The sequence below is a fragment of the Phascolarctos cinereus genome, unplaced genomic scaffold (assembly GCF_003287225.1).
Source record: "Phascolarctos cinereus isolate Bilbo 61053 unplaced genomic scaffold, phaCin_HiC Scaffold_4;HRSCAF=312, whole genome shotgun sequence".
Taxonomy (NCBI): domain Eukaryota; kingdom Metazoa; phylum Chordata; class Mammalia; order Diprotodontia; family Phascolarctidae; genus Phascolarctos; species Phascolarctos cinereus.
In genome coordinates, this window is record NW_027555847.1 from 556,129,218 (window position 1) to 556,201,306 (window position 72,089).

The 72,089-nt window shown below is 39.2% G+C and overlaps 1 protein-coding gene across 1 annotated transcript; it reads right to left on the reverse strand.

Moving 5' to 3' along the window:
- Positions 1-10,957: 10,957 nt before the first annotated feature.
- Positions 10,958-47,997, reverse strand: STMND1 (stathmin domain containing 1). Its single transcript, XM_020986802.2, has 5 exons — positions 47,686-47,997; positions 36,651-36,831; positions 31,155-31,306; positions 21,092-21,223; positions 10,958-17,266 (listed from the first exon to the last, which is right to left on the reverse strand). The coding sequence occupies exons 1-5, from the start codon at positions 47,764-47,766 to the stop codon at positions 16,976-16,978; spliced, it is 837 nt and encodes a 278-aa protein (XP_020842461.1). The 5' UTR covers positions 47,767-47,997; the 3' UTR covers positions 10,958-16,975.
- Between the last annotated feature and the right edge of the window lie 24,092 nt (positions 47,998-72,089).

Consider the following 72,089-nt stretch of genomic DNA (forward strand, 5'->3'; position numbering starts at 1 on the left):
TCAGAACTCCGAGCCTCAAAAATCCAGGGGGATCTAACTCTACAAAGTTGAGGTCAGCACAGGAACCCAGGTATAGTAAGTTGAGACAAAGGAAAGCTGCCTACCCCACCCAATAACACAGTAGGATGTGGAGTCTGGCTAGGCACAAAGCCTACAATTCAGGATCAATTCAGAAGGCTGGAGAAATGAGTAAATACAAGAAAATAAAGACAATTTTAAGTAAAACACTCCATAACATACAAGTAACTCCATAATAACCATAGGCAGAGACTCAAAGGAAAAAATGGATTTTCTACTAGGACTACATGAATATCTAGAAAAAATAAAGCAAGAGACTAAAAATAAAATAATAGCTCTTAAGGAAAGCATTGACAGAAGAATAAATGGTTTAGAACAAAAAATGGTAAAACTTACCCAAGTAATGTACCCCCCCAAATTAGAATAGACTAAGTAGAAATCAATGACTCCATGAGAGAGCAAGAAACTTTAGAACAAAATTAAAAGACTGACATAGTAGAAGAAAATGTAAAGTATCTGCTATCAAAAACAAGTGACCTGGAAAAAAGATCAAAGAGAAATAATTTAAGAATCATCAAAAAAAAATCATCAAACATTTTTTAAATAAACATCTAAAAATAAATAAAATAAATTTGTGTAGGGTGATTGTGGGGGGAAAAAAGAATCAAACTCTTTGAAAACCCTGGCTGAAAGAAATTCCTGGCCCCTGTATTTCATAGAATCACAAATGAAAACTGCTCAGATCTGTTAGAGCCAGAGGGGCAAGTGACAAAAGAAAGAATCTACCAATCATCTTCTGAAAGAAACTCCCCAAAGAAAAATGTCAGGAATGTCAGCACCAAGTCCAGAGCTTCCATGTCAAAGAAAAACAATTTGACTAGCCAGAAAGAAAGAGTTAAGTACCAAGGAACCACAGTCAGGCTCACACTAAGGCCTTGTAGCTTCTAGTTAGGAGAGATCTTGGAATATAAGGTGAGGAGGAGGAGGGAGAAAGGGGGGAGGGGGGAGGAGGAGGGAGCAGGAGGAGGAGGAACAGCAGCAAGACTATCTTTCTCTACAAAGCTAAATTTAGTGCTGGGGGCGGGGATGTTGGTTTTTAATGGACTAGAAGACTTTCAAGCACTCATTGAGTAGAGCTGAGTAGAAACTTTGAAATGCAAACACAGGACTCTAGAGAAGCCTAGAAAGGTCAATGTTTTTGAGCCATTGGAAGGGATTACATGATGATTCAGTGCTAACATTTTAATAGGGTGAAAGGAACAGTTTTTCTTTAGAACCTTAATGACTTCAGAAGGTACTACTGATGGAGTTATACAAGAAAAAACAGAGGTCCTGGGATAGATTGGTTCTATTTTAAGGGTCTGAAGAAGGAAAAAAGAAAGGAGGGTAAAAGGTGAAATAGATTATAACAACAACAACAACAATAATAGCTAACATTTATATAATACTTACCATGTGCCAGGCACTGTGCTAAATATTTTGTACTTGTCATCCTGACAACAAATCCTATGATTATCTCATTTTACAGATGAGGAACTGAGGCAAACAGGGTTAAATGACTTCCCCAGGGTCACACAACTAGTAAATGTCTCAGGCCAGAATTGAACTCTGGTCTTCTGGACTTGAGGCCCAGTGGTCTCCATCCACTGAGCTACCTAGCTGCCTCAAAGGGAAGAAGGAACTTGCTATTGCTCATAATTGGGGTCCATGAAAAGAAGAGCACATAAACATGGAGCAAAGGGTGGGAGAAGTAGGTATCAAATGAACCTCTTTGATTGCTTTTGCCTTTATATCATCTTTGTTTCTTTTTCTTTTCTTTTCCTTTTTTTTTTTCTTGGCTGGGCAGTGGGATGAAGTGACTTGCTCAGGGTTATACAGCTAGTAAGTGTCAAGTGCCTGAGGCAAGATTTGAACTCAGGTCCTCCTGACTCCAGGGCCAGGTGTTCTAACCACTGTGCCACCTAGCTGCCCCAAAATGAACCTCTTTGAATACGCATGTTTACATTCAAAAATAATTTGGTGTAGAAATGCATCAGACTGAACGGGGAAGCAGGCAAGAAAGGGGAAGGGGCAAATTAGGAGGAAGGATAGCAACAGGGAGGAAATAATCACGGGCCAAATAAACTTCGTGATCCCAAAGCAGAGGTTAAAAGGAACAAAAAAAAAGGGAAAGAACTGGAAACTGAGGGGGTGCCCACCAATTAGGGAACAGAACGAATTGTGATATGTGAATGTAGGCGAAAGAGTTGATTTCAGAAAATACTGGAGAGTAGGAACTGCTACTGAGTGAAATGAGCAGAGCCAGGGGAATAATTTGTATGAGGACAGCAATGTTTTCAAAGAGAAGCAGTTTTGGAAGACTTGAGAACTCTGATCACTGAAACAACTAACCACACCCCAAGAGGCTCCATTATGAAGCATCTTATCCTACCCTCGTGCAAACAAAAAGGCGATGGACTCAAGGTGCCAAAGGAGACTTACACACACACACACACAAATGAACATGTTCCTGTACAAAGTAGAGCACAAGAGGACTACCTATGAAACTTGGAATGTCTATTCCATACTGCTTGCTTCCTAAAAATGTATATAATAAATTTGAACCATTACTTTCCAACACTGAATAGAGAAGAACCAAGAGAACAGTGCATATAGTAACAGCAATATTGTTTTAAGAACCACTTTGAGCAAATAAGTAACTTTGACTATTATAAATACCCAAATTAAAAATAAAAGACATATGAAGGAAGATGCTATCTGCATCCAGAGAAAGAACTGATATAGAAGTATGTATAGGATAATGTTACATATATGTCTATTTGTGTAAAATGGTAGCCATCTCTAGGATAGGGGTGGGGGAGGGAAGAAAATAAAAAGAAAAAAAGAAGAAAAAATAAATTTACATGATAACTGTTATATATTTAAAAGGAATAGCAAGTTGTACATAACAGACTTGTAGTTTTGTGTACAATCATCTTTTTATTATTCTACTATGTTATGAAAATGCTTGTTTTATTCCACAAATTAAAAATAAAATACATTTTTAAAATGTATGTAATAAATCTGAACCATTACTTTCAAAACTCCACCATGGACCAGTAAAGTATCTAAATTCTCTATCTCAGACCCCTCTGCCACTTCCTCAGTGCAGTCTTGGGGACAGAGCCTGAAAGCCAAAGAAAAAGAGGGATTAGAGTGAGAATAGATCAGGCTACAAGGAGAAGGTACAGTAAGTTTTCTTTTTTTACAGGTTTTAAGAAGTAAAGATCTTTTGTAGATAAAGTTCCAAGTACTGGTAGAAATTTAGCTCAGATGGGTGGTTGGGAAATACAACACTCTGCCTGCCTTTCAGGGAACTGGAACAGTTGAAACCCACACCATTTGGATTATTTGTGGGGTGAAGAGTTGAGCATTAAGATCTGGTCAACATAATATTCTCTTTTGTCTTCTCTACATTGACCCACATGCAGAAGCTCCATAAGGGGATCTATTGCTAGAGGTTTGACATCTTAGAAAATTCCTTCGAGATGTTTGCAGAAGGAAGGAATGAGTCCAAAGTCACAGCTTTCTGAGAAGTAAGAAATAGTTGGCAAATTCTCAAAGATGATAAAGTAGTTTAGTATCTGGGGATGTTTGTTACATGTAAGCTCCTACCAGCCTTGCTTTCTTCTTTGTTTCTGAGCTACATTTACATGCAAATGAAGTAACTTTACCAGTGTCCCATTTGAACATGAAGGGCAATGAAAAGACAAATTTGTATTCATACAAGCATATTCATTATGGGCAGGCAAATAACTTCATTATTTTTAATAACAGAAATTATAGGCCAGAGAAGGGATCATGTACAGCTGGCTAAGATTTTGATTCAGAGGGTCAACAGGCCTAATAGAGCCAAGTGAAAATTAGTAACCTACTAAAGATCAGCAGCAAATATGGAGTCAGATTTACAAGTTACCTTGGGGATTATTAATGTTTCTTTCTGAAACATCTGTCTTGGCCACAAGCACAAATTCAGACTTGTTGATCCACTCCCGAGAATAGAGTTGAGAAACAAGGAGAACACCAGAGAAAATTTACTTTGGATCAGCAGAGGATACAGGATGAGTCAGAGATGATAGGAAGGCAATAATGAAAAACTAAAAATGAGAAATTAAATACCTACAGGGAATGTATCCCAACAGAGTTCAGAAGTTCAACACATATGCAGTTCAACACATTGTATAGCACTGAAAGGGGAAAAAAAGGTAACCTTGATTAGTCACCCCTTTAAGTAAAGATAGATGGGCATATGGTAATAGTAGGTGACATTTCTATTTCTATAGCTCTATAAGGATGGCTAAGCCCTTACGTACATTATCTCATTTAATCCTTATTCAACCCAAAAGATCTCCTGAGGTGCTTAGAGATGAGAGACTATGGCTATAGAATAGTGAATATGTACTGTCACACTCAGATGACATACTGAGTGACTGTGTTGAATTGCTTTCTACTCTCCCTCTCTTTTTAAAATCTTATAAAGAAATGACATGTTGAGAAGGAGGAAAGGAACACCTTATTGGTGTTGTGAATGGCACGCTGGACCTGGAGTCAGGAAGACAGGAGTTTGAACCCTGCTTCCATCATTTCCTGCCTATATAATCCTGGGCGAATAATTTAATCCCTCTTGTATTCAGTTTTCTCATCCGTAAATGGGAATAAGAATAATAACACCCACCTCACAGGATTATTGTGAGAATCTAATGAGATAATATATGTAAAGCATTTTGCAAATCTTAAAACATTATGTAAAAGCTAACTTATTATTTGGAAATGAAGGCAAATGCTACAACAATTTTCAATAATATATATACATATACATAAACATAGACTTCAACTATATGCAAAGCACTTTATAAATATTATTTCAGTTGATCCTCGCAATTTCTATTTTACAGATGGGGAAACTTGAGGCAAAGAGGGTTAAGGGACTTGCCCAGGGTCACACAGCTATTAAGTGTCTCAGGCCAGATTAGAACTCAGATCTATCCTGACTCCAGGACTGGTGTTCTAACCGTTGCTCCACCAGAAACAGATGAGGAAATTGAGACCAAGAGAAGTGAGGAGATTAGCTAAGATTTAAACCCAAGTTTTTCATAAGCGTGGTTTAATGGAGAGTATGCTAGATTAGGAGAGGGTATGCCTGGGCTCAAATTCCAGTTCTGCTACTTACTAGTTAATTCACATTGGGCAAGACACTGAATCTCACTCTGCTTCAGTTTTTTCATCTATAGAATGAGTAGTGCTGGGCTTTTCAAACTGATTTTATCCTGATAGCTAAGTGCCTTTCTCTTGGCATCTCTGTAAAAAAAAGCATCTCAAACTATTAAATCTCTGTGTTGGGAATTACTTAAAAATCATTTATGACTAAACTGTCTTTGGTGCAAGATTAGGATGCATGGCATATTTGTGAATATACATTAAAACTTGAATACTGACAATGGTACACTGAGAATTCTAGGCTTGCAGCTTGCAATGCTCAAGAGATAAATGTGTATTCATATGCCACTGGTAAATAATTGCTTCTCTGGTTACCTTTTAAGTGGCATAATGAACAGGATTATACCATGTGATGATTACACAATGAAAAGTTATAAACCAATTTTTGGACTGAAAAAAAAAACCCCAGTGTGACAATTATGCAGTGGCGATGATTATGCAGTGAAATAACAGTATGTATGTCATGACAGATTGTATCTACATATCTAAAAAGACATACATGACTCTCATAAAGTTAGGTAAGGTGGTAAGATGTTTCAGCCTGGGCCTCTCAGGGTTTGGTCTCTTAGTAGAATTACTGTGGTCCACAATCTGGTGTTTCATTTCTAGTTATCTTTATATTCAGCTCGTCCAAGAGTGAGCAGCTTTGTTATAAATGGCTCACACAATACTGATTCATAAACCAGAATCCCACAAACTTGCTACAGACGTTGAAATATTCATAACAACTAGTTAGCATCTTCCAAGCATCAGAGTGCTAGGAAATCTAAGTAATAAAATAGCTACAAGGTTGTTTGGTGATGAGAGAAATTATTATTTTGCTATTATAGTAACAACCAAGTATTAAATTAGGAGTAAGGCTGTTTCTTTTTTTCCTTATTCAGAGACCAGCCCCTGTAGGTCAATCAGCCAGTCTCTGAAGGACATGGCTGATAGAGGAGATTGCCCTAATCCCTGCGGACCATGCTCCTCAATCTTGGGTAGGACCCTACCCAACTGCTTCTGTATAGAGTATAAACAGAATCTAAACTAGGTGAATTCTTGCCTTTAGGAAATAAGTCCATGTCTTTGCATCCCTCCATTGGAGTTTAAAGTGACCCAGTTTATGAAGGAGAAAACCAAGTGGTCTGGGTGGAATCCGATTCTGTTCTCCAGATTGCTAGAGGCTGCTGAATCTCATGATCAAGCCTTAGTTCTCAGCAGGAAGAGCTAAAGATGTCACAGTCACTTCCTTGTTAAAATGTCCACCAATCAGGGTTGGTTTTTTACTTGCCAGGATGGTCCCCTTTACCAAAAGTATATTAAGACTTTCTTGATGCAATGGATAGAGCACTGGCCCTGGAGTCAGGAGGACCTGAGTTCAAATGCGGCCTCAGACACATAACACTCACCAACTGTGTGACTCTGGGCAAGTCACTTAACACTCATTGCCTCACCAAAAAAAAAAAAGACTTTCTCCATGGTTTTGTCTTTGGGTATGGAGAGAAACCACTGCCCATCAATGTATTGATTATTAGCTAGTCTAATTAATAAATTGGTTATAATTACCCAGAAATTCTGTCTCTCAGACTTTTCCTTCATCACAGTTAACGTGGAAACTAGGCACCAAGGGAGAAAGTTATTATTAAGGATATTTTCATCCAAGTGGATAGGGTGTGTAGTGAAAATTTTTATGGCCTTAAGATAATAGGAATAAGTTTGTCAACTTAGCATAACTGTCATCATATCATTTTAATTCTGAATTTTGTGACTGAGTTGTTTTGAGGAAGTCATTTTTCTATAAGTTGTTTTTCAATAGGATAAACACCTGTGGAACAGGGTGTAGTAAATGACATGTATGTGGTCTTAAGTGATAAGCATATATTGACCCTCTGATAGAAAAGACCACCAAGAGGAAAAGAATATAAACAACTTTATCGGTATTTTATGTAATAAACTACCAATTAAATTCTGTGGCAAACATCCATAGCCTACCTATAAGAAACTCAATTGAAGTCTTATCCATCAGCCTGGTCCTGGGTTGCGGCTGGGACAGGCTCCTCCATTCCTTGCCTTGAGAGCTCACATTCACCTGAGGACGGTGTTGACTTGCTAGTCCAACTTCTCAGAGGGCAATAACTGGCCTCCAGCTGGCAGAGGAGCCCAGGTGTCATGAGTTCTGGTATGAAAAACATTTACTGGGATTTCTAAAAAGCAGGGGGCTGAGGTTTACATTGTTTGCATGCATTGATTATAACAAAGTTGGATCACATGTGTTGAAAAATGCAAATCTAATTAGTGTTGCTGATGCACTTGTTAGCATATGTAATGGTAAATTAATTACAAGCTCGTAGGGCACATTACATCCTGCTGAAATGAAATGAATCCAGTAGGGAATCTTTTCCCCTTTTTTACTGTCTGAGTTAACTTGATCCTTACTGGCTGGTGTCCTTGGACTATAGCAGTCATGTATCTTTCCATTCACTAATATTATTACCACCAGACCCTCTTTTGAAGACTCTTCCCTTTGGTGTAACAACTGAAACAGGCTGGGTTATTTAATCATTGAGAAAATGAAAGAAACTTGAGGAGTTAAAATAAATTTGAAGAATACAGCATTATTTCATTATCTTTGTGTCTGTAGCACCTAGCATGGTGCAGGTATATAGCAGGTGGCTAATAAATGCTTATTGATATATCCATGCTGATAGAAAATTGATACACATTTCTGACATTGCTTAGCTCAACTCCAGCTCTTAATTATAGCTTTAATCAGTCCACTGAATATAAAAGAGTGATCTTTAGAAACAATTATTTATTTTAGAATTAGTCATTCAAAAGGTAGAGTTTTATTGATGGCTGAATCAAACATGGAAATAAGCCCAGTCCCCAATTGCTGTTAATTGCTACAGCAACTCACTCTAAGAAACTCCACGGTTGTCAAACTTTTGTTGACAAATGAACCCATTAATATGCTTAAAGTGCACATTCTTCTAAATAGATGTATGGAATAAATCCAATATCAACTTCATTTTGAAATATATAAGCATACCTACCATAATTTTTAAAGAACAGCATATAGTTATAGAAAGAGTGCTAGATCTGGAGTCAGAAGATGTGGGGTGAAAGCCTTGTTCTGAAATTTAATAGATCTATGACCAGGAGCAAGTCACTTACCTTCTCTGGGTACCCTCATCTGCAAAATCTGTGGGAAAAAAAGGGAGTGGATGGAGCTGAGAGGTTTGGATGGGATAAGGAGATTGGATAGGGATGAGGGTTGGATATAGGTGGTCTCCGAAAGCCCTCCCTTTTAGCTTTAATGTTGTAAGAGACTCTGACAGACTCATCCTGCACATTTAACTGGTCATCATTCATGAAAGAAAATGAAGACTCAGACTGTAGCTTTAAGAAGCATTTCAAAGCAATAACCAAAACACCAACAGCCACTACATAAAGCTCAAATGTGCTTTCCTATAGTTTATTTTACAGCAGTGACTGGCTCCAAATTCTTTCCTGTATCTTACAAGTAATAAATATGGCTTTCTTCTTCTCCAGTTGTTTCCTGTTACTTCTATGATTAAATATTTTCTCTGTGTAGCTTTTAAAGTTTCACAATGTGGCTCTGACCTATCTTTCTCTCTCATTGTACAATATTTCCTCTCCCATATCCTACATTCTAGCTAGCCTTCTCTCACAACAAACTCATGTCTCATCTTTCTGCCTTTGTACTAAATAAATTTAGCACAAAGAAAATAAATATGGATAAGTAGAAAGTATTTAAATATACCGTAGTTAGCGAAGGAAGGCACTAGCAGTTGGAAGGATCAGAAAATGTTTCATGCAGAAAGTGTTGCTTGAGTTGACTTTTGAAGGAAGAGTGGGAATTTCTGAGGTAGAGGTGATTCAGGAATTCATTCCAGCCATGGAGGACAGCCGGCACAAAGGCTTGCAGATGGGAGATGGGGTATTGGTTGTGGCAAGGTTATGCTGGAGCCAGTCAAACCATCTTAAGAGAGCTAATTGTTAAATTTTCGGGGTGATCATTTACACCTCAGAAATCAGCAAATGATACAAATCAGGGCTTGATTTATGATTTCTTTACTGTCTAGACTTATGAAAGTGATGGAGAAAATGTTAATAGTGCAGATTAAATTTAAAAGTGTGTCCAGCATGCTTTTTTTCAGAGAGCCAATTGTTAAACATTTACCAGCACACCCTTGGTTGTGAAGAGAAAAAGCCCATTTGGCTGGATTGTTGAGTAATGTACAGTGAGGCTAGAAAGGGCTTTAAAAGCTAAAAAGAGGAATTTGCATAGACACAAGAGGGAAATAATTGAGTTTGTCCAGAAGGGGAATGACTTGGTTAGATCTATGCTTGAGGAAAATCACTTTAGCAGTGACAGAAAATATTTTTCTATTATATCAATAACCAATTATTAAATTAGGAATCAGGTTTTTTTTCTCCTCTGTTTCTTCATTGAGGCCAAGTTCCTGGTGAAAGTCAGCCTTTGAAGGACATGGCTGATTGAGATTAACCCTAACTAGGACTATGCTCTGCAATCTTGGGCCAGACTCTGCCCAACTAGGATTTGGGGGAGTGTAAACAGAATCCAGTCTGGGCAAGTTTTTGTCCCAAGGAAAACAGCCCCTGTCCTTGTACCCCTCCATTAGAATTTAGGGTGACCCAGCTCATGCAGGAGAAAACCAACAGGAGTGGTCTGGATGGACATGGCTTCCCTTGTCCTGATTGTGGGCAGTGTCTGAGTCTCATGATCAAGCTGTGTTCTCAGTATAAAGAGTGTAAGACTCCTAGCCCACCTTCCCATTAAATGCCCACCAATCAGGATTAATTTTCACTTCTCAGGGGCATCCCCTTTTTAAGGTTTTTAGCCTTCCCATGGTTTTGTCTTTGGTTTTCCAAGAGAAACTGCTGATAATAAATTTATTGATTATTAGCTAGCCTAATTAATAAGTTGATTATTAATTATCCAAACTATTCTGTCTCTTGGGTTTTTTTTTTTCCTTTGTTGCTGCAACAATGTGAAGGATGGATTGGAGTGGGGAGAAATTTGAGGCAAGGAGACCAATGAAGAGCTTATTACAGCAATCTGGTCAAGAAGCAGTGAAAGACTATAAAATAGAGAGAAGAGGTCAGATGGAAGACGTGGAGGTAGTAACAACAAGTTCTGGTTTAGATATATGGGATGAAAAAAGTGAGGAGCTGAGGGTAATATTGAGGTTATGAACCTGGGGAACTGGAAGAATGGTGGTGACTTTCATAGAAATATGGAAATTTGGCAAAGGGTAGGTTTTAGGGGGAAAATAATGTAATCTGTTTGGGACTTGTTTGAGGCTTTAAATACCCAGTAGGCAACTGGTGAGACTGCAGCTCAAGAAAACAACTGGGAATGGATATATAAATCAATGAGTCATCTGCATGGAGATGGAGGGCCTTCTCTCAGATTACACAACTTGTTCAATATTACAACTCTCTTTCAACCACCATCAGCTAAGAGAACTATGCTAATGTTCTAACCTAACTTGCTTTGAGTCTGCCTAAAGATTCGTTTCTGCTGTTAGCAGAAATGTCCTGAGTGTGCTCAAAATTTATGTTTTGCAATTAAATTTAAATTGTCCTTATGTAATTAACATCACACATTTTAAGATTCCAATAAACCAAAATCTTTAAAAAATGTATCTTTTATTACTGTCTTTTGTTTTTATATCACAGTCATTTTTGGATATTACCCACCCATACAAATTGAACTCCACTCCCCCTTGTAACAAAAGAAAAACAGTTAAGCAAAACAACTAGTACAATGACTATGTATGACAACGTCTGCAATGTTTTGCCCTGGTAGTCCCTGCCTCTGCCAACAGGCGGGAGGCATGTTTCATGATCCATTTTCAAGGAACAATATTGGCTTTTGCAATTCCTCTGTAGCTTGGTTTTCTTTTCATTTCTATCATTGTAGTTGTATCGAATAATTGATTGTATTGATTATTATGGTTCTGTTTATTTAACTCTTCCCACATTTATAAAAAAAGTTTCCCATTTTTAAAATTTCTTGTGCTTAATGAACTAAATTTTATTTATTTATTTTTGTTCAACACTTTTGAATATTTAATTTTTTTCTCAATTACATGTAAAAATAATTTTTAACATTCAATTTTTAAAAAATTTTGAGTTTCAAATTCCCTCCCTCCCTTCCCTTGCCCTCCCTGAGACAATAAACAATTAGGTTATACATGTGCAATCATGCAAAACATATTTCCATATTAGTCATGTTGTAAAAGAAAACACAGACCAAAAGAAAAACCATGAAAAAAATAAAGTGAAAAATTGTGTGCTTCAATCGGCATTCATACTCCATCAGTTCTTTCTCTGGAAGTAGATAGCATTTTTTAACCATGAGTCCTTTGGAAATGTCTTGCTGAGAACAGCTAAGCATTCACAATTGATCATTGTACAATGTTGCTGTTACTGTGTACAATGTACTCCTGGTTCTGCTCACTACACTTTGCATCAGTTCATCTAAATCTTTCCAGGTTTTTTTGAAATCACCCTGCTCATAATTTCTTAAAGCACAATGGTATTCCATTATAATTATATACTATAACTTGTTCCCTAGTTAATGGACATTAAAGGACATTAATTAATTCCCTAATTAATGGACATTCCCCTAATTTCCAATTCATTGCCACCACAAAAAGAGCTGCTATAAATATTTTGGTACAAATAGGTCCTTTCTGCCTTTTCTTAAAAAAACAATTAGAGTTATTGCTGGATCAAAAGGCATACACAGTTTTATAGCCCTTTGGACATAGTAATAATGAATTAAATTTTGAAAGTTCAGTTCTAGCCGTTTGGGCTAGTTTGCAGTGTAACCAAATTATTTTCTTCTCCTTTAAGAGGCAAGCAAGAAAAGGGTCCCTTTTAAATGCAAAGTGAAAACATAGTTTATGGTTCTTTTTTCCATCATTTGTACTAAGCAGGAAGTCCACGGATAATTGTACAATTTCTTTGCAACAGAAATTCGAAGTTCTTAGATGAGGACACTTAGTTTCCTTGAAGGTATTTTTATTCTTCATGGTCCCCAATTCCAGCGTGAACCATGGAGGGCTTCAAGTCAGTGATGTTAACAGTAAAATGACCTTATAATTTAGGTCATAGATCACAGAATCACAGATGTAGAGCAGGAAGAAAATTCAGGGTTTAAGTCCAGTCCACTCATTTTACAGATGAGAAAACTGAGGCAAATGGGGTTTAGTCACTTGCATAGGGTCACAAAGGCTAGCAAGAGTTTGAGGCTGGATTTGAACTCAGGTCTTCCCGACTCTAGGCCTGGCACTCTATTTACTGCGCCATCTACACAGCCATTATTTTGTTTGTATTTTCCAGATTAAAAACAACAAGCATACATTTGTTAATGTTTTTCATTTTTTTCTAGTCTTTTTTTAAGTTTAGCAGGCCTTTAAAAAATAAACAAATTCCGAACCTCCACACTCACAGCTCATAGTTCTACTCCCCGCAGCGTGAAAATTTGTTCCAGTCATTACCCCATTTTACATAATGGGTAAATGCCATTACCAGGCACCATTCTGAAAAGGCTACTTATGGTTCCTACTGGAATAAAACAACAACAGATCTTTTAAATAGCATACCTGTGATACATACACTTGTATGGGGAGTCAGCTAACGTTATTGTGCAACAGTGATTGGACTCATTCCACAGACTATACAAAATGTATCACATTGTTGCTCACAATAGACTTACAGGGTTCTAAGGTGTGTTGGTGAAGCAAACAAAAAACCTATATTCAAGTCACGTATGAGCGAGCTATGGACCAGAGGCAGCGATGTGATATGGCAGTGTGAGAGTTGGAGTCGAGAAGGGCTGAATTCAAATCCCACCTTAGACGTTTACACTCTGTATGACCAAGCAAGGTCACTTAACCTCTGTGAGCCTCAGTTTCCTCATCTGTAAAATGAGGATAATAACACCTCTCTCAGAGGCTTGTTGTGAGATAGCATAGGTAAAGTGCTTTGCAAACTTAAAGGTCTAAATAAATGCCAGCTATTATTTTGTAGAAGTATCCTAGAATGACCTGTTGGTAACTGGATGGATTTTGTGGTTCCAATAAGAATAAGAATAATAGCAATAATCCTATTAATAACTAACATTTATGTAATCCTTTACTGTTAACAAAGCCCTTTAGAGGCATTACCCCTTGCCTATTGCACATATACCTTACCAAATGCCAACCCTGGAGTGCCCCATTCTCTCCTCTTTCGTTCCAGTCTCTGACAAAGAAGAAACAGAGGGGATGACTCCTCTACTTGTGCTCTTAATCCCACCCATCTCCAGAGACTTGTGCCTTTCCTCATGCCCATCCTCTAGTTTTGGTTTAACACACTAGTTCCCTTTGTGGGCTGATCTCACTTAATGCTAGTGCCTTCCTCTCTTGGTTATCTCTAATTTATCTTGTCTACACCTTGCTTGTATGTAGTTGTTCACATGTTGCCTACCATTAGACTGTGAACCCCTTGAGACAATGGACTGTCTTTTGCCTGTCTTTGAATCCCCGGTGCTTAGCACAGGGCTTGGCACATGTTAAGTGAGTAAAAAAATGCTTGTTGACTGATGCTCACTAATTTTTTGTCTCCAAATCAGCTGCATACACTGCCCGTGAATAAAACAAAACAAAATATTAGATAGCTTCACATTACCTCCCCTTAAGCTGCTATCCTCTTCCCTTTCACAGGTAAGCTCCTAGAAAAATCTGTCTTCACTCATTTCCTTCATTTCTGTAGCTGCTATTTCTACAGTTATCAACAATCTTTTAATGGACAAATCTGAAGGCCTTGTCTCAATCCTCATTCCTTTCACCTGGCTGCAACATTTGACATGACTGATCACCTTCTCCCGGATTCTCTTTCCTTTCTCATTTTTCATGTCACTGTTGTCTCCTAATTCTCCCTCTTTCTCTGGCTGCTCCTCAGTATCCCTTGCTGTATCATCATCCATGGCTTGCCCACTTTGTATGGGTATACATCAGGTAATGAATTAGGCCTTTTTCTCCTTTCTTTTCTCTCTTCATTCCATCTTGTAGTGCTCTCTCTTTCATCAGCTATCATGGGATTCAACGATCATCTCTATGCAGATGATTTTCACATATATACATATGTGTATATATATATTACATATACACACACTATGTATATGTATGCATATGCACAAAAAATATGTGCATATACATATAATATTTCTATATACATATGTGCATACTCACACACATGCACACACATGTGTGTATATATGTATACATATGTATATATGCACATATACATACATACACACACATATGTGTAAAATCTCTCCTGAGCTTCAATCCAATATCATCAAAAGCCCTTGTCTTTTCCTCATTTCCCTCTTTCTGGTCAACTAGGTTTGTAACCTGGTAATGATCCTCAAATTCCCTCTTCTTTACTCCTCATATCCAGTCAAATAGCAAGTTTTGCTTATTTTATTCCACAGCATCAAACCTTCATCCACTCTCACCCGGATTACTACAATTTATTCCTGGTTGTTCTTCTTGTTTCCTGTGTCTCTCCTCTCTCTAAACCAGTCCTCCTATCTCCCCTCTCTAACCTAATCCTCCACGTAGCTGCAAAATGATATTCCTTTTTAAAGCACAGGTCTGGCACACAGCACTTTCCTGTTTAAGAACTTCCAGTTGCCTTTAGTATAAAATACACACTTCTCTTTTTTGGCATAAAGACCTTCACAGTGTGTCTCCAGGCTTACTGCACGTTTGGCTATTTCAGCAATACAAAGTATGGTAAGGTAAATCATTCTCCAAGTGTGGTCCATAGACCCCTGAGAGTTCCTGAGATCTTTCTAGAGGGTCCACAACATCAAAATTCTTTTCATAATAATACTAAGAAGTTACTTGGCTATTAAAATACTCTTCCCTTTCCCAACTACATGTCTGTGTGGGGCAGATTTTCTTCATATACTTCAACCAAAACAACATAACACAACAGATGAGTGTATATACAAATATGAGAATCCAGCTGTCTTCTATTAAGCCAGACATTACAGAGATTTTTTAAAAAAATATGTAAAACAATGCCACTCTTCTCACTAATTGTTTTTTGCTTTGGAAAATATTATTTTTCATTGAAATTTGTTATTTATATTAATACATAATGGGGTTATTATTTTAAATGAATTAATAAATATTTTTAAATGATCAGTTTTAATTTTTCATAAAATAAATATTCATGATTATAACTCAATAAACAAGAGCTCTTTGGGCATAAAGGAATCTTGAGGCCAAAATACTTGAGAAGTGCCAGTCCTACTTCATGTACTCTACATTTAAATCAAAGTTGTCTTTTTTAATGTTTCCCTACCTACAACATTCCATCTCTCTTCCCCTTGTTTTTGCCTGAGCTATCTCCCATGCCTAGAATATACTTCCTCCTCCTCTTTTAAAAATTTTTTTTCTCGATAACATTTTTTTTTCACATCAAAAACATTTAAAGATTACTCCCACTTTGTGAGAAATCTCTTGTAACAAAGTAAAAGCTAATAATCCAGTGACCTCATCTAAAAGCGCATGCAATATTTCACATCCTTATCCCTACCCCCATGAAAAAAAAAAAACAACTAAGGAGAAATTTATTTTCTCTCCCTCCCACTTCCATCCCATTGGGAAAAAATAAGAAGAATAAATTACTTATAACAAATATGCATAGTGAAGCAAAACAAATTCCCTTGATATCTGTATACAAAAATATGTCTCATTCTGCATCCTAAATCTGTTACATCTCCAACTCATAAAATCATTAGCTTCCTTCAAGGATTAATTCAAATGTCACCTCTTACACAAGGCATATTCTGAACTCTCTGAGTTCTCCCTTCAGATATTATATTTATATGCTTTGAATTTATTATCCATGCTTGTGCTGTTCCCCTCAAAAAAAAAAGATACTCTTGAGGGCAGGGACTGTATTGTTTTTATCTTTTTATTTCTGTGCCTGGCACAGTGACTGGTCCATTTGGGTGCTTAATAAATGATTATTCAACTAACGAATGAATGAATGATCTCACTTGGTCCTCACAACAACTAGAGAAATTTGTATTGTAGGTATTGCTATCCCCATTCTATAGATGAAGAAACTGAGGTCTGGAGAGGTTAATCTCCTGTACATGGTCCAATAGCTAGAAAGTGTCAGAGGTAGAATTCAAAACTAAGTCTCTCTGAACACTCCAGGACTCTTCCTACTACACTAATTATCTTTCAGTAGCTGCAACAGACCTTCAGAATGATTATGTCACCCACTTGAGAAAGGCTAAGCATTGAAAGGAAAGGAAAGGTGGTAGAATACATTGAGTGAGGAAGTGCTTAGCTGAGCCTTTACTGACCACAGGCAGCAGGGCAGAAGGCTTCTTCCTGGGGCTGCCTCCCTCCCTTTCCTCCTTCTCTTCATTTGGACCACAAGGATGTGAAACCAGTAACCTTGACATCAACAATCTCTGTAACCCTGATTACTAACGGTGGAGTTAAGCAATGCATATCATTGCTATTAGACCAATTACTGTAACAAAGTCTGTAAGAGGAAAGTAAAGGTACAGAGCAAGGGCTTAATTTTTTAAGAATTAGTGAAATATCACATGTGTAGTGTACACTGAATAGAGCGGACCACTGGTGCATCAGAATACGTCATCAGGAGTGTTGTAGTGCACATCAGACTCCACAACCCCAAAGGCTTCGTAACTTTGATTTATTTTACTTGAAGCCATATTGCCTTTCCCAATGCTTTTTTTCCTTTTCACTTGCCTTCCTGTTTCCATGGCAGAGGGATGAAACACAGAAGAGCCTGTAGCATCAAATCCTTTGGCAAATGGAGGGTCATCCTCACTCAGTTTTGCTGTGCTTGAAGGGACAATTGGTGGCAAAGGCCTCTCACTTCTCAGCCTGTTTTTCATTTCTTCACCTTTAACCTGCAGAACAGTGTTGAAGGTAGGACAGATGAGTGAATAGTTCCTTCTAGAGTCTCAGCATGTTGCCCTACCTACCCCCGATTAACATTATACTCTGGAATGTGGTAAAGAAAACTGATACAAAGTGTTACATTTGGTGCTTGACATTACCATTTTAGGAAATGACAAACTAAAGAAATGAAAAAGCAAAAAAAAGATGGGTTGGTCATATGGAAAGAGCAAGGGGATAACCATTGGACAGCCTATAGGCTCCTTTGGCATCTTTACAACATCAAGACAAAGTGAGGAAGGCCCCTAGCATGTTCAGTGGACTACCTGTGACAAACTCATAGGAAGACCACAGACAAGAGTCATCCAAAAATGGACAGCTATGGATGGATGGGTCACAGCCTACATCAGTGGAGATCTAATAGAGGAACACCTATATGAGATCACAGATCCATTTGAGTTTTTGAGATGACAAAAAGGAGAATGTCCAGAAGAGCATGATCAGATTGGTGTAGAGGCTAGAGACCATTACATAAAATCTTTTGAAAGTTCTGGAGATTAGCCTGCAAAAAAGACAATATATGGGGCACATAGTGCCTTTGATATCTGAAGGGCTACAATGTAGAAGGTGAATTATTCTTTTTCTGCTTGATCTCTGACAGCAAACTAGCAGTAGGTACAAGCTATAGATAGAAAGATTTCAACTACATATCAGAAAAACTTTCTAACAATAAATTGTAAAATGGTGGAATAGGCTGCCTTAGGAAGTAATGACCATGTGCTTGGAATGCAAGAATGTATTCCTTGGTCAAACAGAGGTTAGATTAAGTAATCTCTGAGGCCTCTCCCAATTTTGAGATTTTGTGAGATACCCCCAGGACAAAATTTGTTTGGTTGCTATTTCTGCTAAGACCTTTTAAAAACTGCTTTTCTTCAGTAGAAATAGTGGTGGGAGTCAGACAAAGTCCTTGAGTGTGGTAGATTAGGGTTCTTCCATGTTATGGCTCAATGGCTGACTATATCACTTCACTTTTCTGGCCTCAGTTTCCTCATCTGTAAAATCAGTGGAGTGTACTGGATCTCTAAGGTCCTTCCCACCAATAAAATTCTGAGGTTCTGAAAATGCAATGATGGCACTGCTTGACCAAAAGCACTTCTAAAACCATGGCCTTGAGAGAGGCATCAAAGGTCAGCTAATTCATTACCATTATCCTCTCTCCAAGCTGAACTGTCCTTGAGTTTTTCCAGTACAATAGACACTCTATGCATTTCTGCAAAAATCTCTGGATGGGGAGACTCCACAACCTCTTTCATTATAAAGGAAAGATTTTTGTTGAATTTTAAGTTTTTTGTCATACAAATTCAACCTGTTACCATTATTCATTCAACTTTTCAGAGAATCAGAGATATGGAGCTGGGAAAGATCTTAAAGGCCATCTGATCTACCCTTCTCATTCTAGAAATGGGGAAACTGAAGCTTATAGAGATTAATTGACTTGCTCAGGGTCCTACAGATAGTGTTAGAGGCAGGATTTGAACCCAGGTGCCCCAGACATCAAGTCTATTACTCTAGCTACTATTTCATACTCCCTCTCCAAGGAGAGGGACCAAGTTCAGATAGAAATAGTCCTGGAACAAATCACTATCCTTCTGCTATTATTTTGTATTTAATGTTCCATGGACTATTTTTGCAAAGTTGGATAAAATAACTGTTTTTGTAATGGAACATTGAGATGTAAGCTCATCTTCTGTAGGCTCCCTGAAGGCATCCTTGGGATAACTCCTATAGCAGGCAGGATGCCAGAGATGAAAGGTACCTCATCCTGTTCCCACAGCATTTTAATGTTCATTGCTAGTTCTCTATATTTTTAAAGCTTTTCCTTACATGTAGTTTGGAGATTATGAGCCTTTGGCATGGCAGCACCAATTAAAAACATTATAGATCATTTTTATGTCCAGGCAATCCTGGGCATCATTTTGGTCTTTGATAATGCTTCACTTTCAGTACAGTTTATTTGTAGAACTCAGAAAGGTATTCTGAGGTTTACATTTGTATTAGGGGAATTCCTCGTCTGTCAGTTTATGAAAGATGGCAAGTTTATTATTGTAATTCTTTATTATCATTATCAACATCATCATTCTCACTACATTGTTATTTTAATTATTCCAAGCTTGATCCTATTCAAGACAATCTTCCTAATCCGCCCTTCTTCTCTTCCTTCTCTTCCTCCTCCTCTAATAGCTAAAGGGCCTTCTTTCTTGTTCATTTTTAGCTTGGTAAATTGTTGCTCAAGTTATAATATATCTTAAAGAACTTGAAGACTTAGGTCCAAGGTAAATAGACGATATTCCTCATAACTAAAATTTTACTTATTTTTGTTTTTCTCTTTTCTTTGTTTTTGCCAGCTGTTTATTCTTCAAGCAACCCGAAAGTTTCTAGGGGCAAGGGAGAATAGAGAAAGGGGACATTCCTGATGGGACAAATTCATCTCCTATGGCAGTTCTCAAACTTTTTGGTCTCAAAGGGGTCCCCCTTTATGCTCTTGAAAATTATTGAGGACCCCAAAGAACTTCTGTTTATATAGGTTATATCTATTGATATCTACCATATTAGAAATTAAAATGTCTTAGTATTATTATGAAAATAGTTTTAACCTTGAAAACCTCCTGAAATGGTCTCAGGGACCCCCAGGGGTCCCTAGACTTCACTTTGAGAACCTCTATCCTGTTATAACTGGCCTGATGTCTCAGAAATCAGCGTAATGTGTCCAGGCATAAAAGCCTCAGGAAGATGTCCCTCTTGAATCACAACTAGAGCTCCAAATGTCTGATTTGAATCTAGCAGATATGAGTATATAGCCTGTGTCAATGAAAGTCAGATGACGACTAACTCAATAATCCTTCCACTTATGAATTCTGGTATCATAAAAGCTTGTGCTCCTTCTCCAATTCTAGTCTCCTAATTAAAATTCACAGCACTGAGATTTCCCTCTTAGTACTTCCATATAAAGAAAATTCTACTTTTTTTTTTGGAGAGGAGAATGGAGGAAAGTGGCATCTTCCTTAAGCTGCATAGATGGCATAATTTTTTCCCCTTAGTCTCCAGGGGTAGGGAACCAGTGGCCTCGAGGCCACACGTGGCCCTCTAGGTTCTGAAGTGTGGCCCTTTGACTGAATTCAAACTTCATGAATGTCATGACATCATGAGCAAATTCATAACGGTCTTGGGAGAGGTTTCTTCCTGAGATTCCTGGATGTATATTCTTTTCATGCTTTAGGGCAGCTCTTGGATCAAATGGGAGGAAAGGGATCCCTCTTTGTGAACTTTGTGAAGTTTGGATTCAGTCAAAGGGCCACACTTGACCTAGAGGGCCACATGTGACTTCGAGGCCACAGATTTCCCACCCCTGTACCCATAATTGTATTGTTGGAAGGAAGTTCTGTTGAGGAAATTCCTTGCAGTAATGCAGATCAGAGCTGATGGCAACAATTTATAGTCCACAGCCTGGGACATTGAGTGGTCTGGCAGAAGAGGGTTTTGGACCCAGATGTTCCTGACTCCAAGGTCAATTTTCTGCCTCCTACTCCACACTACTTCTCTCAGGCAAAACTAATACCATCAACTTAAAATTACTTTATGCTATTCCTAGGTTAAAACACAAGTTAAGAAAAGAAAGGTGAAATCTATTAAAACACAAGCATTCTTATAATATTCCATCCAAACTGGGGGATCTGTCTCAAAAGGACAAAGTCCTGCCAGAAAAGTTTGAAAAGGACTGAGTTTAGTGCACAGATCCTCACTCAGTGGACCTGTGGTACATGTGAGAGTGAAGTTACCTTCCTTCTTTCATCTGCTGCCTTCATCTTCTCTTCTATATTTTTTATTGTGAACCCATTTGTTTCCCTTTTGGTGTTAAGTTTCTCCAGTCTGGCAGGTGGCTTCCTGAGAGGCTTCTCATTTGTGCTTACCTGGAGAAAGACAGTTTTCAAAATGAAAAAAAAAAAAGGAAAGGAAAAAAAACCACATGCTTGGGTAGCAGGGTAAGAGAGGGGAGGTGGCAGGCAGGCACCCAAGCTTTGTCCTGCTTTATTCTTGAGGAAGCCAAAAACCTTTTGAAAAGCTAAGACTATTTAATAGTACCAGCTTAAGAACTGAACGTTGCCAACGGCTGAAAGTCCTAAAGAGGAGGTTGGAGAAAACTCACACTTTCTAGAGTATTAAAAATCACAAACTATGTGTGAAAGAAAAAAAAATGTGGCAAGAAGGCAAAGCTTTTTGGAAACTAGATTGAAAAGAATATGAAGTAGAAAGGATTCCTGAGAATAAGCAGAAGATGGAAAAATGAGGTGAGTTAGCAATTGATTTATGTTGTTGTTCAGCCATGTCTAACTTTTTGTGACCCCATTTGAGGTTTTCTTGGCAAAGATACTGGAGTAATTTGCCATTTCCTTCTCCAGCTCATTTTATATTTGAGGAACTGGCAACAGGTGACTTAAATGACTTACCCATGGTCACACAGCTAGTAAGAGTTTGAGGCTAGCTTTGAACTCATATCTTCCTGATTTGAGGCTCAGCGCTCGATCCATTGCACCACAGGTACACTTGACCTCAATCAAGAACACCTTAGGTGTTGAAATTAGTTTTGACTCATGTGTTGATGTGTCTAACATGCACTGTTGCTCTCACAGACAACCAGGGCAGATACTAACGCTTGCACATTCCCCATAGGGGCTTTCCGTGTGGTCATTGGTACCTCTTCCTGCAATAGCCCTTATGGTCTTGGAGAAGATTTCCTGAAGTAGGTCTTTGGATGTCAAAGTCTGGTCAGTCTCTGGATAGATTTCTATAGCTTTGTCTCTTGAGTCATTGCTGGAACAGGAGTTAGACTCTCAGACCACGATTACTTGACTTGCGGGAAAGCAGTGTGTTGCATCTCGGTTTTTCTGGACTAGTATTTCCCTATATAACCAGTTGTCTAACCTTAGCTACATCCTTTCTTCTTACTTGGTACCCTCTTCTTCCTGCTCTGCACCTTCTCTAGAAGCCCCCATGTATCTGGAATTTTCCTTTTGAAGCTAGATATGTCTAGTTTCCTAGATGACTGACATTCCCATGCAACCTCAAGGACGGGAAACTAATCAGACCCACCTGAGAGGGATCCCTTTCCTCCCCTTTGATCCAAGAGCTTCCCTAAAGCATGGAAAGAATTACATCCATGAATCTCAGGAAGAAATTTCTCCCAAGACCATTATGGATTTGCCCATGATACTATGACCTTTTAACTATGGCTCCCTGCAGATACCACAGCTTGTGTCCCTTCTATCTCCTTCCCAGTTTCACATTGGAGAAATCCTGACATCCATGTTAGGAGGCAATGGGCTTGGAAGTGTCTTGTTCTAGCTTGGAGAAAATCATGGAACTTGGAATATCAGTTTCATTCAGTGAAAATGTTGACTACAAGCACAATGCTAAAAATCACAACTATTATACTGTATTTACTAAGAAGGGGAAGAGCAAAATTCAAAAGAAAGGCATGAGAGCCAAGAGCCTTGGATTCTAGGGGTGGCTCTGACACATAATGTGTGATCTTGAGCAAATCTTCCTAACTTTCCTGGGCCTTAGTTTCATAATTTTTTATTGTTGTTGTTTGTCCTTCATTCTCAAAGAGTACCATGGCATCATGGAGGTGATGCCATGACATGCAAGTGAATTGGATTTAAGTAAGGGAGGGCTATGCAAAGTCACCAGCCTCACTTTCTCCACTGGAGCCATCTGGGTCCAGAGGCCTGATATAGATCAGGACAAGTGGAGATGGCCCAGGCTGCAGTGGGGGACCTTGGCCTTTTCAAACCAAGGTCTTTAACAGTCTCAGGTGGACTGAGGCAAAGCCCATTCAGTGATTAAGACTTAATAAGAAATGAGCCTTTTTTGACTAGGTAAAGAGGCTGTTCTTTGCCTCATTTCTTAGTTTCTTAAGTGCTTGAATTAAATGCTCTCTTAGATCTCTTCAAAATTTCCATAAAATTTTATGATTCTGTGCAGGTTGCTTTATTTTTTAAGAAAGGAGAAAAAAATCTATTTGCTTTTTGGCTCAGTTGCAACTATTGGAGAGTTCATGTGGTGAGAATTTCTTCACCACATATAGATCGCGGGATGTGTTTGACAAACCAGGGTGTTTGTTGTTGTTGTTGTCGTGCTTGTGGTTGTTGTTTTTCTTCTTTTCTTTCTTTTTAATGACGATTGGCACTTGGGCCTCCTGCTGGTGAAAGACATCTGCTGAAAAAGAAACTACTTGTTACTCTAACAATTGTTGGGGCCCAGAGATATTACAATCAGTATTAGTTAAGTCTAATGACCTGAAATTCTTCAATAGCGAAAACTAAAAGGAAATTAAATTTGTAATTTCACATAACAAAACCCCTAAAAAGAAGACACAGTTGGACTCTAGGATTTTGGGTGGTTTTAATTTAGCAATGTGAATCTGGAAGGGGGTAGGGAAAGTGTGCTTTGAATGAAAATTGGACTTTTCTACCTCGTTGAATATTAGAATTTGGTTCCACTCTGATGGATCTGAGATTTCATTCCATCCATAGCTCATTTTTTTTTCTAAATAGAGAGAGGCTCTCCCACCACCTCTATCTTGAGCTTACCTTTTAAAAGTCATATGTGGGATGCTGGCTTTTCTTTTTTCTGTATGCACGCTATGCTAGTCTTTGTTTTAATAGAACAACACACACTGGTTTGGGAGTCTGAGATCCTGGGTTCATGCCTTACCTCTACTACTTACTACCTGTGTGAACTTGTACAAAACAGATCTCATCTCCCTGGGTCTCGTTTTCCTCTTCTATAAAATGAGGGTTTGGACTAGATGATCTCAGGGGTCCTTTCTACCTCTAAATCTCTGATTCTATGTTGGCATCTCAAAAGAATAACAAAAATTTAAAAAAAAACTGGCTGTCACCAATCTAAATATTTTTTAAAATCGCTTTCAAAAACATAACCAATTTGTTATTAGGGACCATTTCATTTTTGTTTTCCTATCACTTGTACCTTGCATAGTATCTGCATTAGTAGGTGTTTAATAAACACCTCTTGATTGATTAATTGATCAGTTTTCAAGTCTAATAGTCTGACATCCTAGAAAAACATTTACTTCTTACTTGTCTAATCAACTGAATTTCTACATACCACTTCCTGAATCATCTAGGTATTTCTCAGAGGTCTCCTAATTAGCTATTGACCTAAGTCTGAACCTACCTTGATTCAAGTCCTAACAGGAACCCTATGCACCAAATGGCAGTGGGCCAGAGCTTCTCTTGAGATGTTTGTAAATCTTGTTCCACTTCTCAAACCTTCTTGGGAAGGTCACTGGGTTTTTGCTGGTATTATTTTGGATTCAGTCAAACTTCCTCCATCTTAGAGATCTCCCCATGAAGTTCAATAAAGACTATCAGACAGGTTGGTACAAGGTCACTAAATTCAGTCATGTTTATGACAGTTTCACTTACTTTGAGAGGGACTAATATTTTGTCCTTTTCTCCTCTCCCCCCCACCCCAAGTCATATCAGGAAGTTGACTTTCAATTATCCACACTAATAAAAAAGATCAGTGATATAAAAGATCCAGAAAGTCATTGATATTTACCTTGACATTTCTAACAGGGAGAGATGGAGTGGCATGGTGGATAGAGAACTGCCTTTAGACTTTGGAAGACTTGGATTTGAGATCTGCCTCTGGAACATATTGGGTATATTATAATGGACAGGTCACAACCTCTCAGGGCCCTCAGCTCTCTAAAAATCTAAGTTACGTTAAGTTACATGTCTGCCTCAGAGGGAGTTTCCTTCCATTCAAGGAATTCCCCACACTAAAGAAATCACAAATCTGGACCAACATTTTTTAAATTAATTTTAATAAAAATAAAATAATATGCATTTATTTCTCAGTTTACCTTATAATTATGTTTTTATTAACTTAATATTCTTATTGATTTTCATTGATTAAGCCAGTTTTAACTGATGAAAGGGATCATAAGGGTAAGTGACCTCATTGTATGCTAGGTGGCAAGGGGAAATTCAGGAATAAAATATTTGTCATAAATGGGGAGAGGGATTGCACATGTATATAACTGAGAGTCACACTCATCTTTCTCTCTAAGTATATCTAGTTGTACCCAAGCTTCTATCTTGACATATATTTTGACGTTTTAGATGTCCATAGAAATGTCTTCAAGATGCTTTAAAGTTGCTGGCAGGTCCATTTAGCATATTTTATATTTAGTTATACTGCATTTTTCATCTAGCATTTTGTGCTCCATCTTCAGAGTAATCCTTGGGGGGTGTGTGTGTGTGTGTGTGTGTGTGTGTGTGTGTGTATGTGTGTGTGCGCGTGTGTGTGTGTGTGTGTGTGTGAGAGAGAGAGAGAGAGAGAGAGAGAGAGAGAGAGACAGAGAGACACAGAGAGAGAGAGAGAGAGACAGACAGACAGACAGACAGAAGGGGAAGAAGGGAGAGGGAGAGAAGGGGGAGAGAAGGGAGGGATGGGGGAAGCTTACAAGTTGCTTATCCAGCAGGCACAGTGGAATTCCTTCAGTACTTATGCACAAGCAAATAATCAAAGTGAAAAACAGACAAAAGGGATTCCCTGTGGTGGGCACAGATGCTCCACAGCCCGCCTGAGAACGGCTGCACTCAGGGGATTCTCCCAATTCGGAGGATAGCTGAAGCTCTTTTATCTGCTCACTCTAACTGTCCTTAGACATAGATGACAAATGGGGCCTAAAGATAATGACTCTGGCTGGTGAGGGACAGATCTTCACAGTATAACAATGTTACCATATAAGTAGTATAAGCACCATTTCTTAAAACCCTTTCTTATTTATTTTCCCATTTACGATCATGTTATTTTATTCAAAAACACTTTTCTCACTTGGTAATTAAGAAAGATCTTAAAAAAAAAACACTGAAAGCTACTTCTGCCGTAATTTATTTTTCCATTTCTGTCTTGCTAATCTGATTCTATTAATTTTAATACTGTATTTCAATAATTGCTACATTCATCTTCTCTTTCACCCTTTATTTTCTTTTCACTTGCTCTGAGTGAGATTTTCCTTTCTTTCTATTTAATGCCCTTGAAACCATATTCAGTCCTCTCTTTAAAGAAACAAAAAACACTTATTCTCTGAGAGGCATTATGGAAAACTGGATAGAGAGCTAGCCTTGGAGTCAGGAAGACCCGGGTTCAAGTCTTCTGATGTATCTTAGATTTGTGACTATGATTAAGTCACTTACCCTCTTACCATAACAAGCAATTCTCTCGGCTAACAAGTTGCTAGCAGGAAGAATTGTAAGAAATTTTCGTATTGGAGGTTCTCATATCAATACAACAACATTCACTGTTCAGGAGATATAAAAGTTCAGGAAAAACACAAAAACAATGCAAAACAAATTACTCCAAAAAACTAAAGTTATTACACGATGTTTCAGTTTTCAACATTGATGATCTAGACTTCTAACTCATCCTTGCCTTTTTATATAGACATCATAACTTTCCTTTAGAAGGAATGTTAATGCAGTAATAAGCTTTAATAGGTTACATATCTACTTTAAAGAGCGTAAAACTGCCCTAAGACTTTTGGGACACACTTTATATGTGAGATACTAGACATCTAGCATTCCTATATTCTCTCCTAGGTATATCAAGAAAGCTCTTGCTATTTGTTGGTCATTGAGCAATATTCCATTTAGGTAAGGTGTGTAGCATAATGGATAGAGAGTTGATCTCAGAGACAGGGAGACATAGGCTCAAATTCTTCTGCGAGACTCTGGACAAGTCACTCAACCCTGTCTCGGTGCCCTAGCTAATGTTCTAAGACTTTAGCTGCAGAGAAAGTAGATTAGTGGAGGGAATTTTCTCATCTAAGCCCTCCTAATACCAATGAAATCACAGGTCCAGTCCTTAATCACCTCCATCCATTTAGATACTTTTCCCAGGGACCATCCTGTCCTCCTAATCATCAGACTTCATATTTCAGTTAATGCTGGATTATACTGTTGACACTTTATTTTTATTTTTATTATTTTTACCATCCATTGAATTGGGGGCTAGGGAGGGTTGATGGTAGCAGGATTTCCGGGAACATAATGACCCGCTAAGCCTGGTGTGTTTCCATCCTGCCTCATGCCAGGTTTATCCTGGGTCACTCTGGCACTCCATTACAGTTCCTGATTGCTATTTTATTTGTGCTCTGCTCTGCCAGTCTGGCCTCACATTTATATCCCTCTGACAACGTTTTAGCTATGTCTCTAGCAACCATTCTATTTCTAAATAATATGTAAACAGTCTTTATCCTTGGCTGACTTAATGGTATTGCGACAAAGTCAAGCCAGAAATTCTTTTATTTATTTTTTCCTTACAGATATATTTCTTCCACAATCCATCACATATTAATCTTATCCCCACCCTTACTAAGCTTACAATACACTTTCATCTTTGACATCTGAATCATAGAAAAATATCTTAATGTCATCCCCCCCCCGACTTCATAATCAAGATTCCCATGATTTCCCCTAGGTGGGCATTTGTTAATTCTAGTCATTTGTCAGCATTAGTCGACCTACCACTTTTTCTCAGAAACTGCACAGTGAGTGGTCTTCTTTCCTTTGCTGGCCTTCCTTTTCTGTTCTGAGACACTCACCAGTACCAAAAGCATGCTTCCTCTTCCTGCCCCTGCTGTAAGTACTTTCCTCTTCTTGACGTAGTACTGCACATAGTAGGTGCTTAATAAAGAGTTGCTCAATGAAGGAAGTCAATTCTCCCCTGCCACATGTCTCATTACACTACATTCTTTTTTCACATCACATTCCCTTCCTACTCCAAGTCTGCTGATGACACTTAGTAGGTTTTCTAAAATCTGATTCCTGCCCCTTGTAGGACATGCTGTGGCTGCTGCTCCTCTTCCAGCTGACAGCAGGATGGAGAGGATAGAGCCTGCTTCAGGTAAATAGAAACAAGGCATTTCACCATTCTGAGCCTTGGGCTCCACTTCTTTAAAATGGGCATGATAGTAAGGCATACCTCACGCAGCTGTTGTTAGCCTCAGATGACACTGGAGATGAAAATCACTTTGCAAACCTGAAAGAGATCTCTAAACATGAGCTACTTATTATTAGGATCCCCAGCCCTTCTACCTTTTCTCTATGCTCCTTACATTTCCTTTCTTTTCTCTAGGCCCTTTCTTCTGGAGCTCATTCCTTTCCTTTCCTTCATAGCAAAAGCTGCCTTAAGGGGCAGCTAGATGTATGTCACAATGGATAAAGCACTGGCCCTAGACTCAGGAGGACCTGGGTTCAAATATGACCTCAGACATCTACTAGTTGTGTGACTCTGGGCAAGTCACATAACCCTGTTGCCTCAGTTTCCTCATCTGTAACCTTAGCTGGAGAAGGAAATGGCAAGCCACTCTAGCATCTTTGCCAAGAAAACCCCAAATGGGTTCAGGGAGAGTTGGATTATCCCCTTCCCCCCAAAAAAAGCTACCTGAAGTAAATGGAAGATGTCAAGGTGAGGGCATTGCCTTGAGGCAAGATTGGAAAGAGGTTAAGCACCATCACAAGGCCATACAAAATGAATTTTCTGATTTCTGAACCCAGTGCTTGCTTTGTCTATTATTATTATTGTTATTATCATGAAAATACTGAGAGACATTGCAGCAGAGGGGGAAAGTGCTTTAGACTAGGTGCCAAAACATCTGAGTTCAAGTTTTAACTGCCCTATACAGGGTGTCCCAAAAGTCTTAGTGCAGATGTAAGTTTTAATAGCTTAAGTGCTTTCATAGCTTTCAACTGCACCAAGACTTTTGGGACACCCTGTATTAGCTTATGAGCAAATCATTTAATCCCAATTCCTCTTTAAAATAGAGATGACAGTAGTTTTTGTACCTATTTCACAGTTTGTTTGTTTTTTTAAATGAAGACCAAAAGGAATAAGACAAAACGTTGTCATGGTAAAAAGTACTGTTTAGGGGCAGCTAGGTGGTGCAGCAGATAGAGCACCTGCCCTGAAGTCAGGAGGCCCTGAGTTCAAATATGACCTCAGACCAAACATTTGACACTTACTAGCTGTGTGACCTTGGGCAAGTCACTTAACCCCAATTGCCTAAAAAAAAAAGGACTGTCTCTTCAGTCGGAAGACCTGGGTTGAAATCCAAGTTCTTCTGCTTATTTCCTGTATGCCCTTGTACTAGTAGGCCCTTAGCTTTCCCGCTGTAAAATAATGAGGTTGTGCTAGGGGGCCTCTGAGATCTTCTAAAGCTCTAGATCTATCTCTGAGGATCAAAATGAAATAAGTCATCATGCGGCAATAGGAAAAGCCCTGGGTTTAGAATTAGAGGAATTTGTTTCAAATTTAACCTCTGCTACTGACTAAGTGAATGATCTTGGCTGAGTCACTTCACTTTCCTGAGTCTCCTCATATTTAAAATGTGGGGGTGGGTGGGACTACATAGCCTTTGAGCCCCCATCTAGTTCTAGCATCCTATGAAACAGTCTACAGGAAAGTGTTTTGCAAACCTTTAAGGGCTATACACATATAAGCGACTATTGTTACAAACCAGGGAAACCTGATGAATTTCCACTATTGGTGTCACTGAGTGCCACCTGACACTATTCTTGGCCAATACTCAACTGATTTTTTTTAACCACATGTATCTCTTCCTTTCTTACATTTCTTTTCCTTTTTTCTCTTTAGTGCCTAATGAATGCTTAGGGCAGCATAGGAATTAATTGGAAATGTTGCATGCTAGGTCAGTGGGAACTTATGGGAGGAGAGCGACTAGCTAGCTCGAAAAGACACTTTGAGAATCATATCTAACTTGCATTCACTGGAGTTTATGCTTCCTGATCAACAATCATACATCACCTTACTCTCTCACATCCCATCCCCCCTCCCCTTCTTTCTTATTCTTCTCTTTTTCCTTCTCCCCTGCCTGTGGCTTAGACTCACCAGCAAAGCCCACAATCTGCTTCATCCTCGCAGTGGTAGGCTCTCTGGGATAGAGACACTTCTAGGAACTTACAGTCTATCAGCAGTGGCTGTGGCAAATTCTACCCATGGTAACAAACAGTATAGTTATCCCTTCCACGTTGTGACTTTTCCCCATTTTGTGGGGTTTGTTGATGGTTTCGATATATCTTGGGTTAACATAAGAAATTAAATGGGAATTTGTGGGGATTTTTTTGCAAACCGAAGATGACATGAAAAAACCAGCAGATAACAGAGCTTATGACAAAATACTTAACCCAGATTTTACAATAAAATACTGTAAACACCCCATAAAAAAAAAAAGAAAAAAATTCAGACTTCTCTGGTATGAAGGGAGGGCCAAAAATTTTTACACAGATTTTCCACATTGTGTAGGGGCACCACGTCCCTAACTCTCACAATGTGGAAGGGATAATTGTATAGTCAAGTAAGCCAGGCAAACAGATCAAATCGAGAAGGTACATAATTAGCAATAGAGTAACCATCACTAAAATTGTAGTTTCATCTTAGTTTTTCAGCAGGATTAGGGTGTATGTTTGTATTCTGTGGCTGATAGTCAATCTTTACCCTGAAAAAACCAGACTTCAATTTCAAGGTTTCCTTTGTTTACCTCAGAGTCTATAAGACTTCATAGGCTCTTTAGTGCCTCATGAATGCTTAAGGCAGCCCAGGAATTAACTGAAAATTTTGCATGTTAGGATACAGGGAATTCATGGGAGGAGGGGGACTAACTCAGAAAGATACTTTGAGAATTATACTTAACATATATTCACTGGAGTTTATACTCTCCGATCAACAATCATACACTGCTTTTACTTTTAACTACATTCTAAAGTTTATTATAAATTAATTACTTGCCATGACATTATATGATTCTCCATTTCTAAATACTTTACTTGGACTTTGTATTATTCCTTGAATGAAAAGTTCCTCCAGGATGTCTGATGACTTTGGCCTCTCTCGACTCTGGAGGTGTTGGGACGTATCGATTAATCCATTAATCATTAGTTCTTTAAAAATAATAAAGAAGACAAAACAAGCATCAGAGCCCACCTCACAATTAATCACACTACTTCATTTCCTCAGAGCCCTAATACTGTGACCCACAGACTGTTCCGGGCACAGAATAAAACCTGTTATTCTTTGAGCAAGTTCAGGTTCTCAGCGTTCCTACAGAGGGAGGAACCACAAGGAACAGGAAACCCTGTTTATTTGGGAGGCCACTTATTAAGAAGACAAAAAACCATTTCTCTCTGCTGAGCCCGATGAGGCGTTGTCACAACACTCATACCCTTGGGTATGGCTACCTCTGTCGCCTGTCCTCATTATAAAGCCAGAGAGCAGTGAAGAATAAGGAATTCTTTGGGTAACTCTTTGCAGTTGCAGATTGGTTTCTATGCTTTGGATACAAATGATAAACAGTGTGATGTTGCCAAGAGATTTCTGGTTCTGCAACCCTGAGTTTACAATTACACCATCTGCTAAATCTGTATCAGTAGAGCTAGGTCTTCTCTGAAAAGAGTCTTTGGACCATATCAGACTCAGTCATATAACATCAGCCAATCCTTCACAAAAACTATTTTCAAAAATCAATATTGAAATAATTTATAGGAGGGCACCAGTGATAAAGAAACCCCATTGCTAATCACCCAAATATATAAGTAAGCTAATGAGCCTCATTTCTGTATCATGCAAATGAACTTTGCTGGTTTGTTTTGGGCAAATGCATTTCTATTTTGTTGTGTTTTTTCTTCTGTCAGTAACAACACTTTACATTCTCCCCAGAAATATGCTGCCATCTATTCTTAAAAAATAAAGACTTGGAGACAGCTAGACTTAGAGTCAGGAAAACCTGGTTTCGAATCCCATTCAAATCCCTGTCACCGTTTCTGGGTATGTGACCCTGGGATGACCATGTCATCTTTTTGTATCTTAAGCAAATCCCAGGGGACTCTCTATGTATGTAGCTGGGCAGTGATAGGTCCATGTGGGAAGAGGTAATTTGTAATCCCACAGTAGGAGTTCCTTAAGCATACTTAGAAAAAAAAAAAAAAAAAGCTTAATTTCAGTAGAAAACAAGCTCCTTCCATTCCATTGGAGGAATTTCATAGAAATTCTTAACTCTGCAGGCCAGTGTAGATAGGATGAGTGAGTTTTTACTGTGAAATTGTGGAATAAAACCTAACCGGATATCACAGATTTACAGCGTGAAGGGGCCTTAGAATTCACTTAGTCCAAATCCTCTAATTTTGCTTTAGGAAATTGGGGCTGGGGGAGGCCAGAGAAGTTAATTGACTTGTCTATGGTCACATAGGTAGCATGTGGCAGAGCCAGCATTTAAATCCAGGTGCTTGGCTTTCAGATTCAGTGGCCTTTTGTCATTTTCCTTCACTCTAGCATGTGAATATTTTTAAAAATCCACTCCTCTCCTTCAGTAGTGCTTTTCAATATGCCCCTAAGAATATCTACTAAATGCATAATAGCAAATACAATAAGAACTTAATTTCAAAGTATTAAACCAAGGAGTTAGTTGGCTGTTGAGAGAATCAAACCTGAATTTTTTTTCTGTGCTCCTCTTTCTCCAACTGTTACAAGAAGAGGTTCCTAACTAAAGGGACACCTTTATTGCATAAAAGTGAGCATACTCTCATAGAGAGCTTGATCCTTAGAATACAATGATTGAAAAGATGAATAATGACAAAACTGTCCATGAATTCAGTAAAAATTTTAAATGAATAATAACTACATACATTTGAAGCTAAATGAAGATTGAGATGACAAAGCTTGAGGTTTGTGTGAATTAGCAGTTTAGCAGACCCCTTGAAATAGTGTATCAGGGGTGTATAGCCTGGGACTTGCTGGGCCTCCAAGATACCTGCCCCTGGAAGTTTTCTCAGCATTTTGATCTCAACATTTCCCAAAGTGAATTTATGATGTTATCCTCTAAGCCTATTCTTCCTGCTTTATGACAATTTTGTCTATGGAACCACCATTCACCCACGTTTTGAAAGCTTGTTGTTACATGTTCTCCCTCACATTCATCCAGTTAACCAATCCTGTTCATTTTACCTCCTCACTCGATCTTATATCTGTCTCTTTCTCTCTATTTCCACAGATACCACTCCATTATAGACTCTAATTACCATCCCCCTGGGCTATTGCCAATAGCTTTCTAACTTGTCTCACCACCTCCGCTCTCTCTCTCCTCTAAGATTTATTTTATACCACTGCCAGAATAATTCTTAATTCATACAGCTGGTCATTTCACTCCATTGCCCAAAAGTCTTCAGTGGTTCCCAACTGTGTACTGAATAGAGCTCAAACTTCTTTGCCTGGAATTTAATACCCTTCATAATCTGATAACCATCTAACTTTTCTAGGATTATTTAATTTTATTCCCTTCCTTGCACGTTATATTCTAACCAGCTCCCTGTTCTCCAAATTTGAATTGCTATCTCCCTTCTATACCTTTGGTCATACCATTCCTTATGCCTGAAATGTTTCCTTTTTCATCTGTTAAATTATTATTCATACTCAAATCCCACATCCTTCATGAAGTTTTCTTTGACTTACTCATTAGTCATAACTTCCCCCTTTGGACTTTACATAGCACTTTGTTTTATTCCTCTCTAATGCACTTATCATGTAATACCATAAATTATAGTTACGATTATATCTAAGAGAAATGATTATTTCTCTCTTGTATTTAATAAATTATTATTATATTGGGACCACGATTTTTCCCCTTTCTAATTCCTCATCCAGAAATCAACCAGTAGGAGAAATCTTGGGCAATGATTTAGCCAATCTAAGATCTAATCAAAGACAGGAAGAGAAATTCTGAATTAAGACAAATGGGTGGATTCATTCTGTTGATTCAGATACGTCTGGAAAAATGTGGATTCTCCCTTTTGTCAGAGGGTGATATAGAAATTGATAGACCTCTTTGGCCAAGATTTGGGTGCTCAAGACCCTCACTGTGATACTACCTCTCATCATAATATTCATTTACTCATTGTTAACCAGAGTTGATTGCCGCTCTCAGGAACACCTACTTTTCCAAGGACATATAAACTGAGCCCACTGCCATGAGGGGCCTTTGGCATTTGAGAGGGCCATGGACCTCTTTTATTTTATTTTTGTAAGGTTTTTAAAATTAATTAATTAATTTTTAGTTTTCAATATTCACTTCCATAAGATTTTGAGTTCTAAATTTTCTCCCCCTCCTTTTCTTCCCCCCTCCCCAAGATGGCATGTAATCCATCTAGGCTCTACATATACATTCATATTAAACCTATGTTCACATTAGTCATGTTGTAAAGAAGAATTAGAACCAATGGGAGGAACCATGAGAAAGAAAAAAATTTTTTAAAAAGAGAGCAAAGAGTATGCTTTGATCTGCATTCGGAATCCATAGTTCTTTTTCTGCATGTGGATAGCATTTTCCATCATGTGAGCTCTTTTATTAGTAACATTCTAGCATTATTAATAAAAAGGACTAATTACTCAGAAATTATGTCTCTTGAACTTTTTAAACATCACATATCTCATCCTTCAACAAGTCTATAAGTTTCATTAGGATAGTGATTATTTCTTATCTAAATGTTGTTTCTTCTCCAGTGCCTACTGGCTCTATGCTTATACCTTTCCTTTTGATTCACTTTATTTTTAAATGAAAATCTTACATGTAGAGAGAGGTGAACACAACCAAAGTTTAAAGCAACCAACCTCTGTAATGGCTGTTACCAAAAACAAACAAATAAGTAAATAAGTTTACTTGACATTTTAACTGGAAAGTTGCTGGCTAACACTATTATACTCTAAAACCCACAAAGAAGCCAAGTTCAATTTTAATGTTTTGGCAACAAGGAACTCCTCATCTATGGTGTTGCAGTTCCACAAAACAAGGTTCATATCCAACAATGTTGCAGGAGGCAATGCTGTCTGGTGGAGATGAAGATTCTACCTCTGATTTGATCACTTATTGTCTGTGTGACCTTGGACAGGTCACTTAATGATTTAGACCTCAGTGACCTCACTTTTAAAAGGAAGGGGCCACATTAGATGATCTTTTAAGGTCCCTCCCAACTCTAAGTCTTATGATTCTATGACTAGATAACCTCTAAGATCTATTTTCAATATTTTGTTCCTGTGTCCTAGAATCCTTCCTAGTAAGCATCTAGAAGGAAAAGTTCCTCTACTGTTTCATACAGATCCAGTAATGTGGCAGAGCCCGCTCTGACCAACTGTTAAATGTTTAGCCAATTGTTAAATTTTCAGTATGAGCATTTATACCTCAGAAATCGGCAAATAATTGTAAGGAATGATTCATTGGGACCCCTACTCTATTCCAATCAGTATTAATCAGCTTAATATTTTACATAAATCATATAGGGATAATTAGATGAGATAGGTTCTTTTATAGTAGGCCTCAAACTTTAATGTAATGTTCACTACTTGTTTATCAGTTATGAAGCTTACTTGCTCAACCACAAGAATGCTGACAAAGATATCTCCATCCTGTTTTGCTCAAATTCCATGTCCAAACCTAGTGTGGGTGGGATGCCTTGATTCTTTGGAAAGTCCTCCTACTTATTTTTGTATCTCCGGACTACTCTCTCTTGTCCAACATGGGCAGGTGACCATCTTATGATCTTATGATCACTTACTCAGTAGGGATAACCTGTGCTTTGACAACCTATAACCCCCCTGTTCACCCACCATTTTTTGGCCGATACATCATCTTTGGTCCTTAAAAGCAAGGTCTAGCAACCAATGAGATTCTATAGTTTTCCATGCTTCTTTTGCATATTTGAATATTAAACCCTGTAAAACCAAGGTCCTGGGGACCAGGTGCATCTCAGATCATGAAGAAGATCTGAGGTCCACGTCATTACAGGGGGCCATGGACCCTTTAACAAAGCACTGTGGCTTGGAGCTCTACCTCGCTGGATTTTTTTATTTTTGCTGATTGGACAATTTCGGACCCCACATGTTACAAATAAGGGCTTGATTCATTTTTTTTATTGATTGTCTAGACTTAATAAAATAATGAATTAAATGTTAATGATAGAAATAAAACTGAAAAGTGTGATTATATATACATATATACAACACACAAATACCTATACATACACATATCATATATATAGATATAGATATATACACTTATAACTATATGTGTGTATATATTTGTATATACTTGTTGTTAAGCATTTACCAGCATATCCAGGGATGTAACTACTAAGTTATTTTTAAATTTACTCATGTTACATGAATTGACTCAGTCATAGAATCTGAGATCTGGAAGGGATCTAAGAGGTGTACTGTTCCAATTTCAGTTGGATTCTTTACCTGTATTTACTTTTTCATTTTTTTCATCAAGAGATGGTGAATTTTCTAGAATGGTTCCAGGTAAGCTTCCCATTAAGACACCATCTTCCAGTCCAAATTCACTATCCATAGCACTTCTAGACCTTGCTGACCCATCCCAAGGCCCAGCATTTACAGGTATATAAGATTCACCAACATCAACCTGTGAAAAAAAAAAGGAAAAAAGAACTTATTTACGAATGACAGGTTATTTGGAAAATGAAAGCAATGTTTGTGGCTCTATTTTGTGAGCATCTACTCAATTGTTCAATAAATATTCAATGATTGACTTCCATATGCATTGATAATGTAATGAAACAGCAAAGCTTTGTACTGGCCTGCATACTCAAATTATTTATAAATTTAACATTAAACCAATCAAAATGCTAAGCCTTTATGGATCTAGACAAAATAATGGCAAAATTCCTTCAGAAGAGTCAAAGATATGTAGATTGAAGGACTACCATTCAGCCTTGAAGCATTAACAATCCCAAAATCCTTGATTAGAAATGACAAGTATTCAGGCTATGGTAACCCCCTCTGCAGGCAGAAGCTCTATACTGGCTGGTAATTACAAAGAGTTACTCATGTGGCTTTGATCTGCAAAAAGAAAGTGTAACAGGTAATGGAACCTCTAAAATACTGGCTTCTCTTCATGAACTTGAAGGAGAATTGGTGGTGGATGTTATTTGTAATAACTTGTGTACATTAAACCAGTTTCTGTGATGAGGAAGGGGACATGTGTGTACAAAAATATCTATAGCAGCTCTTTTCACAGTAGCCTCAAACTGGAAACAAAGGGAGTACTCACCACCTGGGGAATGGCTAGATGACTTGAGGTATAGGAGTGGAATAGAATATTACTGTAATGTAAGACAGGACAAACCAGACACTCTCAAAGGAAGCTGGGAAGCTCTCTGTGAACTGATGCAGAGTAAACTGAGTGGAACTAGGAGGGAGCAGGCTGACTAGGCCAGGTAAGAAGGTCCATGGGAAGTACAACATTAATGACACGGCTAAGGGACCCAACGAAACTGATTGCCTGGAACAAGATTATACTGAGAGAAGTGGTTATTAATAACCAATAATCTGGGGAGATACAGAGTTCTCCCCTTCTTCTAAAGTCCTGGTTTTTAAAAATAAAATGTTCAGTCTTTTCAAGGACATTACTGATAATGAGATTGAAGTAATTCTCCTCAATCTCAGTCAGACCCCACCCAATTTTACAAGGAATTTAATCTAAGGTAGGGAAGCCCTTTGTGTTCTACTCAGGTTTGGGTGGGATTGAATTCTTTGATTAGGTTGGGGGAGGGGGAGACTGGACTCTCTGTCCAAAGGTAGCAGATGTCACTCTCAGCCTCTCATTTTAATATAGCCCACCTCTCTTCGTGTTAAACAATCAGAATTGATTGCTACTCCTCTTCCAAAAGAACCTATAAGCTCTGAGCCAATGATTGTCTTTGGTCTAAGAGAGAAGGCCAAATGACCATCCTTTTATTAATAACGTGCTGGCCTTATTAATAAAATAATTAAATTACCCAGAACCTATATCTCTCAAACCTTTTAGATTGTCACAGTACTGAAGAAATGCTGCATAGTCTTCAAGGCTTATGCTTCCCTGGGTGACTGTGAGATCCATGATGGAATAAACCTGGAGCTTTTTTTTTTTTAACCAAAAGGGGTAGCAGACTTGCCCACTCTGCAATCCACCCCCACCCCATTGCCATCTCCATTTTTAAAGTCTCACTAATAAAAATCACTTAAATGCTAATGCTCACATATGTACATACACGCACATACTCAATGACAATATTATAGAGAAAAATGACTTTGAAAAACTTTACTGATCAGTGCAATGATAAATAACTCCAGAAGACTGAAGATTAAACATGCCAACTACCTCCTTCAGAGAGAGGATGGGTTTAAAACACAGAACAAGAAATATATTTTTGGACACGGCCCAAGTCAAGCAGAGATTTCTGTGAAGATCCCTGTGAGTCATGGAATAAAGTACAACGTGAGGCACCTCATTTGGGTTCCTTCATAAAACTTAAGCACAGGAGCAAGAATAAAATGGCAGGTCAGTGGCCTTCTCTCTCTCCACATTTGTCTTTCTGTGTTTGCCTGACTCTCTGTCTCTTTTCCCAGTCACCTTCCTTCTTTCCACCCTCCCTAGCCCACAGATATAAATATTGCCAGGGGTGTGTTGGAACCTGCTTGAGCCAGCTCAAACTAGCTTGAGAGACAATTGTTAAATGCTCCATGTGAACATTTATACTTTTAAAAATCGACAAACACTTCAAAGCAGAGCTTGATTTATTGTTTTCTTGATCATCTAGACTTTAAAAAGTGACTTGCCCAGGGTCAAACAGCCAGTGAGTATCTGAGGTCACATTTGAACTCAGGTCTTCCTGGTTCTAGGCCCAGTGCTCTATCCACTACCATCTAGCTGCTTCCAATGTAGATTAATAGAGCAGATTAATTTAAAAGTGTGTCATAGGTACATTTTCCGCTAGAGAGCCAGTTGTTAAACGTTTACCAGTACACCCCTGAAAACTGAATAAGCATTCCCATTGTTTCAAGGAGAAAAGGAGTTGTATGTGTTATAATTTAGAAAAAACAAAATATATTTAGAAAAAACAAAACAAGCAAAAACAGAAGAGAGCCCTTTCTAATGGGGGTGAGGGAGGGGTAGGGTTAATTTTAAAATGAATGGAAACAAGAAAACCAAGTAGCTGTTCATTCCCTGCAGATATCCATAGTAAGAGAAAGATTGTCAATATATCACTGGGGAGCAGGGGTGGAGAGTTGTTCATTAACTTTTCAGACCTATCATTTTGTATACCTAATAAAGCAAAACCTCCCTTAAGAACTAATTAGAAATCATGAAGTTTAGGATTTCTTCTAAGTGTAGAATGAAAAAAAAATCTTAATTGAAAATCAAGACTTAATTAAAAGAACATATTCAAATTGAGAGCAAACTTGAACACTTTAGGGCTAAAAAGCCACATTTCTAAAACATGTCAAAACTACTGCTGAGAACTGACTTTTTCCTTCCTATTATGAAGTAACTCAAAATTACATCATAAATATTAGACATTTATGACATATTCATGTCATAAACTAGAATTCCTAGGACTATAGGTCCATGGGTTCTTATCCAATTTTGCCAGCAAGCATGAACCTTCATTCACCTACTACCTGCCTCTGAGAGGTGTGAAAGGCAACATCGAGTTCTAGCAGATATGGAAATTTCACTTTTGGTTAAGAAAGTTGGAGTGACGTGCAGTTTCCACAGTCAGAAGTCAGGTCTTCCTACTTTCCAACTTGGGATATGGAGAGGATCCCTGAAATGCCTTACCTCCTAACAAAGCATAAAGTAAGAATTAAAACCCTTAAAAAATAATCTATATTTTTAATCTAAGAGGGCTAACATTTTTCAAAGAGTATCCATGGAAGCCTAGTATCCTGAAAGAGGGAGGTGATATTTCACTGATCTCTGCCCTCAACAGACCCTGTCTTAGGAAGGATATTGACAAACAAGGATATATTCAGAAAAGTGAAAATAGGATGGTGACTACTGAATCTCATTGCATATGAAGCTCAGTTGAAAGGACTGGAATTAATTACTCTGGAGAAGAAAAAAAAGCCTGCTTCTCTAGGCTATTTCAAGAGGCTTACCTTCCAGAAATAAGGATGTGATAGTCTCTGTCTTTATCCTGCCCTTTCCAGACTGGTATATTGAGTTTTGCTTGCCACATTTGAGAAAGGACATTGATAAACTGTAGTATTTAAATGGAGGAAATGGTGACAACTTTTCAGCATAAGCAAATCTACTACCTGATTGTCTATTCTTAGAAACTGGAGGTCATCCGGAGCAGGCCAACAAGGATTGTGAAAGACTGGAATTTGTGTCATGCTTTGTTAAATTACTGTTGTGCTTGTTCCATTGTTTTCATTTTCCCAAAGGACCAATGACATCCTGAGTGATGTCTTGACTTGTGTGTGACTTGGATTCAAGTGAGGCAGAGTTGCACAGTCATCAGTCTTACTCTCTCTTCCAGTCATCAAAGTCCAGTAGCAAGACAAAGGTCAAGATGACTGGGAATGGATGGCCCAGGACGCCATGGATGACCTTGGCATCTTCGAAGTTAAGCACTTCACATCCCTGCTCCCTCCCCTACCTCATCTCAGCAGTCCCTAGCAAGAATTTGAAAGGAGGAAAAAGCCACTCAATCAAATAAATCTTTTACTGATTCTCAAGGTGGAGTATCCATTTTTCAGGATAAGCCACCCATACTTTTCATTCCTCTGCCACCTCCATGTAAGGGCAGGTTCTTTTGTGTCAATCACCCCACCTCATTCAAAGTAACAAGATGTTATGCCTTGATACCTTTATTATCAGGTGACATTACCTCTACTGAATTAACCAAAGGCTAACTAGGTGTAAAAAGTCCTTAATACGGAAGTAGTAAAAGTCATCACCGGATAAAACAAAATGACATATGAGAATTGGTTGAAGGAACCAGGGATGTTTAGCATGGAGAGAGAAGATGGAGGGAAAGGTAGAACATGATAGTTGTTTTGAAATATTTAAAGGGATGTCACCCAGAAAAGGGATTTGACTTGGTCTGTTCAGTCTAAAACAGAGGAATGTGAGTAGAAGGTATAAAAAAAGGCAAATTTAAGCTTGATGTCAGGAAAAATTTCCTGACAGAGCCATCCAAAGGTGGAATGGACTGTTTGGAGAGGTGGGAGTTTCCCTCTCTTTGGAGATCTTTAAGAGGAGACCGGATGACCATTTGTCAGATATGTTATAGTGGAGGTGCTTCTTAGGTATGGGTTGGACTAGAGGGTTACACTGATTCTATGACTTGAGTGAGCAGGTGGGCAAAGAAAGGATACCTTTTGTTTAGCTTCATCTTTTGAAGGGCTCTCCCATGGAGGAGGAATTAGACTTAAATTTTTTCCACTTTGCCCCAGAGGGCATGAGTAGAAGAAATGCAGTAGAATGTAAGCTCTTCTGAGCATAGGAGCTATTTCTTTGTCTTTGTCTTTTTAGGGCTTAATACAATGCCTTGTACATCATGTTGTTCAGTCATTTTAGATGTGTCTGACTCTTCATGACCCCATTTGAGGTTTTCTTGGCAAAGATACTGGAGTGGTTTGACGTTTACTTCTCCAGGTCATTTTACAGATGAGGAAACTGAGGCAAACAAGGTTAAGTGACTTGCCCAGAATCACACAGCCAGTAAGTGTCTGAGGCCAGATTTGAACTCAGGAAGATGAGTCTTCCTGACTCCAGACCTAGCACTCTATCCACCAGCTGCCCCTTATACATCATAGTAGGTACTTAATATTTGTCAGGTTGAATTGAATTTCAACAGAAGGAACTTTACAGGTAGATTTCAAGGAAGAAATTTGGTAAAATTTAGAGCTATTCCAAATTATAATGGGCTGCCTCTAGAGGTGATGGGTTGGCACAGTGGACAGATGAACCCTGGAGTCAGGAAGAGTTGAATTCAAATCCAGCCCCAGACACTTATTAGCTGTGTGAATCTGGGCAACTCACTTATCCTCTGATTGCCTCAGTTTTTTCATTTGTAAAATGGAAATAACAATAGTACCTACCTCACAGGATTGGTGTGAGGATCAAATGAGAAGATATTTGTAAAGCACTTAGCACCATGTCTGGCACATAGCAGCAGCTATATAAATGCTTATTCCCCTCTCTACTAAGAGTCTTCAAGTGGAGGATGAATGACCAATGATTCAGAGGGGATATTGTAGAGAGGATTTTTGTGGAACTCCATAACCACTGAGGTTTCTTCCAACTCCAGGTTTCTGTGATTCTGAAATACATTGGTTACATCTTTGCCTGTCAGTAATTTAGAGGGGAAAAACTTATCTTTTTAATTTATGGGGACTGAGTATGGTGCTGCTAATCTCTGCTACTGGGGAGGATGAGGGTGGTGGATCATTTGAGTATGGGACTTGTGAGCTGCAGTGAGCTAAGCTGATTGGGTTTTTATACTAAGTATGACACCAATAAGGTAAGCCCCTAGGAGTAAAGGACCATGAGACTGTCTATGGAGGGGTAAATCACCCAAGTTTGAAAAATGGAGCAGGTCAAAGTTCCTGGGCTGATAATGGGATCAGACCTGTAACTGACCACTATACTTCTTACTGGCTGAGATTGGGGAACCATGTGTGCATGTATGCATGCATATGTATACACAGATATATATATACACACACACACACACACACACACACACACACACACACACACACATACACAGATGTATCTGTATATGCATATCCATGAACAGTTACAGATATGCATATACATACAAAATATAGGTATATGTATACATATGTGTATATATGCAAAGAATTTACATTTTCATCCCAATAATCAGTTTATCTGCATTCTAGGTAATGAAAATTTTTGGTAGGAGTAGAAAAAAAGTACAAGTTTTTGTGCTAAGGAATATAGAGAACTTTTTTTTCATATCTTATTTCCATTTGGCTTTACTTATCTTTCTTAGAAAAGAATAATGTATTTGGAATTTCATAGGTATGAATCCTAATTCATGCTATTATTACCTTGGATGAAAGGGAGGGGGTGGAGGCAGGTGTCAGTGAAACTATAGGAACACTTTGCCTTAATTTATTGTCATACATATCTTTCTTCAGATAGGATGCTTTTATCACCAGTTGTGATATTGAAAAGTTATGACTTTTAAGTTACTGGGTATTTAGTTAGAGTTGGCATGTGGAACCTAAAACCGTATTATGGGAAATCTGAAATTGCTTTCTAAACATCTAGGTCTTTGGAGAAGCAAGAGTTTTCTTCCATGCAGCCTAGAGGAATCTATTTCCTAAAGCCTGAGGGAGCTGATTCGTACCACCAAATCAAATAACCATAAGGTGGTTTGTAGATGGATTTAATAATAGATGCAAAAATACACCTATAAGTACAAGAGTGGGTAAATTTTGCTTCAAAACTTGATTTTAAAAATAGTTTAATTTTAGTAAGTAGAAAGATATAGGTTCATAAATTCATCCAGAAATGAGGCAGAAATAGATATTTAAAAGTAATTTAGTCCACCCCCTTCCAACACCAAAGGTTATTCTTATCAATGTTCAGAAAATTTATTAGGTAACCTCTGAATTATGTATGCAGGAAAAGTACAATTCTCCCACTGAGAAGAGTTTTAGATGCTTTACTGCACATCATACATTATTCTATTACAATTCCTTCTCATCACTTCAGACTTAGGCAAGAGTGAAGAGAAAGCATATAAACAGGTCTTACTAAGTCTTATTCAGAATATTTTAAAGTTGTACAGTTAAAAAAAAGATACTTCATGCGAGACAATATGTTCATATTGACTCATTTTTAAGGCACAGTTGAAATGCTGAATTTCTAATAAGTGTGCTTCTCTGGGGTCTGTGCATTTATGTAGGCAACTGAGGTATGGCAGAACTGTACTGGCATACTAATGAGGCCTCTCCTGAAACAAGATCTCAGATTTGAGTGTTTGCCCTTCTGCACCTCTTAACCCCCTCATCCAAAAAAAAAAGTATATATGTATATATACATGTATATATACATATATATGTATATGTACATATATGTATATATACATATACATGTATACACACATTCATATATACATATGTATATATGCACATATATATTCATATACATATACATGTGCATTATATATATGCACTCAAGTGCAGTCCTTTGACTGAATCCAAATTTCACAGAACAAATCCTTTTATTAAGGGGATTTGTTCTGTGAAGTTTGGATTCACTCAAAGGGCCATACTTGGGGACCTAGAGGGCTACATGTAGCCTCGAGGCCACAGGCTCCCCACCTCTGGAGAACATAGAATAGACTAGAATATAGAAGTGAATTGTCAGGGCATTTAAAAATTAAAATTTGGTTATTGCTGTATTCGTTATTTCAGGCCCTTATATCTCATTAGATTCCTGGCTTCCAGCTTCTCCCTTCTCCAATCCATCTTCCACAAAAGCTACCAAAATAATTTTCCTAAGGCACAAATCTGCCAATGTTATTCCCCTACTCCAGAAACTAACATGACTCCCTCTTGCCTCTGTAATAAAAATACAAACTTCTCAGCTTGACATTTAGAGCCCTTCACAGTAGGGCTTCAGCCTACCTTTCCAAGCTAATTACAAATAATTTCCATTTGTATGCTCTAAGTGACCTATTTATTATACCCCAAACCTAGTATTCCATCTTCCACCACTTCACAGAGCCTATCTCCCCTCTTGCCCTCTGCCTCAGAGAATCCCTACCTCCCTTTAAGACTCAGCTAAGTACCATCTCCTATAGGAAGTCTTCCTGGGCTTCCTTTGTTGTTAGTACTCACTATGTCCTCCTCAAATTGTCATCTGTTAATGTTGCATTCTCCCAGAAGAATATAAAAGGATAGGGGCTTTCACAACAGGGGCTGTCATGTTTTTCTCTTTTTATTCCCAATGCCTAATATTGTACTTTTTATACAATAAGAATGTAATAATGCTATGCAAAATTTTTAAAGTTTCTCTTGTATCAATTTGTTTTTGCCCTTCATCAAGGTACCAGGTATTCTCTACCAGAACATTATCATACAGAGGATGGAAAACATCAAGAGCTACAGAAGAGGAAGACACAGGAAGGGGAGTCTACTAATAGTCAAGCTAGGCTGCTAATAGTCATCCTGCACAGAGTTTGGCAAAATATGAATTAGGCTCTATTATAGTTTTGCTGATCAGTTATTTTCAGTAGTGCTCTGACTCTTTGTGACCCCATTTGGGGTTTCCTTGACAAAGATACTAGAGCAGTTTACCATTTCCTTCTATTTTACAGATGAGGAAACTGAGGCAAACAGGGTTAGATGACTTGCCCAGGATCACACAGGTAATAAGTATCTGATGCTAGATTTGAACTGAGGTCTTCATGACTTCCAGACTTGGCTCTCTACTGTGCTACCTAGCTGCTCCAGAATTTATTATAAAGATTCTTTGTTTTTTTTTTGAAATATTGACACATTTTGGCTATTTGTGCTGTTACCACCTCTTTAACTGAAAAGTGTTCTATGTATGCATTTTTAAAATGAGGGAATTAAAATTAATTTCTATAGAACCCATTAAGACTAGTCTTTTCCACTTCAATTTTTTTATTTCCTGGGGAGTGAGAGCCACTCTCAAAAAATATCAGTACACATAAGGCTCACTTAGACTTCAAACTAAGCCCTGAACCTATGTCATAGAGAAAAGGTGGGGACAACAAACTGTCAACTATGAATCTGAGTCTGCCCAATGTGTAACACATATTTTTAATCCACTTAGCGTTTGCCTTTGACATTTACCTTTAAAGGAGGCAAAGCTGGGTATCATGGGTGCCCATTTTGTGATTTCTGCTAAAGCCTGGGTTCCTGCCTACTACCTGCTGCCTGCATGGATATATTGGACAGACACCAAAACACACTCTTGCCAAAAATAACTCCCTCATTGGTCACATTACAGTTCTTCAACTTAACCCTATTACTTTCTCACCTAAGGCCAGTTATAGGACACTTTAAGATATAGATGTCAACTTTCAAAGAGTAAAATACATTGTCAGCCATCAATGCTTCAGCTCAAATTAGTTTATTCAGATTAGGTTCAGTTATTTAGCAGGATTATAAGTGAAAGAGACCTCAGGTCAGGAATACATTGGTACAAAGAATCATGTAAGAGCTTAAGGATAGGGTAGAAGAGAGCAGGCCCAATATTCACCTCAGGGTAAAGAACCTTGAGCCAAATGACAAACTCAGAGTTGGAAGGGCACTCAGAGTTTTTCCAGTACAACTAGATGCCTGGTGGGGAAGAAGGGTATCTTGGAAAAGGATGAGAAGATTATAGGATCATCAATTTGAAATTGTATGGGATACCAGAAATTCTTTAGCTGAACTACTTCATTTTACTGATGAAAATGAGGCCCAGACAACTACAGTGAATTTGTTCCAGATTATAGGAGGTCAGTAGCAAAGCTGGGATTTGAAACTACTGTAGATCTTCTAACACCACCCAGTGATCTTTCACTACCCAAGAAGAGGAATGAAGATTAATTTCCTCTACTACAGAATTTTAGCTAAGGCTAGCCCTGTGATCATTCTCTAGCAAACTCAAAGGGGTTCTGAGAGTGTGAATCTGGTATTGGGGGAGGGCCGGTAAAGATAGTGGCTTTTGACATTTCTACCACATTCTCTCTCCACCACTCCCTAGGCCATCCCAATTTACATATCTTTTGTATAATGGAGTAAGCAAGGAGTCTGAAGTTCAAATCCTACCCCTGAGGCTTACCCACCTGTGTGAGTTGGGGCAAGTCACAACCTCCCAGGACCTCAGTTTACTCACCTGTAAAATAAGAAGGTTGGACTAGATGCCCTGCGGGGCCCATCCCAACTCTACATCGATGCCCCTATGATCTAGAGCGATTTCTGTGGAGAAAACGGTATTTTGTGAAGCTGCAGTTACCTTTAATACTGTAAGCCTGCAGGTAGCAGCTCTCTGAGAGCTCGGCTCTTCCTTTTTCCGGGAAACTCCCTACCTGCCTATTGAGAGATTGCCGCTCAGCCCAGCTATATGCAGGACCCACAGTTCAGCAGTCAGTTTTTCCTGTCTCGGTCCTTTGGTTCGACCTCCCCTGCTTGCTCTGTCTGGAGCTCATTAAATTACCAGACAGTTAACCTTAATAAGCTGGATGGCATCCGTGCCAAACCTGCTCATTCAAAGTGAGATGCCTTCCCTCCCTTCCGTAGGTGCCCTCCTCCAGCTGTTCAACAGCTGCAAGGGGTGGTAATCACCGATGTCCACTGGCTCAGTTTAAGCTCCCAGCAGTCTGTAGAGGCTGAAGTCCCCTCCCACTCCGCCAAACGGGACTGAGGGTGGGAGAGGGTCGCAATGGCTCCTACAGAGTGAAACGGCTTGCAAGAAGTCTATTTTTTTTTTTACCTCGTTCCCTTCCTCCCAGCCTTTCTTAGGCTCCGGGACTGGTCGCTGCTCTTCCAAAGGCTTAGAAGCCCCGCACCCCATCACTCCCGTTTCTCGCTTTGGCCTCCTTGTCCTCTCGCTCTTGTGTCCCCCCTCTCCCCTACCGCACTAGCCCCAGCACCCTGCAGCCGGGGACCTGCACACCTCCAGCCGCTCTTCTTTTATAGGCTCAGTAGAGGAAGGAGCTGGGGATTTCGGGCAAGCTACCAGGAACTGTTGCTACAATAAAAAGCGTCACAAAGTCCCGTCGGGAGTTGTGGACCCGCAGCAGGGTTGGGGGCCCTGCTTTCTTTTGTAAGTAAGAACTCGAACGGGCAGACGTTTATAAGAAACTAGAAACTTGGGGCGCATTCCAGGGCGCACCAGCGCGGAGGGGATTCCAAGATCGCAGGAGCTGGAGGGACAGCTCTGTTAGAGATCAATTACACAGTCAGTTTCAGTCGATCAACAAGCATTTATTAAGTGTTTACTATGTACCAGGGACTGTGCTAAGCACTGGGAATACAAGGCAATACGTTTAAAACAAATGAGCGAATAAATAAATACATAATAAATGAATAGATAGATGATAGATGGATAGGTAGAACAAATCCACCAACTCTGCCCTCAAGGAACTCACATTTTAATGAGTGGGACAATATACAAACAGCTATATACTTACAAGACTCTAGGTAAACGCGAGGTGATGTCAGAGCGTAGACCATGGGAAGTGAAGCGAGAAAGGCCAGCAAAAGTCAATTGCGGAAGGTGAGTTCTGAGCTGAATCTTGGAGAAAACCAGAGACTGCAGGAGGTGGGGTAGGGAGGGCAAGTAATCTATTCTAGGCCAGGGAAACAGAGAGTGTGAAAAGGCCTGGAGGGTGGAGATGAAGAGCAGGATCGAAGAGACTTCAAGACCAGTGTAGCTTTATCGTAGAGTGGGTGGACGATAGTAAAAGTGTAGGAGTACTTGAAAGGTAGAAAAGTATAGGCTGTGCATCTATCTGTGAATCTATTTCTCCTTTCTGACAGATTAAAAATCTGATCAGGAGCTGGGCATCAGGTCTACCAGTCTATTTAATTTTCACCTAGAATGAGGGAGCCTGGGTAGGGTGTTTGCGAATAACCAAAGAGTAGTTCTCAAAAAGACCTGAGAGTAGTGAGAGGCAGGAAGACATATACAGCAAGTGGATCATAGGGGAAGCACTGCATGGCCTCAGAAAGGGCCCGTACCATGAAGCAGAAACTCATAAAATCAATTTATTTAGCACCTACTATGTGCCAAGCACTGTGCCAAGTGGTGGGGATGCAAAGAGGCAAAAGACAGTCCCTACCCTCCATGCTCACAATATTCCATTTCACTGAAGAGCATCAGAAGCACATAATCATAAACAGCCTCCAAATAGTGCTGCAAATTATTTCTGTTGAAAGTCCGAAGAGAGCTGAATAGCATAAATGCATAAGCCTCTCATCAAATTACTTTCAGACAGATAATAAGCCAACAAGGAAGACCTAAGAGCATCCAGTGAAATGAGCAATATGTCTGCTCCTCAGAGCATATTCTATTTCATGTCTATTCCTATCTTTGATGACGCTTAGGGAAGCTTTTGGATTTCCCGGTGCTAGCATGCTAAAACTGCAAGGGACCTCAGACATTATCCAGGTAACCCTCTCATTTTAGAGATGAGAATACAGTTATCCCTTCCACCTCCTGACTTTCCTCGTTGTGGTTTTGATATATCATTGATCGGCATAAGAAATTACTGTAAATGGGAATTTGGAGTTTTGAAGAAGCTACAGATGATTTAAAAACTCAGAAATGCTTTACCCAAATTTTACAATAAAGCACTGTAAACGCCCCATAAAAGAAAAAAAAATTCAGACTTCTTCTCTGGGATAAAGGGAGGGCTGAATAATCTTACACAGATTTTCCAAATCTCGGGACACAATGCCCCTTACCCAGTGATGCGGAAGGTATAACTATACTGAGACCCAGAGAGACAAAATGAATTGTCTGAGATTACAATTAGGAGCATAGATCTCCTGACTATTCCATTTTTTTCTTACCACAGTGGAAAATAAAACCTATTATTCTTGGAAACAAACATGGTAAAAACCAAAAAGAGTTAAATGCATATTCCTCTCAGTTAATTACTTTAAAACCAATACAATCCATGAATACAGCATATTATGGATAAGCTTATTTTTAAAAAATGGTCAGTTCTATTTTTTGAGGCTGATCATTATATTGATTATTCAGAACTCTTATATTTCTTTCTTTTCCTCCTACTGACTGTTTATCTTGTTAATCATTAGCATTTTTACCAGAATTAGGACAGAAGAAAGAAGAGGAGAAACACAAATCAGTGCTATTTGCTATTTTATTAGTTCATCTTTTTCTTTTCCATCTTTGTAGCTTCAGAACTTTGCACAGTACACAATATATATCATATGCTGACTAAATTATGTTAGACTGAATTAAATTTTCTGAAAAAAGACTTTAAACTATTGAATAAAATGGAAGTGCTGGGATTTTTTGAGGATTTTTAAAAATTTGAGGATTAAGAATTCCAGCAATAACAATTCACTAGCTAGTGGGGTCCATGAAGGTAGGAACTAAATCTTACCAACATGTTTCATCTCCCTCAAAGATGAACTCTGCACTCTGCACACAGTAGGGGTGAATGTACTTCTCTCTAGTTCATCCTTCACACAGATGACAAAATGTTGATTATGAATAAATGAATGACCCTCCAGTTGTCAGTTCTGACCAAATGACACTCTTTCTTGTTCTTTAAAGCCTTCAACAACTCTCTATTTACAAAAGGATAAAATACAAACTCTTTAGCCTGACGTTTAAGGCCCTCCACAATCTGGGTCCAAACTATTCTTCCAACTATATTTCACATGATTCCTCTTCAAAAACTCTTTTTTCCAGCTACACTTGACCACTAAGTGTGGCTTAGTTTCTTCCACCGCTGCTCCTGCTTCCTAGTCACACAAGCTAGTCCTTTCCCTCCGCATCATGGCCTATTAAAATAACTTATTTCCTTCAGGGCAGGGTTCTTAACCTGAGATCCATGAACTTCTTCTCCTTCTTGTTTTTAATTGATAACTGTATTTTAATATAATTAGTTTCTTTTGTAATCTTGTGTATTTTATGCATTATTATCCATATTATAAGAAGGGATCCTTAAGCTTCATCAGAGTGCCAAAGGGATCCATGATACAAAACAGGTTAGTAAGCTCTGCTTTAGGGACTAGCTTAGGTACCACTGATTTCCTCCCCCAAACTAAACGCGAATTGTTTACTCTTCCAACTTTCCTAGAGAACTCTGGGTTCCGTCTCTTGCATTTTACCTTATATTGTGGGAGGGTTTTGTGCATATAAGTTATATCTTCACCTGGAAAACTCTTAAGTTCCCTAACAGAAGGGATTGTACTTGTGTGTATGTATTTATCTGTGTGTGTATGTGTTTTATCTTCAGCACACTGAATAGCAAGTACCTTGTACAAATGAGTTTAATAAATATCTGTTGAATTGGTTTGAAATGTTTAAGATAGAGTATTTAGCTTGTTGGCTAACACCAGAAAAAAATACACACACACACGTATGTTATACACATATATACCAGGTTTATACTTTTATGTATGTATACACATACACATATATTGATATACACATATATGTATATAGACTGTGACATAATATATGTGCATATGATATGTGTATGTGTACATGTATATATAAGTAATTTACATGTTTATATGTATGTGTATATATGTATAAACATACAAACATATACACACATACCCATTATATACATACATGGTACTTTTCTTGTGTCAACCAATAACCATTTATGTTGCCTATCTTAATTAAAGGCAATTCATCAAATACACACCTCAACAATCTACCCAAGATATGCTTAAATCATACCAATAGGCTATACCAATATGGAGCTATGCCAAAATGGCTTATTTGCTATGCGAAGATTCTAAGGGCTCCAGAAAAAAAATTACCTTGGACTCAAGACTATCTGGGAAAGCTCATGCTCTATGTCCTTCTCATGAACTGTATTTAATTTCCTCTGCTTTCTTGAGTAATAACTGCTCATTTTTCTTCCTTTTCCTGACTTCCAGTTGGTCTGGATATATTGACCTGATGTCACCATGGCCCCCTCCCCTTTTAGTCTGACATCTCTGCAGCTAGTGAACTATTTCAAAGGTATCTTGGGGATGTCTCTAATCCTGGGCAACTCTGAAGGCTTCTTTGCTGAACCATTCCACCTATCTCTTCTATTCTAAGCCTGAACATCTTCTAAGTATCTGTCCTGGGCTCTCGTTTTCCCTTTTATTCTCTATACTCATCCTTGGTGGTGTTATCTGCTTCCTATAGGTTCTTTTACACTCCACTCTCTGTCCTGATAACTCCCCTCACCTCTGGGATGCCTCCCTGACTAAGCAGTTACAAGTTATAGGTTGGGACTCAAAGGAGGCAGTTTTATTGGATTCAAGATATCCTATGAATCTTCATTCCTAAAATTATGGTTCATGAGTCCCACAAGTGTGCTTACCTTAATAGTTAACCAATAGACACAATTAGCTCAAAGAAAGGACATTTACTGAGATGGCAAAGTAAAAACAATAGCTATAAAACATTCCCTCCCCATAAAGGTGGGGCTCAATCTCCCACAAATAATGCAGCATCAGTGGGAAGAGTAGGTACATACACAGAATATACTGGTAATGAGGTGTACACATAAAGAACACAAGTGGTTAAGACAGCTCAAGCTTCCTCATTGCAGGGCCCCAATGTCCTTTCTCTTCTCATGATATTCTCATGCTGTTTCCCCTGCTCTTCTCCAAAGCTGAACTTATAACTGCCAATTCTACTTCTGTCTGAATCCATAGCTGGCCCTTTTCACTACTGCTGGGTGGCTCAAGCTGCCTCTAATGACTGTCTTCCTTGATTCCCTGGGCCTGGTTCCTGCTGTGAATATATGATATTTATGTGTATGTGTACATATGTATGTGTGGGCATGATTTATGTATATACATAAACATACATGTATTATATATATACATAGATGTAAACATATCTACACACACACACACAGATATACACATGTCCAGTATACACATACATGCTACTAAGCAAAAACCATTCCCTCTCAGGACCTGACTTTTTCTTCTATAGGTGTCTCTCGCTTAGACTTGCCAGGAGCCACAGTTCTTGCAGTTATGCTCTACATTGACTTTTCAGGGTTGACAAGCTAGTTTTTTAAGGGTCTGTATGGGAGTGGCCTATTCAGATAGCCAATAAAAAGTCATCTTTCTAAATTCTATTAAGGAGAATTTCACACTTTGCAAATGGGTAACAAAATCTAGATACCTGGTTGTCCCTGTAATCCACCCTTTTGAGTTTTTATCAGTTGGTCTGAATCAGAAATAAATTGGTCAGCAGTGCCCTTACTAATTTCTCCCTCCTTGCTATAATTCAATTATCAACTCCAACAAATGACTTATAAATCTATATATCTGTGCTAAATGTCCCAGTTGATCTTTAGACCTTCATCACCAATTCCCTGGCATTAGGGGTTGGCATCTCAACACCCATGGACTGAGGAGGGCAGGGACAACTCCCTGCTGGTCCTCTCTATCTGAAGTTTCTATCGATATTCCAAATTCAGTATGTCCAAAAACATGACCCCTTATCTTCCTCTCTCCACTAAATTTACCTTTCTTTCAAATTTTTCTATTTCTACTGGAGAGTAATACCACCATCCTAGTTACCTGGATTCATAATCTTGGAGTCATCTTTGACCCTTCCCTCTCCTTCACTTCCTCCATCCCAGCCATTCAAAACTGCAAAGTCTTACCAATCCTACATCCACACATTTCACATCTGTGGCTTTCTCTCTACTTACACAGACACTACCCTAGTTACAGAGCCCTCATTACCTTCTTTATAGACTTTATAGACTCTTGTAATAATTGCTCTCTTTTCTTCTAGGCTCTCTCCTCTTTAGACAACCCTCTACACAAGTGTCAAACTCAAATAGAGTTGGGGCTGCCAAACTATACATAAGGATCTCTGTACCATATATTGACTTAGAAAACCACAATTTAACATTATCTATGTTGTATTATATTTTCATTTATTTTGTTAAACACAACATAGAGCCATATACAAGTAGGTGTGTAATGTGTCTGCTGAACTGAATATGGAAAAGCATTCACTTGATATTTTAGTTCAACAGAAATACAGGTTTAGCTTCAAAACTACTGAACCTGTGTTTCTTTTCATATTTGAATAGGATTGAGAAGGCCAAGATGAAAAAAATGAATTGGTAAATTCCACAGGTTAGGCTATTTATTGCATTGTTTGCTTGCCCTACTGGGGGCCTGAGAGTGGTAGAAAAATCTTTGAACTGGAAGATAAGAGATCTGGGTTTAGTTTTGACTCTGTCATTAATTTATTATGTGAATGTTGGCAAGTCACTTAACCTCTATGGGCCTCAGTTCCTTTATTTGTAAAATGAGATAGGTTGGGATTGGACTAGATCTCTAAGACCCTTTCCAGACTTAAAATTCTGTGGCTCTAAATTTAGAATTTTTCTAGCACTCTCCCTCCTCACCCTCCCCAGAGAGGGTGTTATATGGACAGCTTCTGAACACTACAAAACCTAAAGAGAAAAGAACAAAAAAAAAGTTAAGGTATTGAGGGCAGCTAGGTTGCACAGTGGATAGAGTGTTAGGCCTGAAGTCAAGAAGCCTCATCTTCCTGATTTCAAATCTGGCTTCAGACATTTATGAGCTGTGTGACCCTGGGCAAGTCACTTAATCCTATTTGCCCCAGTTTCCTCATCTGTAAAATGAGCTGGAGAAGGAAAGGGCAAACCACTCCAGTATCTCTGCCATGAAAACCCCAAATGAGGTCAAAAAGAGTCAGATACAACTGAAACAACTGAACAACAAGTGAGAATAGCACAGAAACATTCTTATGGCATCTTTGAATGTCTTCTCTAGCACCCAGGACAGCATGTTACACAAAATAGACATATAATAAATGTTTGTTGAAGTCTGATATCGAGTGATAATTGATGTGAGAGATGTTAAACAGAGAGAAAAATCTATGTAACCACATCACATTTTTGCTTATATGTTCTCTCAAACTGGAGGAGTGAACGTCTACTTCCGAAATTTCTGAAATCAGCAAGATGATGTGAGAATGAGATAATTAGGTCAAGTCAAGCCAACAAGCATCTGGAGTTCCTACAGTGATCAGCTATCTCAATTAACAAGGGGTTATTAAGCATTTACTATGTGCCAATTACTCTTCTAGGTGCTAGGGATACACAGACAAAGAAAGAACAGTGCTTGTCCTCAAAGAGCTTCCATTTTAATGGGAAGCAGCAAAAGGTACATATATTTGCATGTACAAAACCAGTTCGGAGCTCGCTTGGAGAGGAAGGTACCAGTTGGGGGGAATTATGGAAGGTCTCAAGCAGAAAGTGACCCTTGAGCTAAACCTTGAAGGAATTCAGGGATTCCAAGAGGCTTAAGGAAGGAGGGGGTATGGAATGTGGAATGAAAGACAGCCAATGCAAAGGTGCTGAGAAAGTCTTGTTCTTTGTGAGAAATCAAACAAGGCCAGCTTGACTGGACCATATGATGTGTGGAGGTGAGTAATGTATAATAGGGCAGGGTATGTAGAATGAGGCTGGATTGTGAAGCACTTTATACGCTAACATTAGAACAATTTATAGTTGATTTGTAATCTTGATTGGCCATGCTTTTTTCAGATGTTGACAAGGAGATGAGGATGATAGAGTTGGAGGCCTATTGCTTTGGTGCAGAAATCACCAATATTCTCCTACTTAACCCTTGAGTCTTATCCTGACCTTTGGACAGATTTGGGAAGGCATGGCCTTTGATTTTACCCTGCCCCATCCTTTGGGTTTGTAGGAAAGAGGAGGAAGGAAGTCAGAGTAGACACCTGAGGTGCTGAAATGGGGAATGGGTACATCGGTGAGGTGGCCAGCATCACATTAGTGATTTGAGCAGGTGTCAGGGGGTGAATCCTGACCTTGATAATCCATCTCCTACTTTAGTGTATTCATAAAAGCCTGGAATATACTTCCAGTTCACCTCTACCTTTCAGAACCTTTATCTTCCTTCAAAGCTTAGCTCAGGTATCCTTTCTTCTCTAAAGTCTTCCCCACATCCTCTAGTTGAAAGCTTTTTTCTGCCTCATCTAATTCTCTAGGGTACTTTGTCTGCAGTCCCCCTTTACTCCTTTATTCCCTGCTTTGTTTATACTTATCTGTGTACATGTCATATCTCTCATTCCCTTCAGCAGAATGTAAACTCCTTGAGGGCAGACTCACACTTTTGTTTGTATGCCAAGCATTTAGTGCAGTGCCTTGCATATACGACATGTGCAATTATTATTGTTGTTGCATATACGATATTAGGTATTTAGTAAATACCTATTGAATTTAATTGAATTGAAGGAAAGCATAGTATTCCAGGGAAGGAAAGGGAAGGAACAAAGGTGCAAAGGTAAGATAACTCAGGTCTGATTGATGAGCCAATTTTGTTGGAGCCAAAGGTTCATCTGGCAATATAGTGAGAGACAGGGATTACTATGTAGCTAGACTGATGCTGGAAGCATCGCAGTAAAAAAATGCTTTGAGAACTTCCTGCACTGGGACATCAGATATGTGGCCGCTTGGTCCCACCTCATTCTTCACTACCCACCACTATTTGCTCTGACTTAGAGTCTACTGAAAATCACTATTAGCAGCTTTAGGTGGGGAAGTAGAAGTGAGTGCATTTTCCTGCATCATTTGGCTAGAACACAGTATATGTGAAAAAGAATAATAAGAAATGAGACTGGAAATGTAGATGGGAACCAGAGTGTAGCAGGTCTTTAATATCAAACTAAGGAATTTGTATTTTTATCTCAGAAGCAGTAAAGAGATAATGCTTTTCAAGTAGGAGAGTGACATGGTCAGAGCTTATGCCTCCACATGATTGTAAGCACTTTGAGGGCAGGTATTGCATGTCCTTCATGCACTAAATCAGTATCCCATTGAACCAGAAAACTACTCTGTATCAAAAAAAGACAGGTATTTTATAATATTGATACCCTCCTGATTGTGCTACATGACTATGAATAATGGAACATTACTGTCTCAGAAGAATCCAAAATCCAGGAAACTAAAAGGCAGTGGAGGGACACGTGGTGGATGTAAGTAGACTAGAATTTTGCCAATGATAATCTGCTCTGGAAAAAGTAGGATAAAAGACATCATTGAGGACATATCTGAATGGAAAAGAAAGTTCGCAGCACATGTAGTAAGGCAGCATGGCCTAGTGGATAGAACACCAAACTTGAAAACCTGAGATTGGATAAGATAAATATGTGGCAAACTAGCACAGTGGCTGTCTCTGACTCCATTAAGCAGCATGTGAATAGAAGCAAAGGAAGCAGGCAATGGTAATAAATAACCTAGTGTTAGGTTCTGGCATGCTGTGATCAATGCTAGAACAAGGAGACATGAGATTCAAGGGTGAGAAATGGTATAGAATTGATTTTGTTCACCAAGGGGTTGAGATTAGGAAGGGAAAAGAGTGAAGCCAATGCAAGGGTAATAGCCTAGTGTAAAACTCATAGGTGGGGAGACTGGAAATCATGGTGAGGCTAAATAACAGGGTTGGGATCTTAAAACATAAGGAAACATGGGATGGTAAGAGGTTATAATTATGCAAAGGAATTTTGGAATTCATGAATATGGAAATGGATCACTTGTTGGTTATTCTAAAATCAGGATTATGATTATTTGGGTGTAGATGATATGGAGTGAAAAAGCAGGTCGTGGGAACTGAGTAGACTGAGAAACTGGGAAGTTAGGATACTTAAAAGAAAATCAGTATGTATGTTGAAGTACTCTCATACGAGGGTAGGAGTTAGGGTGGAGAGAGGCTAAAATCCAGGCATTGAACTGATTGAGGAAGGGATGATAATTTTCTGCAGAGAGTCAATAGATCTACCAGGATCTGGAAATGATGCTAAATTCAGATGGCATACATCTCAAAGGAGGGAGAGGCACCTGAGTGATGATTGTAGAAGAAGAGTCTAGATGAGGCAATGGAAAGTAAGTAGTATTCCACCATCCCTTGGGCAGATGTGAGAAAAAGCGCAGCTAGGACTGGAAAGTGGCTGAGGAAAATATTATCTTCAGGAGAGAGCCAGGTCTTGGTGAGTGCCAGAAGAAAGAAGGAGTGAGAAAGTCTAAGATGAACAGGCACTTGTTAATTACGAATCAGAGATTCCAGAGAACACAGTGGAACAGGTAAGCAGATCTGAAATGGGAGATTGGGGAAGGGAGGGTTGAGGTGGATAGGAATAAAGGAGTGGACAATGGGGGTTGGGGGATGGGGCTTGTCCATTGGCAACTGAGGGTTCAAGATCACTGGAATGAGGAAGAGTATAAGGATATGAGAGTATATTAACCTTTGAGGAATGAGTTTAGGAAGTGGTTGTTTGGGGGTGGGCAAATGATCACACTGTTCCAGGTTATGAGGCTTATGCTCATACAATGCCTTATGATTGTCTTATTGTATTACCATGACTCCCCTATATTAGAAGAGCAGATCTGTAACTCAGTGGTCAGATTTCTTAGGCATTACCCATGGAAAAAACCTGATCATGATGTTTAATCTTACACAAGACAGCTGGAGAGGAGAAAGTCAATTTAATAATCAACATTGACAAATGTAACTGCCAAGTGACCTGGATGTTGTGTTCAACACAATTCAGTTCAACAAATATTTGTTAAGTGCCAAGTGCTAAGGATACAAAGGTGAAAAATGGCACTGTCCTGATCTCCAGAAGTTTGTAATCTGACAAAGGAAGAGATGCATGCAAAAAATGTACAAAATTGTTATACAAATAACTTTACTATTCAATAAAAAGTGATTAAATGTATAGCACTTAGCACAATGCCTGGCATATATTAGTTACTTAATAAATGTTTATTGGTTGATTGCTTGATAAATTTAGAGAGGTCAAAATGGGTTAATAGGTTCAGGTGGGAAGGATCATTTACAATAATAATGATATTCAATTCAGTGTAATAGTTTTATTGTTGTTGTTCAGTAATTTCATTTGTGACCAACTCTGTGACCTAATTTGGGGTTTTCTTGGCAGGGATACTGGAGTGGTTTGGCATTTCCTTTTATAGATGAGGAAACTGAAGCAAACAGGGTCAAGTGACTTGCCTAGGGTCATATAGCTAGTAAGTGTCTGATGTAATACTATTCAATTGCAAAAGTTATTTTATCTACCTATGTAATAGCCTGCAGCACTTTAAATGTAAAGGAATAATAGCCAAGTAGCACTGGTCCCAGGACGATTTCTCCCTGAATGTCATTGAAAAAGATGAGAAGAAGGACATACTAGCAGTCACATTTGAAATAAGGATAGGAAGTAGATGCATGATTTTTTTAGTAGAGGGAAATCTCAGGTAACAAACCATTCTAATAGTTCAGGACAGCCCCTTCTCAGCAACTCATAGCATAATAATTATACCAAAAAGGTGATGATGATGATGATGATGATGATGATGATGATGATGATGATGACTCAGAGGAGTTTGTATTTTGTTTTAAACATAATAGGGAGTAAGCTTCTTGAGCAGGGGAATAACATGGTCAAACCTATTATTTAAGAATATGACTTTGATAGTGTAGAGGATGAATTAGAGAGGACAGTCAAGGGGAATAATTAGGAAGCTATTACCATAATTCAGATAAGAGGCTATGAAGGTCTGACCTAGAGTGGTTGCTGTGTGAATATAAAGAAAGTAAAGAATATGAGAGATGTTTGGCCATTGATTAATATGCAGAGTTAGGGAGAAGGAAGAGTTGAGATTAGATCAGAGTTGCAAACCTGGGTGGCTAGAAGGCCACCCAGTAGTGGGGTGGTGTCCTTAACAAAAATAGGTAAAGGGTAAGTGTGTAGAAGAAGATAACAAACTGTGTTTTGGACATGCTGAATTTGAGATGTCTATGGGATACCAAGAGGGTCATGTCAGTAGGTAGCTGGTGATATGGGATCAGAACTCAAGAGAAGGATAGGGATGGATAATTAGATTTGGGAGTCATCTACTTTGTGATGATAACTGAACCTATGGGAGGGGTCTCTGTGTGTGTGTGTGTGTGTGAGAGCGAGAGAGAGAGAGAGAGAGAGAGAGAGAGAGAGAGAGAGAGAGAGAGAGAGAGAGAGAGAGAGAGAGAGAGAGAGAGAGAGAGAGAGGAAATAAGGCTAAGGACAGAGCACTGAGTTCAATAGGGCTTTGAGTTATGCCTAAATCACCTAACATTGAAGCCCCCTAACAGCAGCACTAGGGCCCTCCCTGCTCTTTGGGGAAGATATTCTGTTCCTCTACCACCTGGGTGGGTGGGAACAGCTTCTTTCCATTGGCTACAGAGCTTGAACAGGCTGTATTTTTAAAACTGCCAGACTATGATAGTCTCTCTTTCCAGTAGTCTAGGAAAAGTAAAGGTCATGTTCGCTCACAGCATGGGCACCATGAATTGAGATGAGTGAAGGGAAAGCTCTCCTTCTCCCCCTTCCCTGTTAGGCCCCATGACCCCAAGAATAAGACTTGAGGTTTTGTTCTGTTTTGCTTGTCCTTTTTCAGTTCTAGGCACAAGTAGCGCAGTCTCTGGGCCAGGAGCTCAAGACCGAGTAACCTTAGAGGGCAAGATTCCAGCCTGGATGTTGCTGTCAGCCCAATAGGAAAGTGCTGAGAAGCCAGGGAGCCAGGGAAAAAGCCCCATGGTAGATGGGGTTGTGACTTGGAATTTGGTGGGAACTATACTGTGAGTTTAAGCTGTGAACCTAATCCTCCCCAGAGACTGCGGTGGTGTAGGTGAGGATTATACTGCTATATATTGGGAGGATGTTTAAATACCTGTTCTTGTAATATGTTTGAAGTGTGTTTGAAATAAATAGTCCTTTGAAAAAGCTAATCTGACTGTTAAGTGGTTAAATAGACCTGAGGGGCCAGGAACTCCTAAAACTTGGGGGGCTTGAGCAAATGGCAAAGAGACTAGACACTCCCAAACCCCCTTAAGGGTACATGATAATTGTAATTTTTGGAATATATTGTTTGATTTTGTAGTTATAATGATAGAACTCCAACATGGAGTCACTTGGGCTAGGTGGTTCCAATGCCCATAAAACATATAGGCAATAACAGATAGTTTTGTACTTTTCCACTGTTTGGACCCATTCTAACCAAGAGCCAAGAAGTTAATGATCACAGATGCTGATTAGATAAGACTCCTAGCCACCTACATCAGCTTGTGAGTCACTTCTTTCTTGCTGCCTCAGTCAGCTCAGACTTTCACCCAATTTCTGGTCCTGATAAGAAAACTCCCCCCTGCCCCAGCATGGTGTCAGTAAATGATGCCAGGAATTTCCACACTGCATCTGGGTCTGAATAGGAATGCCCTCTCCCATATTTGGCATTGATTACCTCTTCCAAATCAAGCCCATTTTTAGGATATAAAACTTCCTTCCTTAGACCCCTACTCTGAGTATGTACTCCTGCCAAGATCTTTGTTACCATACACAACTCTCTCCCTGTTGAGCTGAGTGAGGTTTTTCGTTTTTTTCATTTGTGGGGCTGAATCTCTGTCTGTCTATATTGCCATATAATATGTATATATGCTTGTATTTTTGCTCGCTTGCTATGCCACATGATAATAAAGCTCATGTTATATCAGCTTCCCAAGTACCAATTTCCTGTGAATACCTGAACCCAGTTCCTTGCTTTAACCCAAGCCATGAGGCCAAATAAAGCAGGGTACAGAGAAACTTTGGGGAGGTGAGAAACGTGACAAACCTGGCCTTAAGGCAGTATGGGCAAGGTAGTCACTGTTACAAGGGTTACACCCACATGTAGGGGATGCAACATGGATAACGATAACTAAGAAGGAATGCCCAGAAAGATAGGAGGAGAACCAGGATGCCACAGTGACATGATAGCTGAGGAAAAGAGGAGGAATGGAGGATGGTGTGAAGATTACATGAGGAGAACAGCAGGAGGTAGTCCAGTCTGACTATTAGATTGTAGAATATGCAAAGAAGAATATCATGAAATCGGATCAGAAAGGTAGGTATTACCTAGATTCTGGAGAATTTTGAACACTGGGCTAAGAGCTTTGTATTTCAATTGATGAGCAATTAAGAACTATCAAAGAGTTTGAACAGGGGAGCAATGTACCCAGAGTGATATATTAGTACGATCTCTTTGGTGGCTATATGAAGGTTGGGCTACAGAGGAGAGAGTAGAGGCAGGGAGACCAGGCAGAGGAAATGAGGGAAGTGGCCAGGGCAGTGGAAATGAAGGGTAGAAAATTCATTAGAATTAAACTTTGTGTCTTTCCTAGCACTCAGTACTTTGCATGTATAGGCCTTGTTGGGGGTGGGGGCGGGGTCCAGCGGAAAAAAGCACCAGATTAAGAGTCCTCCCAAGGACTGCATGGGGGCTTAGCTACAGTGTGTATTAGTTTTGTGACCATGGGCAAATAACAGGCTCTTTGAGCCCTCTTTAATTAAATGGGGAAAATCACATTTTTACTACCCATTTCACAGGGTTGTTATAAAGAAGGTATAACATAAAATAAAAAAAATGATAAAGTACAATTAAGAGATGAATTACTGTTTTCATTGTGTTTATCGTAGTTCAGTCTTTTTTCAGTTGTGTCTGATTTTGTGACCCCATTTGGGATTTTCTTGCAGAGATACTGGAGTGGTTTGCCATTACCTTCTGCAGCTCATTTTGCAGAAAAGGAAACTGAAGCAAACAGGGTCAAGTGACTTGCCCAGGGTCACATATAGCTTGTAAATGTCTGAGGCCAGATTTGAACTCTGCATGATGAATCTTTCTGACTCCAGCTCTGGCATTCTATCCACTGTGCCACCAAGCTGCCCTTCATTATATTTTCAAGGGATAGAACTAAGGACCTGTGGTAGTACATAGAGAGTTGGCCTGTGAGTCAGGAAGACCAGGGTTAAAGTTCTCTGGCTGTCAGACCCAGGGCAAGTCACTTAACTTCTCAGTGACTCCAGTAAAGTCTCTTAAGACTACTACTACTAATAATAATGATTAGTATTTGGACATCACACTTTACATCTCATCTGATGCTTAAAATAACCCTGTGACAAGTAGGGACTGATATCATCCCCATTTTGCTGATGATCAAACTGAGGCTTGGACTAGGTAACTTGCCCTGGGTCACACAGCTAGTATCTGAGGCAGGATTCATACTCCGAGTTTGCCTCCCAGTCCAGCATTCTCTCCACTGCACCGCTTAGCAGAAGTTGCTCATGGACATTGGAAGAGAAAATTCTTCTTGTTATTGCTGTTGTTATTTACCAAGAATTCCCTATATCAGTGAAATCATAGGTTTGGACAAAAAAAAATCAGATTCAGGAAAATATTCAGAACTATAATTTAAATGACGTGTTTAATTGAATTCAATAATCATTTATCAAATGCCTTCTGTGTACATAGTATTTTACTGACATAGATAAGACAGAGACCCTGCCCTCATGCAGCTAACAGTCTAGCAGCACTTGTCAATTTACTGATGTAATGATGAACTAGGAAAATGATGTAACAGATCCATACGTCTGGGGACTGACAGGCTTTTTGCCAGTGAACTGCTTCTCCCAGAAGGCCTTGGAGGAAGAGAGTATGCACATCCTGAAAGTGTGATGCCTGAACGTGGATGGACAAACTTTTAAGTTTAAGTTTTAGGTTTAAATTTTAAGGTGAAAATGAGAGGATGGAAAGAAAGCTAGCTCTGTAGCCTGAGGACCTCAGTTTATTGTCACTGCTGCTTACTACCTGTTTCACTTTGAGTTAGTCACTTAATTACCTTGAGCCTGTTTCCTCATTTGTAAAACAAGAGTATTGGTCTCTGAAGTCCCTTATACCTCTAAATCAGAACCAGAGAAGGAGCAGTGGGCAGGGTGCTGGTGGGTGGAAGAGATCACTTCCACGACAAGCACAATCTTCTCCCCAGTGCAGGAAGATACTGACTATAAGTAGTTGTTTCTACTTTTGAGTGAGCTATTCAAAGGAGAAGTGATCACTGCTTTTCAAAGTGGAAAGGAGTCCTATACAGTTGAGCACACTGAGTAGGGCAGCAGGTGAGGTTTCTGTAGCATGATCCAAGAGAAAGAATAGCAGTGCCCAGTTTGTGGCCTGTATGAGTGATTTATACCTCTTCTCTGCTGCCTAGTGGGAGCTAGGAGGTTTGCATTAAACATTTAAATCAGGAGGCTATGACCTGGGAGGGTTGGGGGAATCAAGTAGATTGCTGTTTCTGAAATACAGGTGCTCAGATTTTATTACCCTTTTATGCAATCTAATTAAACTTCTTGCTAGGATAATGAGTTCTTAATTTATTTGGTATACATGGAAAGAGGGAAGGACCTGGTAAGTGCAATAGGGGTGACAGCCCATCTCTAACCTAAATAAGATAAGAAAATAACGGTGGAAGAAGTAGGGAAGAATGGAGGGTTGGAAAAACTCTAGTAGCAACTATATGCTGACTGTTATTAGCAGAGAAAGCACTAGCCCTAGAATCTCTCACTTATTTTACCATTAATTTTTTTAATTACTGAAGTTAGGAGAAAGGACAAGTATTTCTGAAGGAAAATTAGTTCAGTTTTGGGTATCCTGAGTTTGAGATGCTGGTGAGATATCTAGGTGATGTTCAGTAGGTAGTCAGAAATCTAGGCAAGGAAGAGTTTGGGGATGGTTTGAGAAAATAGGATGAGACTGCCAAGGAAGAAAATGTAGAGAGATGAGAGGAGATATCTGAGAATCTAGGTGGACACTTAGAGAATAGGATGAGGAGGAGGCTCCAGTGAATGATGAGGATTGGTCATAAAGGTAGGAGGTTAACCAGGAAAGAGCAATGTCATATAAGTGAAGGGAAGTTATATTTTCAAGAAGGACAGGGTTGTCAACACTATCAAATGTTACAGAAAGACATTTAGCCTGAGAAATTAGGAGGTCACCGGTGAACCTGCAATGATTTTTTTTCAGTAGAATGAGGGGAAAGGAAACCAGATCAGAAATGGGGAGAGGTTAAGAGTAAGAAGTAGTGAAAAAGGAGCAAATAAAAGTTGGCTATTATTTCTAGAAATTGGGCAGTAAAAATGAGGATAGAAATAGATTGGGAGGGGGAGGAGGGGAAGTAGGAAGAAGGAGATGGTGTTTTGTTTGTTTTGTTTGTTTTAGCACTAGAAGAGCTGAACATGCTAGTATGCAGAAAAAGGGGCTAATAAAGAGGAAGACATTAAAGACGAGACAGAGATGATCAGACAATACGAGGATTGAGTTAGAAGGATTTCAGAGATCATCTAATTGCACAATCCCTTCATTTTATAGAGGGAAACCTGATGGACAAAGAACTTGTTCAAGATCACACAGGTTACAACTTACACAGCAAAGGTTCAAACTCAGATCCTTTGCATATTCAGGAAATCTTTTCATTACCTTTCGTTGCGTGATGGAGTGGAAGTCCAAGAGGAGACCCACTTCTTCTCTAAGACCAGAGGAAAGGAAGACTTGGTGGGAGAAGAGTAGAGAAGTGTGGAGGAAAGGAAATGAAGGAGCTCGATGTTAGGTGGCTTCAATCTTCTTAGGAAAGTAGGGGATAGTGTCGTCTGCCACTGGAAGCGCTTGGAGGAGGAAGGAGAGATGAGGGTGGAGTTGAATGCTTGAGAAGAAATTATATCTCTTCCTGTTATGGGAAACCAAATTACAATAAGAAGACTGCTTGATGAGAATGTGGAATTCAAGCAAGGAAGGGACCACTTGGTGCAAACCTGCCCAAATTGCCAGTCTGCTCTGAGCTATTAGCCGGTTTGAGCATCCTCTCTCCCATCTCTGTTGGAGACATCCTCCCCATGTTTTCAAGCTCCTTTTCTGTTCTGATTTTATCAAGGTTTACATCAAAAGGTCCCTGATTGCTTCTGGCAGAGTACAAATAGGTACTGATCTCTCATTTAACACTCAAGAGATTCTGATTGCCCCCAATCAAGGGGTATGTGGCTCTGCCACAATCAACAGTTGGCACATTAAAGATTTATAGTGGCTAGAAGGACAGAATGATGAAGGACACTTGGGAAAACAGATGATAAAAGTCTAAGGGGGAAAGGACTAGGTGCCTCTGTATATCTATTCCTTCATTTCTTCTATGCTTGGTAACCAGGCTCTTCATCTAACCTTCTATCCCTCTGTGCCTTTCCCTCCAACTCGCTTGTAGTGCCTTGAAGGAAGTTTGTCAACCCAACAAAGATTTATCAAGTGGTCATTACATGCTAGGCATTATGAGGCACACAGAGAATAATAAGACAGGGACCTTCCTTTTTGGAGCTTACAATCCAGGAGTAATCAGTGTAAAGAAAATGAAAATAATAATAATATGAATTAATAACAATAGCTATCATGTACTATTTGAAGTCAAGATGGTACCAGCAGCCTCCCTTTGTTTCTATTTATTTACTTGACAGGGGAGATGAAAACGATTTCTCTGAAAGATGAGTAAATGGGAGACTTTGATGACTCTTTTGGCACATCTGTTTTAGAATGACAGTAAAGCCTTGGTTTGAAGCATTAGTCTCCAACCTATCATTTTGTTAAATGACTATGTGGTGCCCCGATTGCCTAAAAGAGTTTGTGCAGCTTCCAAAAATGTGTAACTTCCAGGGAATAGCTCCTACCCTGAGAGAATCTGACTCATTAAGTGTTAGAACTCCCAGTCCTATTAAAAAAAGTCTTTGTTAAGTGGTCTCGCCCACTGAAATAATCAACGATTGCTTTAGCAGAACCGTCTGTGTAAGAGGAAGGCACCGGAGAAAAGAACAGGACTCCTTACTCCTGTTCCCCTTGCTTTGTATCTTGCAGACATAATGCTAGGGACAGTGAGACTACTGGAAAGAAAAAGATTCCCCCAGCAGGAGGAAATTGAGTGCCAGATTGTCGGAAGTAGCAGGATGTTTTCTGTACCATCCTGAAGTTAACATGCTAATTTGAAAACCCGCCACCGTTCTAGGTCTTCGTGTGCCTCGGCCCAGTCTTTTTAACCTGAGCACAATGCTTCTGGAAAACAGCCCTCAACTTAGCACACACATTACATTTCTGTGATGTGAGAGGCCTCTGAAGTTTCTATCTCTGGAATCCACTGGGGCAGGTTGCCTCAGTAACAGGACTAAGCTCTTTTAGCAATCTCACAAATCTGTCTATGAACACTTACATTTTAAAAGAAAAAAGTATCATGCTAAAGGAAAGCTAGGCTCCAAATTTTATAGTTTTCTCCTGAAAAATCATAAAGCACCTGACCCAAGTCTTTGGAATCTGGGCACTGATGTTGGCAGTGATGCCAACTATGAATTGATGGGACTGTATTGAAAGGTTGTGGATCAGTGCCATTGAGTGTCATTGTAAGAGCGTTGGTATGATAGTTCTATGAGAAATAAAGCAAGCCACAAACAGGGAAGCAACTGTTTGCTCAGTCTTGGCCTCAAGCCAATGCTCTTGATGTTTGTTCATTCAATACAAAGTATATACAGAGAGAAAATACCAATTTTGGGGCAATAATGCAGGGAATGGCAGTATATTATTAAATGTAGTCATAAATGTTTTAGAACAGAATTGTTTTGGCCTCATTCACATTTACCATAAGAATCAGCTTTGAATTGTGTTTAGGCATTCTATGGATCTAATGACCTATGATGGGCTTAATGGGGGTGTGTTAAAAAAAAAAAGAGAAAAAGGAACAATACTCCCTGAATGGCAGCTGGAAAGGCAGTCGCTTTTTTTTACAAAGCTGTAACAACTCATCAGGTTATACGTGGCAATTTTCACATACTAATATTCTCACCATTAAAGAACAGTAATATTTAAATCATTTTGGTTGTTTCCAATTTTGGCAAGGCGTGGGCCGGAGTATTGAAGCTATTCAAATGGAGTGATATGGTCTCCACAGGCTGTCCTTAAATCTTTGGTTTGACACACCAGGGGAATTTGGCTGCCTGTAAACTTGAAAGGAGAGGATGAGAACCCAGGGCTTTCAATGGCTCCGTCGGTTCTTGGCTCCACTGTGATGGAGGGGAGATGCAGGAGTCAGGAGAAGCCTGGAGTCAAGAAACCAGGTCCTTGTACTGGCCCTTCCACTGACTAGCTATGTATCCTTCAGCAAGACCTTTCTTCTTTGTGGGCCTCAGTTTCATCATCAGTAAAATCAAAAACTGGTACTAAGGTTTAGAGTGTCTGGTTTTCAAAACTGGTGTTTTCAAGTTTTGGTCAGCTATACTGTTTTTGTGGTAAGTAGATCAAACTCCATTTTCTGAACCGAAGTCCACAAGTTGTCAGAGAAAAATTTTTTCAGGTTGTCTTTCCCTTTTCCTACCCCTTCTCAATTTGTCCCTTAAATGGAGTAGCAACATAGAAAGCCATCCCAGTAGTATGGAGGGAACAATATTCCAGTGCTGGAGCCAACTGGGAGGCAGGAGAGAGGAGACCCACCCCAACTGAGGAACTGGTGATCAGGGGAAACCTTCCCCCAATTAACCTACAAAGCAGATGATTGAGAGTTGATTGTAAACTAGTTCCATGCTGTAAATGACCAATCCTGTTGGACTAGGTAGCATCTTTAAAAGACAAAAAATGAAAATGAAATAAAATGTAAAAAAAAAAGAAAATTAATACTGTCTAATGTGTCTTTCCTAAGAAAGGATTTAAGCTGATATTTTTTCATACATCTGGTTTAAAGCATTCAGGCTCATCTCTTTATACTGATGAGAGCAGCTGTGTTACAGTGTGGGGGGAAGTGCTAGATTGGGAGTAATAGGTCTAGGGTCAAGTCCTGGCCCTGCTACTTACTGGTGATATGACCTTGGACAAATAGTGGGCCTCTTTTACCTCTTCTATAAATCAAGGGGGCTAGAAGAGATGCTCTTTAATATCCTTTTCAGCTCTGATACTATGCTCCTGATGCAACAAGCTCTGGTGAGAGGTTAAGGTGACCATAAACCTCCGGAAACTAACTCACTATCAGCCGAGGGCTGGGGTCTATGATGTGAGCAGCGCAGGAGAAGGGAGAGGAGGGGGTAGTCCCATGAGTGTGCTTATGTCTGCCACATCTGAAGTTCCCTTCTTCATGTCCACGAGAGCTAACTTCTGTGTGGACAAGTTGGGAGGTGTGTGATTTGTGCTTTTATTTTGAGGGCTCACTCCAGGCATTTTTACTGGCTGTCCCCCATGCCTAGGATGTTCTCCTTCCTCATCTCTGCCTCCTGGCTGCCTCCAAGTCTTAGCTAAAGTCCCACCTCCTACCGTTAGCCTTTACCAGCCCCTGTTAGTTCTAATGCCTTCCCTCTGTTAATTATTTTCTATTTATCCTCTATATAACTTGTTTGTGGGACAGCTAGGTGGCTAGAGTGCTAATCCTCGAGTCAGGAAGACTCATCTTTCTGAGTTCAAATCTGGCCTCACACACTTAATAGCTATGTGACTCTAGGCAGATCACTTGACCCTGTTTGCCTCAATTTTCTCATCTGTTAAAATGAGCTGGAGAAGGAAATGAAAAACCACTCCAGTATCTGCCAAGAAAACCCCAAATGAGGTCATGAAAAGTTGAACACAACTGAAAAGACTGAACAACAACAAAATAACTTGTTTGTACACAGTTGTTTGTATGCTGTGTCCCCTGTTAGATTGTAAGCTCCTTGAAAGCAGGGACTATCTTTTGCCTTTCTTTGTATCCCCAGAGCTTAGCACGGTGCTTGGGCCATAGTATGTCATTGATAAATATTTGCTGACCGACTGACCAATGGTAGGAGGAGCACTGAGAGAAACAAGCTAGCCAAGAGAAAATGGCAGTCCCTACCCTACGCCTACTTTATCTCCACTTAATTGTGGTGCTGCTGTTTTTCATTCTGTTAAAGAATGCATTTGCTGGATTGAATATTATCCCTCATAAACACTTGTGGACCAACTTGTCCTTCTGTTGCCTGGTGTCCCTTTGTTTGCAGCCTGAGGGCATGGGGGCACCATGCCAGAGTGGCAAAGTTCAGGGCTAGGAGTTCAACCCCCAGCTCATTATTTTGCTATTTAACTAGGGGCATAAGCATCAGCCACGTCATAATTCAACTTCTAAGCATGCAATAACAGTGAACGTAAGTCGTATTTTCCAAATCTGCCCTATAGATAAGCCGAGCTTTTCCTGGGATTTCCCCTAATAGGGTATATCGTTTCGATTAGTTTCAGAAGAAACCCATCTGGCTACAAAAACTGGGAAGATCTGAATGAACAGTAATCGAATTCAAATGTGAGACTCAAATGCATTTTAGAAAGGTTGCTGAAGGGATATGCTGAAGACCACTCAAACCCACCAAAGTCGATTGTGTTAAATTTTTAGTGTGAGCACTTATACCCCCCAAATGTCAGGTGCTACATAGCAGAACCTAATTTATTGTTTTGTTGATTTCAAGATTCAAGAAAGTGATGGATAAAATATTAATAATGCAGATTAGATTTTAAAATATGCTTTATGTACATCCTCTGCCACCCTCACTCCCCAAGCTGGTTGTTAAACATTTGCCAGCACACTCCTTGTTGCTGCTAGCATTATTTTATAAGAAAATGAACCTCTAGGGTGTAGAGTGCAGACACCAAGTACTGCTCCCTAACTCCCTCCCCTACCATGCTTTCTTCCTTGCCTGCACCCTTGGTCTTCCCTCCATCCAAGTATGGCAGTAACAGCTACTGTTCTCTTTCAGTATGAGCTGTAGAAAAGGAATGAGAATGAAAAGCCACTTAAAGGGGATGTGACTATTCCCGAGGGATTCTATTTCCCTTGGAAAGCTGCCCTGACCACATGGCCAAGAAGGGAAGATACCAGACACTACTAACAAGGTGATATTTTATTCTTCCTGTTCTCATATTCAGCTCAATTCTTTTTTCAACTCCACCTTCCCAGTGTCCATTATTACGTGGCTTTTGAGGCTCTTCAGAGGTATTCATCCCTGGAGTTGTATGGATGGAAAGATTATATTAAAGGGGCTGGATGATGGTGAGTAGTTAAATTGTGAGCCAATAGGCAAAGTTTGGTATTTTAGTAATGAGGATACATTTTGCAATGGGGAACACACAAAATCATGAGTCACTTGTTGGAATATCACTTACTAAGTGTGTGATGGCATTTACTTATAACTTCATTTTTTATTAATTATAATATTTTGAGTTTTTAAGCACTAGAAAAATCTATGCTGCCTGTGAGAGTGTAACTGGCCAGAGATGCTCAATGTTGTGGTTCCTCCTTTGTTCTCAGAGCTCCGATGACGTCAGCAGGGTGATATGACGGCTTGCAAGTGAATTGGATTTAAGTGAGGCAGAGCTGTGCAGAGTCATCATCCTCACGCTCTCCTCCAGAGTCATTGAAGTCCAGTCGCAAGACACAGATCACGACAATTGGCCATGTCTGGGGACGCAGTGGGAGACCTTGGCCTTTTTAAGTTAAGGTCTTTCCCAGGTCTCAGTTTGTCTGGGGCAATGCCCCATTCAGTAGTTAAGTGCTAGGTAGGAATTGAGGCAAAAGATGGGTTAGTTTGCTTTTGCAAAAGACCCTCAGAGTTTCTGGCCCGAGCAGAAACAATTGCTATTTACGCTCACTCTGAACCGTCAAAACCCAAACAATGGACAAATGAAGTTTGAGTTGGGACCTGTTACTGGACAATCAGGGAGAGCTCTAGTGGTTTGGATTTAAAGGCATAGTCGAGTAGTTCCATTTGAATCTTAACGGGCTTTTTCAAAACCTGGTTTTCCAGAGCTGTGTTTCAAGAAATCATAAACGAAAATTACATGAGACAAAAGAGTTAATTGTCCCAGCTTTTCTGGGGAAAAACTCCCAACAATGATAGAATAAATAAATAGAGAAGAAAAAAAAATTTAGCCCTTAAGCCCCAAGATCCCTTGCAAAGTAAAGGCTTGGACATCCATGTTTCCAAAAGGGGTTCCCAAATGATCTCCAAGGCCACCCGGGTTGCTCATAGCTGCTGTCATTCTCCTTTTCAGCAATGTGCAAAGTTGATTCTGTTTCAGAAAATTTGGGTGGCCTACCTCCAGAGTATTTTCAAGTGTTTTTTTCTCTTAGGGCTAAGAAATTAAAATAGCCACCAGGGGGCAATAATACCACAGTGACATTCAAGTAATAACAATCTTACTGTGGCTGAAACAATCCTAGGAGGCTAATCTTAGTTCAGCCGACTGCACACCCCTACTC

Bases quoted from the DNA above. Each gene is read 5' to 3' on its own strand.
- STMND1 (XM_020986802.2), bottom strand. From the start codon at position 47,766: ATGGGGTGCGGGGCTTCTAAGCCTTTGGAAGAGCAGCGACCAGTCCCG. The intron at 31,307-36,650 runs GTAAAGAATCCA...TTATTTTTAAAG, and splicing joins AAATGAAAAAGTAAATACAG to AACTAATGATTAATGGATTA. The intron at 21,224-31,154 runs GCAAGTAATTAA...GTCTTTCTCCAG, and splicing joins GAGAATCATATAATGTCATG to GTAAGCACAAATGAGAAGCC.